Source organism: Peromyscus leucopus, chromosome 3 (genome assembly GCF_004664715.2).
Source record: "Peromyscus leucopus breed LL Stock chromosome 3, UCI_PerLeu_2.1, whole genome shotgun sequence".
Lineage (NCBI taxonomy): Eukaryota > Metazoa > Chordata > Mammalia > Rodentia > Cricetidae > Peromyscus > Peromyscus leucopus.
The window spans coordinates 154,224,490-154,296,578 of NC_051065.1; the positions used below are offsets into that span (position 1 = coordinate 154,224,490).

Sequence of the window (72,089 nt, forward strand, 5' to 3'; positions counted from 1 at the left end):
TTGATTGCAAAATCTATTGAACTTTTTCATTCAAGTGATAGGAACTGTGTGCTTGAATTTCTGAAATGTATTGAACTATACCATTTTAATTGTGCTTTCAATTCATTAGTACTTTTAGCAGAAATAATAATTATTTACCAACGATGGTAAAATTACTAAAACAATTAGTGATTTTATTTGAATTGAAGCTTTGAAAATATTAGTGGAAATTACCAATGCTTAGCCCGATTCCCTCTATGAATAGTTGAAGGAAACATCATCACAGAATCCTTTACCTTGTAAAATATGTGTCATAGTGTACATCATCTCTATTTCTCTTATAATTTGGCTCAACTGTACATGAATGCTTCATTTCAATGCTAAACTGAAATACACTATTTGGGGTCTCAGTTCATTCTCTAAAATATCAAAATGGCTACTTCTTCCCACACCTGGCTATATTTTATTACTTATTTATTTGTTATTGATTTCTATTATGAACCTGTTACTAAGAAAAAATGTGTATAAGCTGGCTGAAAGGGGTCATACTTAAAACTCATTTATAGGAGTTTCTTCAGATTCAGGGGTGTAGAATATAAGTTATTTACCTGCTTTGAGTTATTAATTAAAATAATTTAAACCAATTGGAGATTGATTTTCCTGGTATAATTGTGTTTGCAATTACAGTTACCTTCTAATTGACAACCTACTATAAACCCTGTTGCTCAGTTTTTAACTTTGCATGCATTTAGTCCCAGCTTCCAGGATTTAATAGATCTGTCTTATCTTCAGAAGAAATACCTCTGAAAAGATTATGATTTATTATTATTTGTTTTGAAATAAGATCTCACTATTGTGGGAGCCCAAATTACTCAGGGCCAGAGAACCTGAGCTTGCTTTACTCAGCAGGGCTGCATAAGGAGATGATTTGGCCACAGGCATGTTTGCCAGGTGTTTGGAAGGGTCTACACTTGGCTGTATGGTGTGCTTTGATCTTGCAAGGGGGAGATCTTTTGTCTCTCCCCTTGGCATATTATAAAAATCCCTTTTGAATAGACCTCTGGGCGGCTGGGTTTGGACCCAGTGCCTTCCTGAAGTTATCCTGTGTCTGTCTTTCTTATTGTTTCCTTTTTTTTTTTTTTTTTTTCTTTTTTGGTTTTTTCGAGACAGGGTTTCTCTGTGTAGCTTTGCGCCTTTCCTGGAGCTCGCTTTGTAGACCAGGCTGGCCTCAAACTCACAGAGATCTGCCTGCTTCTGCCTCCCAAGTGCTGGGATTAAAGGCGTGAGCCACCACCGCCCGGCCTGTTTCCTTTTACCTTTCTATCTATCATTTCCTCATTCCTCTCACCTCCACCCAAGAACCCTTTGAGAGGTGGGAGTAAGTGGGAGCTGGATTTCTACAGTCTCTCCACACACTATGTGGTAGGTTTGGACTTTCACTCCTGATTCTTCTGCTTTAGACACCTGAGTCAGTTGATAACAGAAATGGGATACCTCACCTAGATCTTGTCTTTTAGCTGAACTAAATCATTTTACAACCACAAATAAAATTTTATGAAATTCCTTTAGGTTCATGATTGGCCTTTAAAGCCATAATTCAAAGTTCATATTTCACCCCAAACTCACAAACTCCAGCTGCACAGCTCCTCCACTGGCTTTGCCTTGCGGGTCCCCTCAAAACTAAGCCTTCCCACACCACGTTCATGCTCCCAGACCTATCTCTGAACATACAAACCCTGTATTGCTTTGCCTGGTGAGTCCCCTCAAAACTGAGCCTACCTGCCGTCTCCACAATCTCAGGCCTGGCTCTGGCTCTGGCTCAGCTCACACACCAGTGCTACCAGGTGACCCCCCTGGACCTCATGTCCCATCTCCACACTGGCAGGTCTAGACCCAATCTAGCAGGTCCTATAGTAGTTGTACATGGCCTAGCTCCAGCCATGTGGCTCCTGTGGTAGGCTAGATCCATACCTCAGACTCATGGCCAATGAAAGAAGTTCACATGCCTAGGTCATATCACAAAAAAACATGACAGGACAAGACAGTGTGTCCTACCTCAAACCAACCAGCTCTAAAAGAATGTTCTCCAATGAGAATGATGTAGATGAACCCCAGAACACAGAGTTTTAAAAAAAATCATAAATTCCATGGAAGTATTCAAGGACTTTAAAAAAGACACACAAAAATAGTGCAATCACATTAAAGAGAATAAACAATAAATGTCTGAGTATACTCAAGAGACCATAAATACAATGATGAATAAGACAATGAAGACAATACAGGATTTGAGAGCTGAACTCAATAAAGAGATAAGAATATTGAAGAGAATTCAATCTGAAATTAAGATGGAACTAAAAAACTTAACAGCCCAATTTAAAAACCTTGGGGGAAAGCCCTAGAGGTGGACTTGGTAAGTAGGTGACAGAATATCATGACTTAGAAGTAAAGCAGAAGAATTAGACAACTTGAGCAAAGAATATGACAATTTTTTAAAAGCATGTTACAGGAACACACAAGAACTATGTGACACCATGAAAAGACCAGGTCTTTGAATTGTAGGCATGGATGAAAGAGAAGAATCCCAGGACAATGACAGACCAGATTGTAAACAAGATTATAGATGAAAATGTTCCCAAATAAAGGAAAGACACACCCATAAAATGCAAAAAGCACACAGAATACCAAATAGACACAACTGAAAATAAACTCCTCGTTGCATATTTGAAACACTGAATATACAAAACCAACAGAGGATAATGAAAATGCTACTTGAAAAACCAAAAAAAAAAAAAATGCTAGAGAAAAACCACAAGCTACATGAAAAGGAAACCTATCAGAATAACAGCTGATTTCTCTATAGAAACTTAAAATCCAGAGGAATCTTGAATGTACTCTAAGTTCTAAAAAAAAAAAAAAAAAAAAAAAAAAAAAAAAAAAAAAAAAAAAAAGATGCCAATCTAGACTATTATACCCAGCAAAACTGTCTGCCATAGTTGAAGGAGAAAGAAAACCTTTCCATGATACAAACAGGCCAAAAGAATGCATGTCCATCAAAGCAGCCCTACAGAGAATATTGGAAGCAACACTTCAGACTGAAGAGAAGGAGAAGCATAGCCAAGACACCACAAAAAGCAAAGAAATGAAGCTACAATTCCCACAAACATGAAGAGAAATCAAACAATAATGCAATCATCATACACCCTTCAATAACTTTAAATGTTAGTAGTCTTAACTCGCCTAGCAAAAGACACACATTAGCTCAACAACAGAAACAAAATTCATCTTTCTGTTTGTCTACAAGAAACTCCTCTTAGCTTTGATGATAGGCTTCACCTTACACTGATAACAAGAAAATGAGATCTTGGAGCAAGTATTTGTAGATATCCTAGCATCTGAGAAAACAGACTTCAAACTAAAACTAATTGGAAGAAATAAAGGGCACTTTATTCTAATCAAGCAAACAAGGAGACATTGCAATTCTAAACATATATGTACCAAACTCTGGTACACCCACTGTCATAAAAAGCATACTATAAGACTTAAAGATTTAGATAAAATCCAACTCAGTTACAATAGATGTCTTAGTTTGGATTTCTTCCCTCTTACTCCACCCCCTGGCTCCTGCCAAAGGGATAAAAAAAATATTTTTTTTCTTTTTTCTTTAATTTTTTTTCATTTTTATATACCAATGACAGTTCCTCCTTCTTGCCCTTCTCCTGCTCCCCTCCCACTTTCCCTCACCTCATTTCCCCACCCACTCCTCAGAGTGGGTAAGGCCTCCCTTGGGAAGCCAAGAAAGTCTGGCATACCAAGTTGAGGCAGGACCGAGCCCCCCCCCACCACATCAAGGCTGAGCAAGGTATACCACCACAGGGGATGGGCTCCAAAAAGCCAGTTCATGCTCCTGGTCCCACTGCCAGGGGCCCCACAAACAGATTTCTATTGCTGTGAAAAGACATCCTGACCACGGCAACTCTTATAAAGAAAACATTTACTTGGGATGGCTTGCTTACAGTTTCAGAGGTTCAGTCCTTTATTATCATGACAGGGAGCATGGTGGCATGCAGGCAGTAGTGGTGATGGCTACATCTTGATCAGAAGGTGGCAGGAAGTCAACTGACTCACTGGGCGGCATTCTGAGCATAGGAAGCCTCAAAGCCTGCCCCACAGTGGCACACTTCCTCCAACAAGGCCACACCTACTCCAATAAAGCCATACCTTTTAATAGTGACACTCCCTATGAGATTATGGGGGCCAATTCCATTCAAACTACCACAGTAGGTGATTTCAATACCCTACTTTCTCCAGTAGATAGGTTATCTGGGGGGGGGGGGAGGAAACATCAGAAATAAATGACATCATGCATCAAATAAAACTACTGAATATGACATTCAAAAACCAAAGAAAATTTATCCTATTCAGCAACCCATGGAAGAATCTTTAAAACAGATCATACCCTGGAAAACAACAGAAACTTAACAAATTCATAAAAATCAAAATAATTCGATATATCCTTTCTGATTATGATGCAACAAAGGTTAAAATCGACAACAGATGAAACTCTAGAAACTACACAAACTCGTGGAGATTAAGTAATACAATAATAATTAAGTTATAAGAAATCAACAAAGGAATTTCAATTTTCTTGGTATTAAATGAAAATGACAACAACTCATCTGGGACATATTATAAGCAGTCCTACCCAGGGCATTCATAGCTCTAAGAGCCTAGATTTAAACATCAGAAACAGCACAAATAAATGACTTAATGATAGAACTCAAGAATTTGGAAAACTAAGAACAAACCCAACCATAATCTAGCAGACAGAAAGAAACAACAAAGGTCAGAGCAGAAATGAATGAAATAGAATCAAAGGAACATTATCAAGAACGAACCTAAGAGCAGGTTCTTTGACAGGATGGACAAGGGCCTGGAGAGATGGCTCAGCAGTTAAGAGCACATGTTATTCTTGCAGAGGACCTAGGTTTTATTACCATCACTCACATGGTAGCTCATAACCATCCAAAACTCCAGTTCTAGGGGATCTAATACCTTCTTCTGACCTCTGCATGCACCAGGCACACACATGATGCACATACTACATGTGAGCAAAACACTCACACACAAAAAAATATAAATGTTTAAAGAAAGATTGACAGATTTATGGTCCAATTAATCCAAAGAAAGAAAGAAATGACTCAAGTCTAAATCAACAGAATCAAAAATGAACAAGGAAACATTATAACAAAAACCAAAGAAAGGGAATACTTTTAAAACCTATACGCCCCCAAATTAGAAAATCTAAAAGAAATGAATGGATTTCTAAATTCACCCAAACCACCAAGTAAAACCAAAAGGACTTATAACAGACCCATACCATAGCAAGATCAAAACAATAATAAAAACTATCTTCAAAACAATAATAAAAAACTAGCTGAAGGACAATGTCCAGGTCCAGATGGAGTCACATCAGAATTTTACCAGACCATTAGAGAAGATATACAATCAATACTTCTTAAACTATTCTAAAAAATAAAAATAAAAACAGAAGGCACACTCCCAAACTCCTTTTATAAAGTCAGTATTACTCTAATACCAAAACTGGGTAAAGACACGACAAAGAAAGAAAACTACAGGCCAATATTTCTGGTGAACATACGTGTAAAAATACTCAATAAAATACATTCAAGCTGAATAGAGGCATATATCCACAACATGTAGGGTAGGTTCAACATAAGTAAGTCAGTAAATACAATAAATATATAAATAAACTTAAAGACAAAAGTCACATGATCATCTCAAAAGATACAGAAAAAGCCTTTGACCTGAATCTATCACCTCACACAAGAAAAACCAATTCTGAATGGGTCAAAGATCTCACTGTGAAATACTGAAACTGCCAGAAGAAAACATAAGCAGAACCCTACATGATATAGATTTAGGAAGGACTTTCTCCATTTACCCAGGAATTAAGGCCAACAATTGACAAAACTAAAAAGCTTGTGCTCATCTAAAGAAACATCAATCGATTGAGGAGGAAGCCCCCAGAGAGCAAGAGAATGTTGCTGGTTATAACTGTAGCAGAGGATTAACTTCCAGATAATACAAAGGACTCAGAAAGCAAAGAGCCAAGGAAACAAATGAACCACTTTAAAAATGAACTGCTGATATGAACAGAAACCTCTAAAAATGAAAAATAAACATGGCTAAGAAGCAGCTCAAAAGATGGTCACCATCCTTAAAAATTAGGGAAATGGAAATCCACACAATGTTGAGATCTCATCTTATTGTAATCAGAAAGGCTAAGATTAAAAAAGCAAATACTGGAGGGAATGTGGGGGATCTACATGGATAGATCATGATTGAAAAGCAGGTTAAACAAATAGGAAAACAGAAGCCAGAGGTCCAATACTTGAATCTACATATCTAGGTTAGTCAGCAGCTGTTGATGTAGTAAGTGAAGGACCAACTGATAGGTGGAGATCGGTACACTAAATTTGGTGCTGAAATACCTGTTTGGGTCATGTACCCATTGCTAGGTAACCCAATGTTAAAAACACAAGTATTCATAACTTGATGATAACCTCCTTGTTGGCTGAGAACCCCTTTCTTGCCTTGGTTTTGAAAGGAGTAAGCAAATATTTAGGAATAAACATAGTGGAGATGCTGAAAGCCCACTAAAGTGGAAAAATAAAACAATGATGAAGAACTTGAAGAGGGCTGGGGATGTGGCTCAGAGGGTAAGAGCACGTGTCCTGGAACATGAGGTTGAACCCCCCCCCCAGCACGTATGTAAGAGGCTGGGCATGGATGTGAGGGCCTGTAATCTCGGTACAGTGAGGGGTGGGGGTGGGGGAAGTGGGGTGGGCGGGGTGGGGGAGGTGGGGAGTGGCTGGAGGTACTAGGTCATGCAGGTTGGCTGGCCAGTTGGGCCTAGCCAAAACAGTGAGCTTCTGGTTCAGTAGCAGACCCCATCTTAAGGTTCAGCGACCCCATCTTAAGGCACTAACACAGAGAGAGACAAAGACAACTGACGTCTTTCTCAAGCTCTGCATGTGTGTGAATGCAGACAAGCACCACACTCTCATGCATGTGCCCAGACATACAGAACATACAATATATAGTACACACAGAAAAAAAGAAAGGAAAAGAAATTGAAGAGGATGCAAATAAATGAAAAGGTATCTAATATCTATAGATTAAAAGAATTAATGTTGCTAAAATATTCATATTACCCAAATCACTCTAGAGGTTTAATGCAATCCATATCAAAATGGCACTGGCATTGTCTACAGAAAGGAAATAAATCCTAAAACTCTGGGTAGTCAAAGCAATTCTGAACAATTCTTAGAAAGAAAAATGATGAAAATATCATATGATTAGATTTCAAATTAATGATAGTGGCACAGAAACATACCTCTAGACACATGGAATAGGAGAGAGAGCCTAGAAATGAAACAACTAATATTTTATGAAGTTGAAAAAATATACATTGAAAAAAGATGGTCTGTTTAATAAATAATGACAGGAAAAATCAATATCTACATGCAGAAAAATGAAGCTGGACCCCATTTTTTACCACATACCAATACCTACTCTAATGGACTTAAATGGAATACCACCGACACTTCCTTATAATCCAATTCAAAAGCGTCCCCCAAAAAGTGTATCCAGAAAAGACATGACCAACGAATAGATGAAAAAACTGCTCAATATCACCAATTAATCATCAAAGAAATGCAAATCAAAACCACAATGAAGCATTTCCTTAGTGCTGTTGGGATGGCTAGGATAAAAAAGACAAGGGTCAGCAAGGATGTGGAGGAAGGGGACTCCAACCCAGTGTGCGTGGGGATGGGCATTTTCATAAACAATATGGAAAGTAGGGTGGAGGCAGGTTCCTCACAATCTCAAAACTACCAAGTGGGCCAGGAATTACACTGGCTGGTGTATTTCCAATGAAAATGAAGTCAGTATGTTGAGATATCTGCATTCTCCTGTTTTATCCAGCACCAAATGAACAATCACCAAAATGCAAATCAACATACATCTACCAGAAAAATGGAGAAAGAAAATGTAGTATATGTATATAATGGAGTTATAGCCAGGCATTAAAATGCAGTGTGATCTTTTGGATATGGTTGGATCTGGAGAGCACATTGAGGGAAATAAATCAGAAATACAAAGATAAAAATATCGCACGACCTGACTCATAATATGGAATTGAAACTACCATGGTACTAGAAAGTACGAGCATAAATTGCATAATTTACAGGGAGACTGTATCTGACCCGGGGCTCAGGGAACGCTGTGATAGGAGGCCAAACGAATGTAAGAACAGGATGATGGGGAGGGGTGCTGTGAAATGCTATCTCACATGGCACAGCTGTTGCGATCATGAACTCACACAGCTGTGGTTACCTGCACAAGCCAGCCACAACTCTGCTGTAAACGGGGGAGGTGCTCTCCAGGCCCCACCCACTGCAGGGAGCTGTTGGCAATTGACAGCTGCTGGAGGAGGTGGAACCACGCTATTTGACAGTGCTCCCTCCCCCCATAACTTTCCCATGATCCAGTGGATGGCCTCACACTTGTGCACATTTTGACAACATTAATTGGACTCAGTAGGTTACAAGAAGTAGGAGGTGGAAGAGAAAAAAGAAAAAAAGAAGAAGGTGAGGAGTTAGGAGGATGGGGAGAGTTGGAGGAGGGAAATACAAAGTGAGTATGATAATATTTCATGCACACATGTATAAAAATTCTCACAAATAATGAATTACAATTGAAAAATCATAATTTGCATAAGCTGGAAGTAACAGGAGGGTGGCAAGAGGTTGATCAGGACAGGAGATGGGATGATGTGACCCAGAGTTCAAGTGCCTAGTAGGACATCTATATTCCATGAAAATATATAGTTTTTCAAAGTAGCTAAAAATGCATTGTATCTAGCCATGGCAACAAGTCCCAATGTTAAGTTTTCTCTAAATAATATAGGGAGGTGGTGATGTCTGCATCCAGGACAACTAAGAAAAAGCACAAAGGTTGGTATATTATGTTATCAATTTACATCTAGACATAGTAATATATATCTAAAATTGTGAACTTTAAGTATTTCACAGAAAGAAACAAAAATATCTGAAGTGATGGATACAATAGTTACCCTCATATTTGTTCAATGCAAAACAAATATGCCTCAAAGCATATGGTTGTGCCTATACACCTATATGACTATATATTAAAAACAAAGGACTTCTGAGTAAGATAGCTGAAGCTGTCACTGTATGAGCCAGTAAGGCAATAAGTTGGAGTAAGAAAAATATAGTTCATATCACAAAGAGAGAAATCGAGGAAATGGACTGGAAAAGTACACGGAAATTAAAAGACACCAGGATAGGATGGAAAACCGATGGTGACATGGATAAGTAAGTGGAACATGGCCTCATTAAAGCCTCTGACATGCGAGAAGAAACAGAAACTTCCTCCAAATGTAAGCTAAACAAAAGATGAGCAGTCAGCTCTTAGAACAAGTCGGTTAAGGGTCGAATCTGCTTGTGAGTTTTGGTAAGGCAGGATTCCTCTGACAGGTCAGTGGTAGAGGAAAAGGCAATTTTATTTTGTTCTGTGATTCAGGGAGCAGTGATCAGGTGCCATCTTGAGAGAGAATCTAGTTCAAGCTGTGCTGCTCTGGGGTCTGAGATCAAGGAATTGTCGCAGATCATAGGAGCTCAGTTTGGCCAGCCACAGTCTCTGGGTAGGGAAAGGCTCATAGGTCAAATCTTGAGCGCTGTAGGGTCATATGTTGAGACAAAGGGGTGCAAACTCTGGCTGGGAAGCTCTTAAAGTCACTAGCCCCAGCCTCAGCAATCGGATCATGAACAGATCTCATCAACAGATAAAAATCCTGCAGTGTGTGTGGTAGCTCTGAGCTGAGGCCAGTAGGTAGATCAAACTGTAAAATCCAAGAACTCTGAAGTTCCACGATGCGCTTGATAGTTACAGCTGCACCCCTCCAGCATAGTGACCACCCTGCAAATGCAAAGACAAGTCAATTACCTCAGTGTCGTGTTTGAGTCTCACATGCCCAAGACATCTCCAGTTAAATACTCAAGACTCCAGATCTGTGACAAAACTCCACATCACAGGGCAAAGCTAAATGTGGCCAGTAGAGGTCTCTAGGACACAAAGGAGTAAATCTACCAGCTTGACCACGTTCTGGTGGACACCACACACACACACACACACACACACACACACACACACACACACACACACACACCCTCTCCTCACACCTATAAGCAGTCTTCAAGTTTTGAGGACACAGCAATTCTCCAACACTCCATTGTTTTGTTTTTATTTCTCTCCCTAGTGAGTCCAACTTTTAAAAACTCATATTTAGCAGGATTTTTACATTATTTTTAACTTGTTATTCCTCTTCATACATCCATCTAATTTTGTTTATGGATCATTTTCCATTATTGGGCAATATTTCTTTCTTTTCACAAGTTTGTCTTTCTTCTTTGCTCCCTGTAGTTAGTAATGTTTTCATTTTGCTTCATTTTAACACTGTTTTTATTTTTATCCCTCCCTTTGGCTTTTCAACTTTTACAGTATTGGGAATTTTTTTAAATCTCTTTCTATTTTCTCTTTCCTTCCACAATATTTTTCTCCACCCCACTTCTTCCGTCTGTACAACCTGTCCCCACTTACCTTCCTCCTCTCTTTATTTCACTCACTTACTGTTTCCACACTTAACCAACACAACTTTAACTCCGTTCTACTGTTCTATTTGCATTTCGTGTCACTGGAGACATGTTAGTGGATTGTATTCATTTTAAATGTATTTCTAAATCATGTGTGGATTGTTCACTATCATGTTGATGTTAATACAGCTGTTTATTTCCTCCTGCTGAGTGGTACTGGGGACTGAGCCTCCAAGGGCAAGCTGATCAGGCAGAAGGCTGCCCCCCTCAAGAAGCAGATGAGCTATCTACAACGAAAGGTGTGCATGCCACAATGAAGAATTTATAGAACAGGAGAAAGTAGGCAACACGCCTCATCCCCAAATCCTAACTTCACACCTGCTATACTCAAAGGTACTGAGAGGCAAGATGCTCCACAACAACTTCACGTTTTCTGTTAAGAATGACAGGGGGCAATTCAAGCCAGGACCTAGAGCTGAAAGTCAGGAACATAGGAAAAGGTCAGTCAAATGGGAAAACATTCTGGATAAAATCAACAACATGAATTCATTGTGAATATTGAGGTCTTGAGAAGAAAAGCCAAATTGATGTGTTGAAAGTAAAATATCTGCAAATGAAATAAACACTTTGAAAAAGCATTGCTGATGACAAAGGGAATAAAGGATATCAAAGATGGAGGACAAGATTTGTGAAAATTTGTATTTACACATCATTAAGGATAAAAAAATAAAAGCATGGCCAGACTATCCAAGAATGCTGGTGTGTAATAAAGACACAAACCTAAGAATTCACACAGAGGAGAAGGTGCAGGTGATACAAACATTGAAAGCATGCAGGTCTATCCAACCTGTGGCCAGCAGGCTGCATGAGCTTACACATATGGCCAACACAAAATTATATGGGTTTTTCAATTTTTTGAACTTAATCGTGTGGTTCTTGCTTATGGACTTTGTATGTGGCAATGTGGTGTCATAATGTGGAAAGGCTACATATGCCTGGTATCTGTTCACTGAAAGGATAGCAGAACATTTCAGAATTAGAGAAAGAAGTGGACATCCAAACATAAAAGACATGTAGAGCTCTAAATAGACATGACCAGAGAAGAAACATTCTGTACATATAGTCAAGATCACAAAAATACAAAGCAAACAAAACAAAACAATATTAACAGCTGTGAGGACAAAATGCCAACTTCCTCATGAAGACAAACACCAGATCTTTCTTTGGAAATCCAAACAACAACAAAAATAGAATATATATCTTGCACCTGGAAGTAAACATCTGCCAACAATGATTGCTATACCCAAGAAAGCTATATTTAAATATGGAGAGATAAGAATAATTCAAGTCAAGCCCAAGCCCAAGCCCATACTAAAGCAGTTTGTGACCAGCAAACAAGCCATGCAAATTATATTTAAAGTAATACTGTGCAGAAAAGAGGAAGAAAGTCTTTCTCAGTCACAAGAACACAGGAAAGGGTATTTCATGAGAAAGCAATGGACAAAGGAGACCTAGGAATGACGCCATTTTGTCAAACACTGTAAACCAGCAAACCAGAGAGTACACTAAATAATCCAGTCAACCAGCAGCGTGACATGCAAAAACATAGAAATTAGTAGTACATCTGAATGACAGCCTTCAATGTAAATTGAAGTAAAGACACATGAAGAGTCAAAGGATGGAAAACAGTCTTCCAAGTGAATGGAAAGGAAAACGAAGCTTGACATGGGTATTCTGGGATCTGATAAAGGCGACATCAAGTCAAAGTCAAAAAGATAAAGAAGAGGATTACATACCAACAATTAATCAAGAAACAGTTAATCAAGATGATACAGCAAAACAATACAAGTGTACTAAGTGTTAGGGCTCTCAATAAAAATAACCACACGCTGACGATTATGAAAGTGAAGGTAAGACCTGAAGTAGTAGGCAGTTTCAATGCTCTCATCTCCATGTGGATTATCCAATGAAAAAGTCAATAATGAACATGAGTTTTAAACTACACCATAGTCCAGGTGAATGCAAGATGTAAAAGGGCATACCTCAATAAAATAAATAATAAATATTATGTGTAAAAAAAACTTGATTTTCCTGGAGATATTCTCTATGCCTTCTGTATTCTTCTTCTATTCCCATAATATGGGTATTGGGTCTTTTCATAGTGTTCCAAATTTTTTTCTGGGTTCAATTTTATTTTTTTAATTTTCATTGACTTTCACTGAATCATTCAATTTCTCTACCTTGTCTATAATCCTTAACTCTCTGTTTTTGACATGATATATTCTGTTGGTGAGGTTTTCTATTAAGATTTTAGCCTCATCCCAGCCCCATCTCCCTTCCCCTCACACTCACCAGATCACACCTCTCTCCTCCACAGACCCTCTAGCCCATCAACGTGGTATGGAGACACAGGTATGCTGTTCGCACCTCCTTCACAGTCCTTTTCAATCCTGGTCACCCTGTGGCTGGCTGCCAAGGATGGTGAACCCCCTCTAGACTGTCTTCCTCCCTTTGGGACTTGTTAGATCCCAGACTCCTTCCCAGTGGGGACCCTGAAGCATGATCATGTGACACAGACACAAGTAGGTTACCTGTGCTCCCTTCAATGCCCCATCTATCCTGTCAGCCCTGTGGCTGCTTGCTAGGGACTATGACCTCTCAGCCCCTCTCTCTCCTTTCAGGACTCAATAGTTTTCAGCATATACCTCACAAAGGATTCTCCATCCAAATACACAGGCTGGTAGATGCCAACTATCCCTTCCCTTCAAGAATTATCAGAGCCCTACTAAATGCCTGCCTGGGACTCTCACTCTATAAGGGAAAAGTTGTTCTAAACTACTTGACCAAGCTGCTGAAGGCACCTGATTGTAGCCATCAGGCAGAAGACATGAGAAAGAGGTTGTACCTCCTCCTAGTCTACCTCATCTCATAACTGGGCCTCTTGATGTTGAACTAGGAATGCCTCAATTTTTCAACACTCTTCATTTCAGCCTTTCCTAATAGCCTATCTTATTTCCTTAGTGACTTCTAGCCAACCCATAGAACAGCTTTCTACCAGGAACCCCACAGCCATCAAAACTGGCTGGATCCAGGTAAGCAACCTGTATCTTCCTTCCTTTCTCCCATTATAGGCTCTCTAGGTAATTCTTAGACATGCTGCCTCTTACTCTCCTGAGTCCCTCTTCCCAATCCACCTCCATCCCTAGGACTCAGGCTCCCATCTCTATGCACAGGACTTGGCCTCCTGGGAAAGACCCAGGGTCCATAGTCCTCCTACTTTTCCACCACTGTCCCTTTCAGCCATTCTTTCTAGCCCATTTCTATTTTTTGTGACTCTTACCCACCCCCAGAACTGTTCTCTAATAGGAACTCCACAGCCACCACACTTGTGAGGATCCAGAATGGGCAAAGGTAACCAAAGAATAGAATACCCACCCAGCAAAGCTGAGACCAGATGTGTACACTAAGAAACACTTGAAACACCCTACCTCCAGATACCTAGATCTCAGCACAAAAAAAACCCACAAACATGAACAGCCTAGACACCATGTTTCCTCTGGAACCAAGTAAGTCTTATTTCCATAGGCCGTGAACAAAGGAATTTAGCTAAAGCACAAGACAAGGACTTCAAAATAGTAATCACAAATAATCTCAAGGATCTTAAAGAAGATATGAACAAATCCCTTAATGAAGACTGTGAAAACACAAATTGATGGATGAAATGACAGAAACATTTCATGACATGAAAGTAGAATTTAACAAATAAATAGAATCATCAAAGAAATTCCAGACTAAAAGAAACCTAGAAACAAAAAACCCAGAAGGCAAATACAAACATTAATGGTAAGCCTTACCAACAGTTTACAGATATAAAAGAGAGAACTGCAGACCTTGAAGACAAGGGAGAAAAAAATTAAATCTAAAAAAATCCAGACACAAAACATCTAGAGAATCTGAGATGCAATAAAAAAAACACAAAACTTATGAATAATAGGCACAGAGAACAGAAAAGAAACCCAGGTCAAAGGCTAAGAAAATATTTTTAACAAAATCATAAAAGAAATTATCCCAAAGCTAAACAAAGAGATACCTATCAAGATACATGACACATACAGAACATCAGACAGGACCAGAAAAGAAACTCCCATGACACATAATGAAATGCTAAATGTATAGAACAAAGAAAGGAGATTAAAAGTTGCAAGAGAAAAAGATCAGGCCACATAGGAAGATGAGCCAATTACAATAACACATTGGAAAAGGACGAAATAACTAGAAGGAAAATAACCCAAAGAAAGGCACAAGCTGCAGAGATATACTCAGAGACTCACTCTTACACACTCTCAAATCCAATAAAAATACTAAACTGGAAACGATAATACATATGCAAAGGCCCTAAAGGGTAAAAAGAGAAAAAGAATTTTGAAGATACAAATAAAATAAAATATAATACAAAGGAAGATTAAATTTTAAAAAACCTGACATGACATTATGAGACAAGGAACCCCAAAGATGCCAATGATTTTGTTTTCTGTTGGCATCTACTGCTGGGCATGCAGCCTACCCTTAAGAGTAATTTGTTTCCCCAAGTGAGACTCCCTTGAGAAAACTGAAGTTTCATTTGCAAGTGGTTATTGAAACACAAATCTTAAAAGGTCTTATAATAAAGATCCAGAGCCAGATATCAGAGTGAAAGCTGAAAGATCAGAGAAGCAGAGCAGCCAGCGGCTAGTTCTTACCTCTATGACATCCTCAGCCTAAAGAAAGTGAGTTCCCATTTTTTTCATGCCTTATATACCTTTCTCTGTCCAGACATCAATTCTTGGGATCAAAGGCATGTGTGCTTCCCAGTACTGGGATGAAGGGTGTGAGCCACCACTGCCTGGCTCTATTTCCAGTGTGGCCTTTAACTCACAGAAATCCAGACAGACCTCTGCCTCCTGAGGGATAGGACTAAGGGTGTGTGCCACCACTGTCTGGCCTCTATGTCTAATCTAGTGGCTGGCTCTGTCCTCTGATCCTCAGGTAAGTTTATTAGGGTACACAATGTATCACCACAGGTTATTAGTTGGAGATAGGTTCTGGATTAGCAGTGGGGACATGTGTCCACTTCTCCTTTCAGATCTAAGACCACAACTGGTACAGACCAATGCAAGCCTTGTGCATGTTGCCTCAGTCTCTGAGTTCATACATGTGTCTGTTAGCTGTGTCTAGAGGCCTGATTTATTTGGTGTCCTCCATCTCCTCTGGCTCTTACACGCTTTCTGCCTCCTCTTTGCAGGGTTCCCTGAGCACTGAGGGGAGAGATTTGATGGAGAAATCCCATTTAGGTATGAGTGTTCCAAGGTCTCTCACTCTGCATAGTGTCTGGCTGTGGGTCTCTGTATCTGTTCTCATCTGCTGCAGAGGAAACTTCTCTAATAACGGCTGGGCAAGGCACTGATCTATGAGTTTAGCAGAGTGTCATTAGGAGTCATTTTATTGCTACATTTCTGTTCCTTTAGTAGAATAGTAGAATTTAGTTTTTACCCTAGTTCCCTGGGCTATCTAGTCTCAGGTTCTTGGTCACCGAAGCAGTGTCCAGTATAGGTCCCATCTCATGGAGTAGGCCTTAAATCAAATTAAATATTGGTTGGTTACTCCCACAAGCTTTGTACCACTGTTGCGCTAGTATATCTTACAGGCAGGACACCACCATTTGTAGATAGAAGGGTTTGTAGCTGGTGTTTATGTTTCTCTTTTGGTAGCATACAGAGTACCTTCTGCTCTCAAGGACACTAGCCAGTAGTGGTGAAGGCTCCAGGTAGACACCAGCTCAACTTCTCTGTGTCCAGTGAGTTGTGTAGGTATTGTCTTCAGCAACAGGGCCTTGCTGTCAGTTTGTGGAGAGCAATCTATAGCCTTGCCAATAGCTTGGGTTGTTTGAGAGTTCATGTTTCCATACTACCCCTCAAATTGCCTTTAATTTTGCCTCTCTCTCTCTCTCTCTCTCTCTCTCTCTCTCTCTCTCTCTCTCTTTACCCCTTGTCTCCCTCTACCTTCCCCATTTGATCCTTCCATTTCACCACCACCCCCAAATCAATCCCTAGCCATCTATTCTATTTCCCTTTCCTAGGGAGATCTATCTGATCCACTTCCAACTCCTGACTCTATACCTAATCTCTGTTATCCTAAAGAAGAAAATTTTCAACCTGAAGAGGTTAGCCATGCACAAGAAAAAAAAAAAAACAAGCAAATCAGAAGAGGACACACACACCACCACCACCACCAAAACACCAAAATATCAGGAATCAAGAAGCACTGATCACTGATAACTCTCAACAACAATGGTCTCTATTCCTCCATAAAAACACACAGGCTAACAGAATGGTTGCAAAAATAGGATCCATTCTTTCTACTTCATCTAAGAAACATATCTCAATATCAATGATAGACATCACTTTGGGGTTAAAGGATAGAAAAAGATGTCCCAAGCAAATGGACCTAAGAAGCAAGCCTGTGTATCCATTTTAATATCTGAAAAAATAGACTTAAAATCACTACTGATCAGAAAAGGCAGGAAAGGACAATACCTACTCATCAAAACAAAAATCCACCATGAGGATGTTGCAGTTCTTAACATTTATGCACCAAACACAAGAGCATCCAAGTTCATAAAAGAAACAGTTTAAATCACATAATGACCCTCACACACACTGAAAGTATATGTCTTCAAAACTCCACTCATGCCAATAGACAGGTCATTCAGACAAAAAACTAAACAGAGAAATGCTGCAGCTAACTGACATCATAAACAAAAGTGACCTAACATATTTAAAGGACATTTCCCCAAACAAGAACAACAAAAAGAATATAACTTTTTCTAGACAACTTATGGAACTTTCTCTAAAACTGACCACATACTTGGACACAAAGCAAGTCTCAACAAACACAAGAAAATTGAAATAACACCCTGAATCTTGTCTGACAACTGTGGACTGAAGCTGGAGATCAACAACAACAGAAACAACAGAAAGTTTACAAACTCATGGAAACTGAACAATTCACTACTAAATGAAAAACTGGTCAAGACAGGAAATAAGAAGAAATTAAGAACAGTCTAGAATTGAATGGAAATGAAAAAACAATACACCCAAACTTAATGAGACACAATGAAGGCAGTTCTAAGAGGCAAGTTCATAGCATTGTCTGCATAAAATTACAGATATCTCATACCAGTAACTTAACAGCATACCTGAAAGCTCTAGAACAAAAAGAAGAAATCACACCCAAAAGAATAGATGACAAGAAATAGAGTTGGTTCTTTGAGGAAAACAATAAGCCCTCAGCTAATTTAACTAAAAGATGGACAGAGAAGAATCAAATTAACAAAGGTAGAGATGAAAATGAGGAAATAGCATTTCTTTGGACAGGACCAGAGAAATCTAGAGGATCATGAGGAGACAGACACTTTACAAGCCTGCACTCCTCAAAATGGAAAATTCAAAAGGAATGGATAATATTGTCGATATAAACATCCTACTGATGTTAAATTAAGACCAGATAAACAATTTAAACAAACCTATAGCCTCAGTGAAACAGAAGCAGTAATCAAAAGGCTGTCAATCAAAAAAGAGCTCAGGGCCAGATGGTTGTAGCACAGAATTCTACCAGACTCAAAGAAGAGTTAGCACCAATACTCTCAAAATTGTTACACAAAACAGGAACAGAAGGAACATTGTCCATTTCATTTTGTGAGGCCACAGTTACCCTGATACCCAAGCTACATAAAGACCTAACAAAGAATGAGAATTACAGACTAATCTCCTTTATTACCATAGATGCAAAAATTCTCAGTAAAATACTTAGCAAAATCCAAGAACCCATCAAAAAGATCAACTATCATGATCAAGTAGGTTTCATCCCAGAAATGCAGGGATGTTCAACATACAAACCTTGGTAAATACTGGCAATCTACCATATAAACAAACTAAAAGATAAAAACCACATGATCATCTCATTAGATGCAGAAAAAGTCCTTTGACAAAATCCAACACCCCTTTATGATAAAAGTCATGGAGAGATTACAGATAGGAGGGGTATATCTTAACATAATAAAGGCAGTTTACAAAAAGCCCATAGCTAACATCAACTTTAGTGAAGAGAAACTTAAAGAAATTCCACTAAAATCAGGAACAAGACAAGGTTTTCTGTAGGGAATCATGGAGTTGGCCTGGCCTTGCCTTCTTGAGAGGCATGTGTCATAGGTTTGTCAGTCCCTGGCTTCTGAGACACTGAGTGCTTTTCAGTTCCTGAGAAACCGAGGCACTGTCTCAGGCAGTGAAGCATTCAGGTAGGTCTGTGTTTCTCTCTGTTCCCTAGAAGTCAACGAAGCATAGAGAAGCTTTATGAGACAGTTTGTCTCAGGCATTAATTTTGTGTACCCTGTAGAGCTTGTAAATGTCATTATATCCTGGCAACCGCTATTATATTCTGTTTCTGATAAGGAGATAAAAAGTCTGATTGCTTGAAATAAACTTGTCTCAGCCTCAGTCTTGCTGAGACCCCCTCCATCAGGACCTGGTTAAGATTCATTCCTCGTCAGCCTTGTCAGGAAACCTTGACATGGTAAGTAAGCCCTGGGACTTACAGTTCTCCATTCTCTCTACACCCATGCAACATTGTTCTTGAAATCTCAGCTAGAGCAATATGACAACTGAAGGAGATCAAAGAGATACAAATTAGAAAGATGTCAAAGTATCTTTATTTGTAAATAATATAATAGTGTACATAAGTGACCCTAAAAATTCTACCAGAGAACTTCTACAACTGATCGACATCTTCAGCAAGTAGCTGGATACAAAATGATCCACAAAAATCAGTAACCTTCCTATACATAAATGACAAATGGACTAAGAAAGAAATTAGGGAAACAATACCTTTCATGACAGCCTCAAATAATGTAAAAATGTCTTGGGGTAACTCTAACCAAGCAAGTGAAATATTTGTATGATAAAAAGTTTAAAACATTGATAAAAGAAATTGAAGAAGATATCAGAAGATGGAAGGATCTCCCATGTTCATGAATTAGTAGGATTAATATAGTAAAAATGGCCATGCTACCAAAATCAATCTACAGATTCAATGCAATTCCACCAAAATTGTAACACAATTCTTCACAGATCATAACAGGACAATTTTCAGCTTCATATGGGAAAAAAACAATTAAAATGGGTTCTAAAGAGAGAATTCTCACAAAAGTAAACTCAAATAGCTAAACACTTAAAGAATTGCCCAAGGGGGCTGGAGAGATGGCTCAGAGGATAAGAACACTGTTTGCTCTTCCAAAGGTCCTGAGTTCAATTCCAGCAACCACGTGGCGGCTCACAACCATCTGTAATGAGATCTGGTGCCCTCTTCTGGCCTGCAGAGATACGTGCAGACAGAACACTGTATACGTAATAAATAAATAAATCTTAAAAAAACAAAGATTGTCCAATATCCTTAGTCATTAGGGAAATGCACATAAAAATTACTATGAGATTTCACCTTACACCCATCAGAATTGCTAAAATCAATAAAACAAATGCTGGCAAGGATGTGGAGTAAGAGGAACACTCATCCATTGCTGGTGGAACTGCTAACTTGAATAGCCACTATGGAAATCAGTGTGGTGGTTCGTCAGGAAGATGAGAATGGATCTACCTCAAGATTCAGCTAAACCACTATTGGACATATACCCAAAGGATGCTTCATCCTATCACAGAGATGCTTGCCCAACTATTCTCATTGTTGCCTTATTCATAATAGCCAGAAATGGGAAACAATATAAATGTCCCTCAACAGATGAATGGATAAAGAAAATGTGGTACATTCACACAATGGAATATTTACTCCATTAAAAAATGAAATCATGAAATTCATGGGTAAATGGATAGAACTAGAAAAACTATCCTGATGAGGTAACCCAGAACCAGAAAGAAAAATAGTGTATATACCCATTTATATGTTGATATTAGCTGTTAAGTCAATGATAGACAAGCTACACAATACATAGAACCACAGAGGTTAGGTAGAGTAAGGAACTAGCGGGGTACAGATCGATCTCCCTAAAGAAAGAGAAACAGAATAAATAGTTATGGATTAGTTGGGGAAGAAGGACAAGAACAGAATGATCAAGTGAAGAGGGGGAGGGAAGAAGGGGATGATATAGAGAATATAGGGAGAGACAGCTAAAATTAAGGGTTTTGGGGGGGGTAGTAAGGAAACCTAACACAGTAGAAGCTTCCATATGTGTGTGTGTGTGTGTGTGTATAAAATAGATATATGTGTATATGTAGAATATAATATATATGAATGCAACATAAATAAAACTACCAAATAATGGGGGAGACAGTGTCCAACTGGACATCTTATCACTAATTGAGTTTTGGGCCAAAGGGGTTCCATGAAAACCCCCAAACAATCCAAGCTTTGGCCAAGCCTATACATAGGTTGCTCTCCACAAACTGACAGCAAGGCCCTAATGCTGAAGACAACACCTACCCGACTCATCGAACACAGGGAAGTCAAGCTGGTGTCTACCTGGAGCCTTCACCACCCACTGGCTAGTGTCCTTAGTAGTGGGAGGTACCCTGCATGCTACCAGAAGAGAAACATAAACACCAACCCAGCTACAAACCCTTCTACAAATAGTGTCCTTCCTGCAAGATACACTAGTGTAATGGTGGCACAAAGCTGTGGGAGTAACCAACCAATATCTAATTTGATTTAAGGTCTACTCCATGTCTGTACTGGACACTGCTTGGATAACCAAGAACATGAGACCTCTAGTGTCTACCCCAGAGACACAAGGGTAAAACCAATTCTTCTACTAAAGGAACAGGAATGTAGCAATTAAATGACTCCTAATGACACTCTGCTAAACTCATAGATCAGTGCCTTGCCCAGCCGTTATTAGAGAAGTTTCCTCTGCAGCAGATGGGAACAGATACAGAGACCCACAGCCAGACACTATGCAGAGTGAGAGACCTTGGAACACTCATACCTAAATGGGATTTCTCCATCAAATCCCTCCCCTCAGTGCTCAGGGAACCCTGCAAAGAGGAAGCAGAATGAGTGTAAGAGCCAGAGGGGATGGAGGACACCAAATACATAAGGTCTCTAGACTCAGCATGATAGATACACTTATGAACTCATTAGAGACTGAGGCAGCATGCACAGGGCCTGCATGAGTCTGCACCAGTCAGGGTCTCAGATCTGAAAGCAGAAGTGGACACATGTCCCCATTCCTAATTCAGAACTTATCTCAACTGACAAACACTTGCAAATGGAACTTCAGGTTTCTCAAGGGAGTCTCACTGGGGAAACAAGGCTGCATGTTCAGCAGTGGATGGCCAACAGAAAACCCAGCAGAAAACGAACTCAATGGCATCTTTGGAGTTCCTTGTCTCAAAATGGCAGGGCTTTTCTTTCCTTTTCTTCTTTTTTTCCTTATATCTTTTTATTTTTATTGTTTGTTTTTCTCTTGTTTTACTCTTTGTGCATACACACACACACACACACACACACACACACACACACATAAATGTCTTCTGGTTTTGTGTTTTTATGGCTGTCCTGAGTGTAGGAATGAGTGGGTCTCCGTATCTATATCTGTTTCTTGTGCCTTTTCTTGGGCTCTTTTCCCTCTGTTCATATTTTTTCCTATTCTGACATGTTTTGGTTGTTTTGTTTTGTATTGTTTTATTCTATTACTATCCCCCAGAAGCCTGTTTTTTTCTAGTGAGAGACAGAAAGGGGATGGACATGGATGGGAGGAGAGGTGGGAGAAACTGGGAGTAGAGGGAGGAGAAACCATTATCAGGATATATTATATGAGAAAAAAATCTATTTCAATAAAGGAAAAAAACTACTTATGTATGAGGTTGAGAATAAAAAAAAATCCAGTTAAACACAAAAACAGAGGGTCCTTCTCTCCCTAAGTTGCTCTTGGTCTTGTGTTTTATCATAACAATAAAAAGCCTCACTAAGCTACCAGGCAAATGTGACTGGTAAACATCTTTGGGCTGCAGGTGTAGAGCTAAGCCTATGGCTGTAGATACTAGGGCTGTGGGAGAAGGGAAGAAGCAAGAGCTGGAAGGAGGCAGAAGCGTATGCTGGAGTCAGAGGGTTCAGGGATCCCTTACCTGTGCCTACTGGGGTCCCGGAAGCTAGGGATGGTGTCAGAAGTGAGTGTGGGCAGCTGCAGGCCCCCAGCCCACTTGCCTCTCAACACTGACAGTTAAGAGGGCAGCAAACCCGTGTTAGAGTTCTTAATAGAATAGAATCTTAATATCCAGTAGTAGTGTAAGTAAGTTAGTAACACCCAAAGTCAGCAAGCACACAAAAGAAGAAACTGAGTTATTCATTGATTGCTGTTGGGAGTGCAAAATAGCATACCACTATGGAATACAGCTTGTCAGTTTGTCATAAAAATGAAATATACAACTAACATACAGCCAACAATTCTATATTTAAGCATTTATTGCAGAGAAATAAAAACTTGCATTGAACATAAAATGTACTCAAATCTTTGGAGAAATTGATAGCTGAAGCATGTCCTTCAACAAGTAGACCATCATAAAATGTGATATATATATATATATATATGTGTGTGTGTGTGTGTGTGTGTGAGTGTGTGTGTGCATGTACACATAAAATATACCATATATACATACCATGGAACAATACTCAACAATAAAAAGCAATGATCTATTAATACATACAATAGCTTAAATGAATCTTCAGGTAATTATGAAAAATAAAAAAAATTCCAAAGACTGCATCCTATATAATTACATACATGCATGTATACTTTTAATTATATACATAAACATACACACACATATATATGTATGTGTAAATATATTTGTTAATATGAAAAGCTACCGAAATGGAGACCTGAATAGTAACAATGTCAGGAGAACAGTGAGCATGGCTCTGTGAGACCAAAGGAGGTAATGGCCTGACCTCAATATGCAATATACATACACATATATTAAATATATATTAAATGTTACTTTGGGAGAAAATTAAGTCAAGAGAGCATGGAGCCACTTAGTATTGGTTAAGATTGAACATGAATCTATTATTTCCTAAAATTAAAAGTTTAGGTTTTTTGTCATTTATTTACTCACTAGTGTGTGCCTCTGTGTATGTATGTTTGTGTGTGTGCAAGAGACACACAGAGAGAGAGAGAGAGAGAGAGAGAGAGAGAGAGAGAGAGAGAGATGTTCACATGCATGCATGCCACAAGGAGTATGCCAAGGTAAAAGGAAAACCTGCAGGAATCAATTCTCTCCTTCCACCATGTGCGTTCCAGGGAACAAACTCAGGTCATCCGTCTTGATGGCAAGTACCTTTACCCACTGAGCCATCTCATAAGCTCCCTACAAGTTTAATTTTTTACAATTATTTTTTATTTTTATTACATTTAGTTATTTAGTGGGAGGCACAAATATCACAATGCATGTGTGGAGTCAGAGGGCATCACCACATGGTTTTAGAAGGTCAAACTATGGCCATCAGGCTTGGCAGCAAGCACCTCTACCCACTAAGTCAACTTACCAGCTCAAAATTTAATCACTTTCAAAGTTCACCCTTTTTTTCATGGCAATTTATAGAAAGCCTGTCCTCTGGAGACCAAGTTTTGCTCACTGAAATTAATAGCCAGGATTCTGTTCAGCATTTCCCAAAATATTCTAAAGAAGCATATAATTCATTATGACTTCCACGTCCAAGAGAGATTGCAGTGCAGGTGTCTGGTAGATACCCTGTGATGACAGAATCTTTTAAATAACAAATTCACACAAGACACTGAGTGCCAAGGCCCTGAAAGAATGACTGACTCTTACAACTAGATTATAAGAGTATTAGAATGCATATCAGATTTCTGAGATTTACAGATGCACACCGTCAGTGCTCCCAAGAATTCTTCACTGTTGTTTTTGATTCAGAAATATCTAATTTTTTTTTTTGAGAAAGAAAAGACATGGATCTGTCTCTTAACAGATGTAAGTCTCAGGACAGTTATAATCAAGTCTTTTCCATATGCAAAAAGCTTTGTAACTCAACAGACTTTGAAAGTCTAAAGGTTTTTTTTTATCAGATTATGCCTTAAAATAATTAATATTTAATATGCCTTAAATTAATAATAATTCACTTCAAATATCTAGAAAAGGAAATGTACACTTTAATAATACACAGAGAGAGAGAGAGAGAGAGAGAGAGAGAGAGAGAGAGAGAGAGAGAGAGAGATCAAGCATATGGGTAATCAAGTCTACTTTGCCCTAGATTTCCTATGAGCCACTTCTTCAGGGAACGTAAGAACCATGACTAACTTGATTTTAATGCATTTTATTATTAATTCATGTGTGTGTGTGTGTGTGTGTGTACTAAACTTTTATGACTGTGAGTTCTAATTTGTGGTATAAAATGGCAGCCAGAATTTGACTTAATCTAAAACATCATTGGCAGATGCTTAAAATTACATTAGCAGAAAATATCTCTTACATGAGAAGATAGAAACTGGTATGGGACCGTCTCCTAGCAACCTAATTGGTACAGACCTTTGCGATCTAAATACCAAGAAAAAAGATTCATACGCTAAGAGGTTTTGCATTTTTTTTTTTTGCTTCAAGAACCCATTAAAGCAAAATATCAATAATATGTAGTGCATCTGGATAATGATAAATTTAAAGTATGCATATCAAGCACTCAGTTACACTAAACTATTTGTCTCTAAAACAAATGGATCCAAAGAGAAAAATAAATGTTTATTGTTGATTTGTTTCAAACCCAATTTGTTTCTGAAGTTTTATATGTTGACTTCAGTAAATAAAGAAGAAATTTTATATATTTGTCCTTAAGTATCAAAAAATTCAAGCAAAAGAATGTATTGTACACACCAAATATTGAATCTAACTGGAAACTTATTTTTAGCTGAATGGCTTAGTGTGAGTCTTATCTGTCAACATCCTTTCAGGACCATTTCCAGAAACTTCATGAATAACAAAATCCATGGATGTTCAAGACCCATATGTAAAGTGACAAAACATTTGCATACAATCCATGCAACCTGCAGACATGGCTCACAAGTGTGAAGAGGGAAGTTGTTTGATGAATATTTATTAGGCTCTTCATAAATGCTGTCTGAATTGAATTAATATAAGGCCAATGAATAGAAATGAAGGAAGAAATTCTCATCACAATGTGGTCAACAAATTTTTGTTGTTGTTGTTGTTTTCAAATTTTAAAGATAAGGGAGCAGGGATCTAGTGAAATTAGCATAAACTGGACCACCATACAGACATTTTATAGAGAGGGTTTCCACTGTGGGGGAGCTGCAGTTAGAGGACCAAGAAGACTCACCTTCTGAAGCAGGTGGTACTATTTCTGAAAGTTCACTCTGGACAGTGCATCCCTCAGAGCCAGGTGGACCTGCTTGTTGCGCAGGGTGTAGATGACAGGGTTCAGGAGCGGCGTCACCACTGTGTTCACGAGAGCAGCCTCTCTGTTGGATTCTAGCTTATTTGTTTGCTTTGGTTTCACGTATATAAACACACAGCTGCCATACATCAGCGAGAGGACGATGAGGTGGGAGGAGCAGGTGGAGAAAGCCTTCTGTCTCTCCTTGGCTGATGGGAGACGCATGATTGAGATTAGTATGTTGCTATATGCAAATACAGCTGTGATGACAGATGTGAAAAGGACAAGCAAAGCGACACCAAACGCCATTCTATCAAGAGATGTGGTGTCTGAACAGGAGAGATGAATTAAGGAGCCAAGGTCACAGAAGAAATGGGGGATGACATTGGAGCCACAGAAAGACAACCAGGACAGCTTCAGAATGACACCAGTTATTAGGATGAAGGAAAGCACATAGCTGAAGAAAACCAGAAGGAAGCAGACCCTGGGGTTCATGATGGCTGGGTAGTGCAGAGGCCTGCAAATGGCCAGGTAGCGATCCAAGGACATCACAGCCATGTGGAAGAAAATAGTTGACCCAAGAAACAAAAAGAAAAAAGCTTGTATAATACAAGGAGTGAAATGAATTGCTCTGTCTCCAAAAAGAAAGATAGACAGCAGTTTGGGAATTACAGTGGAGATGAAACAGCATTCACAGAAGGAGAAACTTCTGAGGAAGAAGTACATAGGGGTCTGCAGGCGAGGATCAGTCCAGGTGATGACAATTATGAGTGTGTTTCCCATGACTGAGGCCAGATAGACCAGCAGGTGCACCAGGAAGAGGAGCTTGCCCAGGTGCTGAGCCACATGGAACCCCTCCAGCACAAACTCCAGGACCATTGTCTCATTCCTTGTCTCCATCCTTACTCCTGATTCCTTTGCCATCAACCCTCCTTGATCTGTTAGGCAAATCTGCTATCACCAAAGAATAAATAATTTAATTTGTGGCCACTGCTTCTAAGAGTTGTTTGCCCTAAGCATGGGGCCTGCAGGGGTCTTCACCGGGTCCTCTGTGTAGGTTATGGCCATTAGCTTGGTGTTTTTGTGAGACTCCTAACAGTGAGCTCAGTGTGTCTCTGACTCCTTTGCCTGCTCTTGAAACCCTCCAATTGGGTTGCCTTGCCCAGCTTCATTATGAGGGCTTTTGCCTTGTCTTATTGTATCTCATTTTATTGTGTTTGGTTGTTGTTGCTTGGAGGCCTGCTCTTCTCTGAATGGAAATGGAAGAGGAGTTGATCTGGGAGAGAGGGGAAATGGGGAGAGCTTGGAGGAATTGAGGGTGGGGAAACTGTGGTCAAAATGTATTGTATGAGAAAAGAACTTATTTTCAATTTTTAAAATCTTAAAAAATTGCACTCTAAAGAGTAATATTTTTTATTTATTTTTTATTATTATTTTATTTGACAATACTATTCAGTTCTACATAACAGCCACAGATTCCCTTGTTCTCCCCCTTCCTGCCCCCCTCCCCTTCCCCCCAGCCCACCCCCCATTCCCACCTCCTCCAGAGCAAGGCCTCCCCTGAGGACTGAGATCGACGTGATAGACTCAGTCCAGGCAGGTCCAGTCCCCTCCTCCCAGATTGAGCCAAGCGTCCCTGCATAAGTCCCAGGTTTCAAACAGTTAACTCATGCAATGAGCCCAGGACCTGGTACCACTGCCTAGATGCCTCCCAAACAGATCAAGCCAACCGACTGTCTCACCTATTCAGAGGGCCTGATCCAGTTGGGGGCCCCTCAGCCTTTGGTTCATAGTTCATGTGTTTCCATTCGTTTGGCTATTTGTCCCTGTGCTTTATCCAACCAGAAAGAGGAGGGTTTATATGAGCAAGAATTAAAGAGTAATATTTTAATTTTAAAATGTTTTATTTTAAATTAATTTTCCTTTTCTCATTTTTAAAATACAAATGTAAAATATGAAGTTTGGTTTTGTGTGGATTTTCTGAATCAGAAAAAATATTACCTTTGGATAAGATCACATACGGTAAAAAATAAAAACCAAGACTCATACTTTTGAAGATGAAACATACAAGTATCACAGAGCATTATGTCACCCTACAGAAAACAGTGCTAGTTTCTAGACTGCAGACTTGTATGGTATGAACCCCTCCTATGTGATGATTGTAGACTCTGGAAATAGTATGAAAAGGCTATGTATGCCCCGACAATCACATTCCAAGCTGATTTTTAAACCTAAACCTAACCTGTCTGGAATGAGCTATTTCCCACTTCCCAGAAGGAGCGCAAACGCTTGCCACCATAGGATTCTCGTAACTACCCAGTGAAATTAACAGAAACCATGTGTGAAGATGGCAACATGGTTCAATGGTGTTTGTTCAGGCACAAAGAAGAAAGATGTAATGTGAGACTCTGTCCTGTACCTGCTACTACCCTTGCAGAATGGCAGTGTGATTCTGCTGTCCTTCACAAGCTGTCCATTGTCCTTCCCTTCCTGTGAACATTGCTAATAGAAGATTCCGCTGTGCTTCAAATCAACAACTGAAGGCACGTTAGTACTTTAAAAGCCATTGCCCAGTAGAAGGCAGAACGATGTGGAACTGCTCTACAGGGCAGTCTGGGCATTTGAGGGAAACTGGTGCTCCGGTAAGAAAACTCTAATCAGCTTGGTTTAATTTCTTGACTGCCCAGATCTCTGGCTAACTGTGCAGGAACCACAGTGCTAGCTTAACGACCAATCTATTGCAAATTGCACATCCTCTCTATGCCCACACACTTACCAGGAAGCAGCTCCCAGTAAAGAGAGGCTTTAGTTAAATCTTCCTTCTTCCAACAAAGCAAAATCTTTCTCCTACACAGAAGAAAAAAATAAAACAACATTCTTAATTAAGAGTTGTATGTCTTTGACCTACAAAACAAATAACACATGTTTTATATTTCAAGACATAAAATTATTAAGGTTACTTATTTTTAAGGAATAAGAAGATTTCTAAATATTCGTTCTATGGAATTGTCACCCATTCCCTGGGACATGATAGCACACTCATTCCACAAAGTGCATTAACATTATAATGGACCTGAAGACATAGACTAGCATGAATATCATATCTTCCTGGTTGTACATCCATTCAAAGAAACTTAGGGAAGGAGGACAATAAAAGTCAAATCTTCTTGTTTGTGGAGGCTGGTAGCTATTTTCTTATCAACTAGTTATGGAAGACCATTATGTTCAGGTGAAAATAATTGCGGTCATAAATGAAAGTACATTTATATATCCTTATGATATACTACTACAGGATTGTTTATTATCATGGGTAAAGACACACAAGATCCAAGAGGACAAACCTCTAGGACATTCATTAGAGGAACACGAGAAAAGGATTCAAAAATAAAACAACAGCATAATCCCAGGAGACGTTTCATTGCTTATTGTTGGAAATAGAAAAATTCAGGAGACTATTATAATTAACATTCCATTGCATATGGCAACTTTCTGACCTCATTCTCAGTAATATTCATGGTCCTCTGTGATGGTCTTTAGAAGTATATTTTCCATGGCTCCCAAAATTCATATGTGAGGAAACACAGGATTACAGCATAGTTTACCACATTTTCAAAGATTTATTCATTTCTATTTTATGTGTAGTGTTTGCCTAAATGTACATATGTGTACCATGTGCAATCCTCTTACCTATGGATGCCAGAAGAGGGAGTCAGAGCCCCCAGGAACTGTATCTACAGATGATTGGGATCTGCCATGTGGATCCTGGGAAGTGAACCTGGGGTCTCTCTGTAAGAGAATAAGGACTCTTAACTGCTGAGCCATCTCTCCAACCCCACAGTTTACATACTTTAAAATGAAGAAATGTAAGTGTACCGATGGATTTTCATACAAAGGAAAGTCATGCAATCACCTCTCAGACTTTGATATTTCCTGCTTTGCTATAAATTTCGTCCCTTTAATAAATAGCTCTCACTGAAAGAAAACAACTACTATAATTTCTACTATCAAAGTTGCTTTTGTCTGTTCATGATCATGGCACAGTAGTGTCCTTCTTGCTTAGCCTTTGTTACCCTTCAGCAGGTGTCTAGGTTCCATTTATACTGTGTCGGGGTCAGTAGCCTATTCTTTTATATTCACTATCTTAAGCAGATGCAACACTTAAATTCCCACAAGAGTGTTGCAAAAGCACCATCCTCTGTGCATCCTCACCAGAATTTGTTGTTATTTGGTCATTGCCAATGTAACTTGAATAATATGGAATTTCCATGTGGTTTTGGTTAACAATTTTCTAATGTTAAGGATATTGGAAGTTGTTTTCATGTATTTATTGGCCATTTGTGTTTCTTCTACTGACATTTCAAATATTCTATTTCATTGAACAGTTAACCAAAAGCAATCTAAGAAAACAACAGGAATTAATACACATTACTTAAGAATAATACTCAATGTTAATGTTCTCAAACCCCCAACAAAAAGATACAGACTAAAGGATCGAATTAGAAGACAAGATCCATCGCTTTCTCTGCCTCTCAGATACACACCCCACTCTCAGTAGATACCACCTTAGGGTAAAGGGATGGAGAAGTGTCACAGCCATATCTGATGGGAATGGCAAAAGTAATAACGCCAGCACAGCTGCTGGACAAAGATCTGGCAAATCTGAGTCACATGATGGCCACCATGTCACCTTTGGTTTTCATCTCCACCTGTTGCATACTTGGGGAACTTTTAATATTTGTACAATTTGGGGACATTGGATTGATAGAAAATTTCTTATGAATCACTTATGCCTTCTCCCAGGAGTGCTGCTTCTAAGCTTCCCCGGGAAAGTCCTGAACATACTACCCCTCCCACTTTTATCAAGTTATGTTATCTACTTGAATGTCTTTCTTATGCCTTGGAGGTTGTAACACATAAAGAAGCCAGAGGTCTCTTTATGAGGCTATGAGACATTCTTGAAACATCTGTCCCTGTACTTACTCAGGAACAAGATAATGAAAACAAAGTAAACTTTAAAAGGTCAACAAGATTGGCTAGAGGAATTGGCCATAGATCAGATTTCGAGCTTCTTCCCACTATACACTCAGGTGATGATGTAGCATATATAGCAACAAAGTTAGATTGACTGGAGTTACCTCTGCCCTACACAGAGACTTACTGATAAACAAAGAATGATGTAAAAAGATGATATAAGAATGAAATGTCAGGACCTCCCTTTCTCAGAAAAGTTAGTGCATGCATAGTCACTGTGATGTCATATGATCAAGGAACAAGAGAATGCCAGGATTAGACATATAAACAAATTCTATAAATATGTAAAATGTAAACATTGTATTATGCAGAATTTAAATCATAACTGCAACAGCTTTGGCCTGAGGATTTTTATTGGGCACTCTGACCACTAAGAGCTAATAATACACTGCTTGGGATATGGCAATATGCCCAGGCTGGCTTGAAGATTTTGTTTTGGTCTAACATCCTTGAAGCCACAAAAGATACTATTCTGAGAACAGGCTGTCATATGCCTCTTGATTCTTAGTTATAAGATTAATGAGTAAAATGATAACTGTTTATCAATGATGAATAAACTTGAGGGGAAAATGATTGGAAATGATAACTCTGTTCTGTCATGGTTTATCAATGATAACTAAAAGATGAGCAAAAGGAAGTGCAACACATGTCCAAAACCAAAAACCATGATCTGTGTTCTGGAACAACACAAATCTATCCCAGTTTACTGAATTCTGTATAAATTGAGAAACACTCTGGCTGCCAGTCAGTCAGGCTGCAAAGAGTCTCCCAACCATCACATCTGGCTCACTCCTTGCCTCACTGACTCCTTACCTCCTCTCTGGGATCTGTCAGCCACCGAAGATGGCTCCTGGCAGAGAAACTTGAAGGAAAGGTTTGGAATCGCAAACACAAATAATATATAGACAAAAGTGATATCGGTACTATATCTTCCTCTGTTGGTTTGGTAAGTTTATCTTTCAAAGACATTTTATTTTATCTTGGTCATCAAACTTAAAGCATGAAGATGTTTATAATATTACATTATTGTTCTTGTAATACCTGCAGGATACGTGGAGTCACACACCTACATTCTTCTCATAGAATCCTTTCCTGGTCCTCACTGGCCCTTTCACTCTATTTCTGGCTAATCTTAATGAGTTTAAATATTTTATGAGTCACTTCAAAGAATGAAGTTGTGCTTTGCTTATTTTCACTCTGCCTCCAAATTCTTTGATTAATTGATATTACTTGCAAACATGCTTGAATACCTTCTATTTGAATTCAAATTATGTTTTATCTTTTGAATTTACATGCGTGCTGGTCCCTCCCACATCAGTCAACAACCAAGAAAATGTCCCACAGACATGTCCAGCCCATGTGACAGAGACAATATCTTCAACTGTGGGCCAATTTGACAAGAAGATTTACCAGGACAAGGGTGTTTTCCTGCCTTGTTACCTATTCAGCTTGTCTCATGATCGATCAATAGCTTCGTTTCACCTTAGTGCTAAGATGGATGCCTGACCTTGTCCATAAATTAATCTCAAGAATGTTATCATCGAAGTTAGACTTCTTTCCATATAGAAGAAATTTCTCCTGAATTGTTTGCATTTCCCCAGCATAGTGATCAACATGACAACTCTAGTCTGCTTCTAAAGTTCCTCTGGCCCTTTGTTGGTCCTTCAGTTTGGAGGGTTCAACTGAAATCAATGAAATTTTGATTTCAATGGCAAATGAATGGGGACTTTTGATTTCAATGCTTTTCATCAGGGTGAAAACTAGAGGTCTAACAATGTCTGCTTATATACAAATGTTCTCCATGGAAAACAAATGTAGTGAGTGGTGTTAAATAATTTATTAATATCATGATAGTTATTGTTTATGCATCATTCACATTTTGGTATGATAATCACATAAACCTGTTGTCGACTACATTTTATGTTCTTGGTACTCATGAATTTAATTCTCCAATCCCAACTCTATTCTCAAAGTCTTTCTTTCTTTCTCCATTACTACAAGAGGATGTGTGAAACCATGACTTCCCAGACCCAACATATATCAAATAAATGCATGGATAATTTGAGACACTTTGCTAAAAAGGTAACACCTATGTAATATGAATGAGGCTTTGGTTTTAATTGCCACCAAAGCAGATATAGGAAGACTTACATCACAAGATTATTAAAGCCTTCAGATGGAATTACTGGACAAGTCAGCCATCATTTTAAAAACAAACAAGTAGAATTTGAAAGAAACAACATGCCCGATGATTTATATAGAATATTTATATTAAAATGGAGTCAGACTAAATCAAGAGGAAGGTGCATTCTTCCTATGTTATCTGTGCAGTATGACCCTGGACAGTGCATCCCTCAGAGCCTGGTGGACCTGCTTGTTGCGCAGGGTGTAGATGACAGGATTCAGGAGCGGCGTCACCACCGTGTTCACGAGAGCAGCCTCTCTGTTGGTGTCCAGCCTGCTTGACTGCTTCGGTTTCACGTATATAAACACACAGCTGCCGAACATCAGCGAGAGGACGATGAGGTGAGAGGAGCAGGTGGAGAAAGCTTTCTGTCGCTCCCTGGCTGATGGGAGACGCACGATCGTGACTACTATATTGCTGTATGCAAAAATGGCTATAAGAAGGGTTGCAAAAAGCACAATTAAAGCAAGATTAAAAAACAGCATTTCGATAGACCTGGTTTCTGAACAGGAGAGATTTGCCAGTGGTCCAAAATCACAGAAAAAGTGAGGAATAACATTGGGGCCACAGTAAAATGACTGGGAAAGCATTACAACTGGAACAGCCATGAAGAGGAATCCCAGAACTAAACAGACAGCAACAAGAAAGAAGCACATCCTTGGGCTCATGATGGTGGGATAATGCAGAGGTTTGCAGATGGCCAGATACCGGTCCAGGGACAACACAGCCAGAAGGAAAAAAACCGTTGCCCCCAGGAAAAGAAAGACAAAGGCTTGTGTGAAGCAGGCTACAAAGGAAATCCTTTGCCTCCCTGAAAGAAAGATGGCTAGCAGCTGGGGCATAACAGTAGTGATGAAACAACACTCCACAAAGGAGAAACTGCTGAGGAAGAAGTACATGGGTGTCTGTAAGCGCTGGTCCTGGCAGGTGATGGTGATTATGAGCATGTTGCCCATGAGGGAAGCCAAGTAGGCCAGCAAGTGTACCAGGAAAAGGAGGACCCCCAGATGCTCAGCTGCAGGGAACCCCTCAAGGATAAACTCCTGGACCGCTGTCCCATTCCTTGCTTCCTCTGCCATCATCATTTCCATTTCTTCGGCCTGTCCCTGAGGGCTTTTGCAGAACTGTGACTGAAAGGTGGAGAACTGTGTGTTACTTAAACTGTGAATGACATGGGAAGGCAATGGACTGTGTAAACAGTGCATTCAATATGGCATTGTGCCCATTGTTAAGGAAAAATAACTGACATTAAGTGATGACTGTCTTTACATTGCATGTACCCTAAATACTAGCTGTAGAAAAATTGCATGTGCCACACACACCTTCATTAAGGATAATGTCATTCAACAGTGTTGGTGATTTTCCCATGTGGTTCACTGCCTACTTGGAACAAGGTTACACTCTTTTATCTATTTAGTCATAATACATATTTCTGGCAAAATAGCTTTCATGTCATACAGGCACAGATAAATATTGCAAAAAGGAAAATTACACCTTAAAAATCAACCCAGAGCTGGGGGTGTAGCTTGGAGGTAGTGTACCTTCTTAACATGTGTGAAATGAAAGAAAACGAAACAAGCCAGACAAAACAAAATCTAAGTCATAGGTACAAGAGAGATGGCTCAGCAGTTAAGGGCATTTGATGCTTATGCAGAGGACCTGGGGTCAGTTCCCAGAACCCATATATTAACTCACAATCATCTGTAACTCCAGTTCCAGGGAACCCATGCCCTCTTCTGACCTCTGAGAGCACCAGGAAAAGCAAAATATTCAATACACATGAAATAAAAACAAATCTTCAAAATTTTTAACTTACGAAGCCATTCATCCCACAAAATATATTCACTCATCGTACCTTAGCCTTTGTTTCCATGTTTAGCCATATTATCATTAGCAAAATATCCTGGGGTCTCGTAGAACCATCTGCAGTCCTAAGAAGTGAATTAGATTAGAAGAGCCACATAATTAACTCCACTTGGATTGCCAAAGGTTCATATCTGGCTGCTCTCAACTAGAGCCCCAGATAGACAATGAAAGAGAAGTATTTCCCCTCCATCCCGTGCTTGATGGTTAGTCCAGGGGGGAAATTCTATCAACTGATCTGCTTAGTCCAGACATTTAAGGATGTCCAGGATGCTGGGCACGTGGCCAGCAGGTGAAGTGATTGCTATCCAAGTGTGAGTTCAGATTCCCAGCACCCTTGTAAAAAGCCAGGAGTGGTAAAGCGCATCTATAACTCCGGCATCGGTTGGGGCAAAGACAGGCAGATCCCAGGGGCCCACTGGCTGGGTTAGCCAGCTCAGTTGAAACAACCAAATACTCTCGCTCTTGTTATCAGAGCCGTAGAGAAACTCGGTGGAAGACAAACACCGCTGCCGTTTATAGCAAGCAAATGGCAAGAGGCTCCACTCACACTGAGGACACACCCCTGCCACAACACTCACACTGAGTACACGCCCCTGCCACAACACTCACACTGAGGACACGCCCCTGCCACAACACTCACACTGAGGACACACCCACCCCTGCCACAACACTCACACTGAGGACACACCCCTGCCACAACACTCACACTGAGGACACGCCCCTGCCACAACACTCACACTGAGGACACACCCCTGCCACAACACTCACACTGAGGACACGCCCCTGCCACAACACTCACACTGAGGACACACCCCTGCCACAGGCAGCCACAACAACCAGAACTCTGCTATTTTCACTCTCAGGAAAAATTCAACACATTGGTCTAAAACATGCATAAATAAACAAACGTTCATAATTTTCAAGAGATAAACTCAACATGTGCATTACATCTCCTAGTTCTTCTCCATTCAGTTAATAGCCTGAGAACTGGATAAATCCAAACTTAGATCTCAGTTGGACATCTTACATGGTGACACCATGGGAAAACAAGGACACACATCTCATTGTTCTCTGAGAAGTGGGAAATGAGTTCCCCTGGAATTCCCAAAAAGCTTTCGTGAGCCTCCAGGCCCCACACCCCATCCTATCTTGCATGCTCCAGCATCAGCAAGCACACCCGCTACTCCAGTCAGGATACAAGGCAAATGACTCATCACTCAAAATAGCATACAAAGATAGAGTCTACAGAGATAGTGTTTCTCTGAAGTGCTTTCCAAGGCACCGGATCTGCTATTCCCACCACCACCACCACCACTGCCACCCAACACGTACATGTTCCCAGACTGAGAAGGATACTTACACCACCAGGAGCAGAAATGAAAGGGACAGGAATTTGTCCCAACATATGCTTAGCATTGAACTGTCTCTTGATACTAATCAAGGTCTACCAGGTCCAGTGGGTGGCACCAAGAGACACTAAGTATCATTAGTAGATGGAACAAAGCCATCTACAGACCTGTGTCACTCTAGGATCCCTCATGACTGGTAATTTAACATAGTCGTGAATGGAATATCACTCAATTAATAGTAATAATAATAGTAAATTTGTATAATGTATTATTGTATCTGATAATATACAATGAATAGTAAATATAATGGTTGTCCTTTCATTGTGTACAAAAATATAATATGCGCTACCAAATGTCTTCTTGAAAATATTTTAAAATGAAGTACATATAATCCCCCAAAGTTCATTAATTTCCAAATTGCATAATATTGTTAATGTAGGAGTGAAAGGTCAAATGGAGCTAGCTAATATGGCACATGCCTATAATCCATGTATTCATGTGACTAAGGCAGGAGCTTGAGGCCAGCCTGAGATTCACAGTGAATCCAAGCCAGCCAGGACTGGATAGCTAGAGAGCACGCCTTGATTTCTTTTTTAAAAGTTACATAGAGAACTGGATCATTGGACCACTCTATAAGTCAGATTTCTCTAGAGAAAGAGCAGTAAAAGAATCAACACTTGTTACACAGAGAAGTCACTAGATTGGCTCACACAATACGTGTGAGTAGCTCCACAATGGCTGGCTTCACACTAGAGGCTGAGAACCCAGGATGTGCTCAGTCTACCATACCTGTTGCCTTTGCAGTTCTAATTTGGTGCTGTGAAAGCCTGGAGAATTCCTGGAGACCTGTTGGTCTTCAGTCCACATTGGAAAGCTGCTGAAGCTGAGTTCTGAAGTACACCCAGCTGTGTGACAACAGGGTGGATGCATTCACCAGCAAGAGGTGAAGGAAAGCAGCCCAAAGAACTGCTTTTCCTTCGGTCCTCTTTGTATATTGGCTAACACCAGAAGATGCTAAAGGCTCTTCCTCTATCAGTGAAAACAGAAAATATCCCCACAGAGCTACCCAGAGGTATGATTCTTAGTAGATTCCAGATCCAAACAAGTTGACATAAAAAAATTAACCTCTAAAAGTCCACCTTTTGTCAAGATAACACCCAATAAAATCTTACATCATGTTTAACTTCCAAAGGAAGACAACGACAATATCATAACCACATCTAACATAACACAAATATCCCATTATGCTGGCTAGTTTTATGTCAACTTGACACAAGCTAGAGGGAACCTCAACTGAGAAAATGCCCCCACCAGACTGGCCTCTTGTCTGTGGAACATTTTCTTGATCGATGATTGATATAGGAGAGGTCCAGCTCACTGTGGGGCATGGCACACCTGAGCTGATGGTCCTGAGTACTATTTAAAAAAAAAAAAAAAGGCAGGCTGAACAAGCCAGTAAGCAGCACTCCTCCATGGCTTCTGCTTCAGTTCTTGCCTTTCAGGTTCTTCCCTGAGTTATGAACTGTTACCTGGAGATATAAGACAAAACAAACCTTTTCCTTTACAAGTTACCACTGCCATGGTATTTTGTCACAGCGATAAAACCATGACTAAGACAGGAATTGATACCAGGAATGGGGTATTACTTGTAACAAACCTGACTGTGTATTTTGGGGAGAACTGTGGAATTTTTGAGTTGAAAAAGCCACTGAGTGGGTACTCAGAGCTTGGTGGAGTATTCTAAAGGAACATAGAAGATATTGTTGAGAGCAGTGCAGAACAAGGAAGCCTAGCTTGTGGTGTTTCAAAGAGAAGTCTGAGAGTTCCTTAAAAGCTTTATCAGGGCAGTTGATTCTTTAAATTAAGAACTACTAAAGTGAAACCTCTGCTTTACTGAGACAATTGATACTTGTCAGCTGGGGCTAAAGAATCAGCTCTTATTAAGAAGAGACCAGAATCATTAAGATGAAGAAGTCTCTGGGAAATGTTTCCTCAATTAGCACACAGACTTGTGTTCAGAAGGTGGCTAAATTTGCACCTCATGCTATCAATAGAATATGGTAGCATAAGAATCACCCAGATGATAAAGATTTTGAAGGCATGAAGGGGTCATGGAGATCAGCTGAAGTTTGGCACAATGTGGTAGGTTTCCGAAAGAGAGCCCAGGAGAGGCTCTTGGAGAAGGTGCCCAGTTGCAGTGGAGACCACCATGTTTTGGAGATGCCACTTCCATGGGACAATTGCCAAGGGCAGAAGCAGCTGTTGAGTAGAGGTATCTGTGCCTGGGAGAAAGCTATAGATGGCAGAGCTGAGAAGTTATGTCTTTGGGAGACATAGGGTTGTCTTTGGGTACCAGACATCAAGCACTAGACCTTTTATATTGTTGAGAGTTAAGTTTTCTTTAATTTGATTGTGACTGAGTCCTAGTTCTTCTCTCTTAGAATAATTTAACTTATTTTTAATCTTACAGGATACCTGATTAAAGGGACTTTAGAATTTTAGAGAGGCTTCAAAATTTTAGTGAGACTTTGGATTTTTTCCATAATATTTATATTATTTATTTGGGAACTTCACATCATGAACACCCAGCACCCTCACTTACAAGTCCTCCAAATCTGCACCCTTAGGAGCTCCCCACCAAAAAAAGAAGAAAAAGAAAACAAGTCTAATTTGTGTTGCCCATGTACTCACTGGAGTGTGGTCAAACTTCTGGTAGCTAGCCCATTAAAGAAAACTGAGTGCCCCCACTCACACCCCTGCCAGAAGCCATCAATTATGGAGAACTACATTTCAGCATCCTTATCACAATTCACAAGAGTTCTCTTTGATCACTTTCTGTCTAAACTGTTCCTTTTTTTTGGCAGGAGGCAGGGATAGGGTAGGGTTTATCACAGAAGCCTTCCATGTCTCTCTCAACTGTGAGTCTGCAGTCATCGATAGCATGGCAAAGGTAGCTTCCTTGCCCTTTACAGTCAGCAGGAGCACAGGTCTCTGGTAACAGTGTGGGCCACAGACATCCACATGGTCTCCAGTGTCAGCACATGTCAAGGACCTCAGCATAATCTCTGTGGCAGTACAGACCATGGACATCAACATGGCCCTCTGCTTCCTCACAGGCCATGGATACCATCACAACTCTTAGCAGCAGCACAGGCCCTTGGCATCCCTATGACCTCAGACATCAATATGTCTCTCCACCCAGTAGTGAATGGTCCACAAATGTCAGCATGGCTTCAGGTGGCAGCTCAGGTCATGGAAAGCCACATGGCCTTCAGTGGTAACATGGGCCATGGACATCTATACAGACTCCTACTGGAGTAGGACCATGGACCCAAACATGGTCCTCAGCAGCAACATGAACTCAGACATCACCATGGCCTCAGGTGACAGTGTAGGCCACTCAGATCATCATGGCCCGTCATGGCAGCATGGCCCATGGGCATCAACATGGATTTGGGTGAGATTTTGGATATTTTAGAGAAACTTGGAACTTTGAAAGCAACTTTGAATATCTTAACACTAAACTTTTCAAGTGTTTAAATTTTAAAGACTGTGGGACTTTTAAAAGTAGGACTATTTTATATTGTGATATTTTTTAATCTTAAGTTTTTGCCCTTTTATTGAAAATAGATTCTTTTTTCATACAATATACCCTGATTACAGTTTTCCCTCGCTTTGCTCCTCCCAGTCCCCCCCCCCACTTCCCTTCTATCCACATCCACTCCCCTTCTGTCGCTGTTTAGAAAAAGAACAGGCTTCTAAGAGATAAAAATAATATAGCAAAATAAAATATAATAAGAACAAAAACCATCACATCAAGGTTGGCCAAGGCAATATATTGTGATATTAACATGTCATCTTGGGGACAAATGAGAAAGGAAAGATTCAAGTTGAATATTGATGTGATTGAGGATCAAATTGACAAGGAGTTGATTGTGTTGCCTCATTTATTTCCACATAATACAAGCTAAAGCTTTCTGAGAGGAAAACACAACTGGGAAAATTCTTCCAAAAGATTGGCCTGTAGGCAAGCTGTGGGGCATTTTCCTAATCAGTGACTGATGTCAGAGGGTCCAGCCCATATAGATTGTGCCATTCCTTGGTAGGTGACCCCAGGCTGTATAAGAAAGCAGGCTGAGCAAGCCATGGAGAGAATGCCTTTAAGCAACATCCCTCCATGGCCTCTGTTGCAGTTCATGCCTCCAGATTCCTACCTTAGTTCCTGCCCTGATGTCTCTCAGTTGTAAACTGAAATAAACCATTTCTTCTCTACTTGCTTTTGGTCAAGGTCATAGTATTTCATCACAGCAATATGGAACCATACCTAATGCACAAATCTTGGACATATACCCAAAGGACTCTATATCCTACTAAGATACTTTCTCACCAGCAATCATTGCTGCTCTTTCACAATAGCCAGTAGGAAGCAATATAGATGACCATTGACTGATGAATGGATAATGAAAATGTGATACATTTACACTACAGAATACTATTCAGTTGATTAAAAAATAAAATTATGAAATTCACAGGTAAGTGGATGGAGCTGGAAACAATCATCCCAAGTGAGCTAACCCGGACCTAGAAAAAAAAACATTACATGTTTCCTCTCTTTGTGTATATTAGTTTTGAAAGTTTAGATATGTGCTGTGGGATGTTAATGTATGTCCTGTGGGAGCCCTTCTTGGGTTCTTTGTGGCGTTACCCAGCAGGTTCATATAGAGGATGATTAGGACCATGGGCCTGAGTGCAGGTGTTTGAGATGGTCTGCACTTGGCTGTGCTGGGGGATGGTCTGTATGTCAAGTTGTTCTGATTGGTCAATAAATAAAACCTGATCGGCTGTGGCTAGGCAGGAAGGATAGGCGGGACTAACAGAGAGGAGAAATAAAAGGACAGGAAGGCAGAAGGACTGGCTGCAGCCGCCACCATGACCAGCAACATGTGAAGACGCCGATAAGCCACCAGCCACGTGGCGAGGTATAGATTTGTAGAAATGCGTTACTTTAAGATATAAGAACAGTTAACAAGAAGCCTGCCACGGCCATACGGTTTGTAAGCAATATAAGTCTCTGTGTTTACTTGGTTGGGTCTGAGCGGCTGTGGGACTGGCGGGTGACAGAGATTTGTCCTGACTGTGGGCAAGGCAGGAAAACTCTAGCTACAGATATGTGTGTTTTGTTTGGAATACCCATAAGAATTAGAAATGTAGAAAAGGACAATGAGCCGGGCGGTGGTGGCGCATGCCTTTAATCCCAGCACTTGGGAGGCAGAGCCAGGTGGATCTCTGTGAGTTCGAGGCCAGCCTGGGCTACCAAGTGAGTTCCAGGAAAGGCGCAAAGCTACACAGAGAAACCCTGTCTCGAAAAACCAAAAAAAAAAAAAAAAAAAAAAAAAAAAAAGGACAATGAGAAAGGGAGACAGTGGTTTAAATGGTTAAAGGGTGGGGGAGCCTGTTTTTCAGGTTCCTCATGGCTTTACCCAGCAGGTCTGCATAGAGAGGATGATTAGGACCACGGGCCTGAGTGCAGGTGTCTGAGATGGTCTGCACTTGGCTGTGCTGGGGGGAGGTCTTTTGCTCCACCCTTTGGTGTCTCTATAAATCCCCTGGGACAGAGACAGCCAGGGCCCGTTGGAAAAGTTCCCAGGCCCTCTATCTGTTTATTCCGCAATATAAATCCTTCTATCTAATATTTCCTGGTGCTTGTACTCAAGAAAACTCTGGGGAACTGTGGGGCTGGTGGGTAAATGCCCCACAAAAGGGGAATAATGTAACAGGAAAGAATAGATGGGGTGGGAGATGGGAGAAAAGTAAAGAAGAGAATATGGGGAAGGACACTAGAAGTCTTTTCTTTTAAAAACTCATGTAGAAACCTACTGCTGTAGAAGCTTCCTAAAACACACACACACACACACACACACACACACACACACACACACACACACATATATATATATATACACATATATATAAAGTGTTTAAATGGAGATACCTTATAATGAAGAAATTGGGGTGTGGGGGACAACACTCCTGCTAGATACTACGCTAGCAAATAAAATACTTGGTACCAAGAATGAATTGTTCCTACTTGAGTTATTTGCCAGTAGGGTTCCATAACTACAAACATCACCAGATATTGCCATTGCTCTTGACTGCAATCCATAAGCTGATTGTAAGACCCTACTGCTGAAAATGCTACATATTTGAGAAATCAGGCTGGTGCTCACCTGGAAGCTTTACTCCTACAGGCCAGCTTTCATAGTGGTGAAAAGCGCCATTAACAATACCAGAAGAGGAAAGCAATCATCAGTCTTACCCAGTTGTGAGTTGTAAGAACTACAATAATGACCGGCTTGGCAAGATTTGCCCACTCATGCAATGGTAGCTCAAATGTCATGGGAGTGACTGGCTGCTTTCTGATTTGATGTAGAGCCTGCTCCACAAGATGGAACCTATACTGTCATTGTTATTCTCTGTAGGGGAGAACCTACTACCATTATTTTGATAAGTGAGTGTTGTTTTAAAATAAGTCCCAATGGCTTATCTCTATACCCATTGTTCTAATTGGTGTTCTAGTGCTGTGAAGAAACACCATGACCATGGCAACTCTTCTAAAGTCTTATACCTCTCTAGAATCTGCTGTAGCACAATGGGCCCTGTTTGGCTGGGCCAATCACACAGATGTGGCCCTGCCTTCCTACTCCCCTAAGCCCCAAATTCAACTGTGTTGGCTATTTGCTGCCCTTGATTGCCTTCACAATCTGATTCTTTATCTCTTGGAATTCAGTCTTGAGTTGTGTCATCTTTTGCTGTTTTATATCCAGGAGAGACAGGACGTATGAATATTGTTACAAATGGATCTATATATAACATTTCCTGTAAAAACTGTTATTTAACAAACAGTATTAACTCAACCACAAATCCCAATGCTTTCCTTATTGTTCACCAACTATCATACATGCTGTTACCCAGTTAATCTTTCCCTGCCCTAGTATGAAGATCCAGCTATATTTGCATTAGAATGAGTTGCTAAATCTCTCTCACAGCCCAAAAGATTCATTGCTACATTCATTCATGATATTACTGCTTTAATAGCCATCATAGGATCAGCACTGCCTTGGTTCAGCAGATGCACGCCGCTAATCATGTGAACTCTTTATCTGGAAATGTTTCATTGGCATTAATTACTCAGGAATGGATGGATTGAGGACTGACAGACTAAATGGAAGTCATCCTTTTTTTATTAAGAGATTTTTCTATTCATTTTACATATCAACCACAGATTCCCCCGTCCTCCCTCTTCCCAACCCCCAGCCTTCCTACCCACCCCACCCCCGTTCCCACCTCCTCCAAGGCAAGGTCTCCCATGGGGAGTCAGCAGAGCCCAGTACACTCCATTGAGGCAGGTCCAGGCCCCTCCTCCCTGCACCAAGGCTGCACAAAGTCTCACCATAGGCATGAGGCTCCAAAAGGCCAGCTCATGCACTAGGGACAGGTTCCGGTCCCACTGCATGGGGGCCCCCCAAACAGTTCAAGCCAAACAACTGTCTCACTTATCTAGATGGCCTAGTCCAGTTCCATGGGGGTTTCTCAGCTATTGGTTCACAGTTCATGTGTTTCCACTAGTTTGGCTAGTTGTCTCTGTACTCTTTCCAATCATGGTCTCGATATCTCTTGAACATTGAATCACTCCTCTCTCTTATCTATTGGACTCCTGGAGCTTTGCCTGGCACCCAGCCGTGGATCTCTGCATCTGCTTCCATCAATCACTGGATGAGGGTTTTATGATGACAGTTAGGGTATTCAGCTATCCAATCACCAGAGTAGGTCAGCTCAGGCACCCTCTCGACCATTGCCAGTAGTCTATGGTGGAGTCATCTTTGTGGATTCCTGAGGACCTCCCTAGTACTCTGCTTCTCCCTATTCCCATGGTGCCTTCATTTATCATGGTATCTCTTTCCTTGTTCTCCCACTCCGTTCCAGATCCAGCTCGAACCTCCCACTCCCCTAAGCTCTCATTCCCCCATCCCTTGCCCTCTATTAACCCCCCATCCCCACCCCTAGCTTGCTCATGTAGATCTCATCCATTTCTCCATCACTGGGTGATCCCTGTGTCTTTCCTAGGGTCCTTCTTACTATCTAGTCTTTATCCAGACTAACCAAAAGGCAGAGAGAGAGAGAGCATCCAAATTAATAAAAATCAGAAATGAAAAGGGAGACATAACAACTGATATTGAGGAAATCCAGAGAATCATCAGATCATACTTCAAAAACCTGTACTCCACAAAACTGGAAAATCTAAAAGAGATGGACAGTTTTCTGCATAGGTAGTTCCAGGGGTTTTTACTCCACAAAACTGGAAAATCTAAAAGAGATGGACAATTTTCAGCATAGGTAGTTCCAGGGGTTTAGACCACGTTGTCATGGCAGGGAGTATGGTGTCACCCAGGCAGATATGGTGCTGGAGAGGTAGCTGAGAGATTTACATCCAGATCTGCAAGCAGTAGAAAGTGGGAGACACTGGTCCTGTCTTGGGCTTCTGGAGACCTCAAAGCCCACCCTCAGTGACACACTTCCTCTGACAACCCCACCCCTACTCTAGCAAGGTCACACCCTCTTATACTGCCACTCCCTGGTGACCAAGCACTCAAACCTATGAGCAATGGAAACCAGTCTTACTCAAACCACCATGCCCATAGATCTCAGCCCTCACCAAAGAATCTTCTTGCAATAGATGGCAATGAACACATAGACCCACAACTGGGCATCATGCACAGAATAAGAACTACAGGGTGCTCAACAACAAATGGGATATCTATAGCAAACCCCTCTTCTGAAAGTTCATGGATCATCATGGAAGAGGGTTTGGAAAGATTATGCAAGCCAGAGATGGTGGAGGACTACACATAACAGGGAAATTGTCCGTATCAACTTGATGTAGTTCTGACCTACACAAGTTCAAACGAGACAAAATCCCAGCAAGGGGGTGGTGGTGAGCTTGAAGTGCCATCCCTAGCTTAGGAGACGTTGGCAATTTGTAGATGTGGGAGGAGGGAGCGCCAGTTTTGTTTAAGGATGTGATACATGGTAGTCCAGCTGTGCTCCATTACAGACTCCACACCCAAGAATATTAGGACAGCACAAACAATATTCAATGAAAGACCAAGGGATGGGGGGTCTCGACTTCTGGACAATACATTCCAAATAGCACAAATCAAAACACAAAACAAACCCCTTTTCCTACTTTTCCTTGGATTTTAGAGCTGACTGGGCTCACCTGATGGTTCAGGTTGTTTCTGCTCAGGGGTTCTCACAAGGCTGTGATCAGCAATGGCTGGAGCTTGAGCTGGAAGTATTAAAAAACTTCCAGACAGAAACAAAGAACTGGGGTACTGCCAGCCTCTTTCCGAACCTCCACTCAGCCGCCCTGGATTATGTCTTAGATGGTGTCTTCCAAGTACTGAATGTCTTGTGTGGTGATGGCTGACTCAGAAGTGAATTTTCTGGAGGAGGAAACCAAGCAATGGATGTTTTGCTTTTTTGATATATATAAATCTAGACTTTTCTAGCATGTCACAGACTTCTACCATATCCACTCCCGAAGTCTCTGTCCTTCCCTCTTATTCTTTCTCCATAGCCTCTTTCTCACTCCCACTTCTGTCTAACTTATCAAATTCCTGTTGTTTCTTTACACAAATAAGTGTCTTTTGAAATCCATTCTTTGTACATTTTGTCTGTGACAAGGGGATGGTTGAGAGAAGGGAGCCTGCAACTTTTGCAACTGAAAGAGGTCCATGGTAGCATGTTGGAATATTGTTCCTTTCCTGTAACAATTACACAGTCATACACATTATTTTCTCAAAATGGAAACATTTTATTGGGTGATTTAAATAAAAACCACATGTACTAGACTTATACATGTTTCTTTCTCTTTTTTTCAATTACACATGTTTCTTAAATATTATAACCATGAAAAAGGAATTCTACCACCCAAAAATCTACTTTACAAATTAAGTATTGAATATGACCAAATACATAACAAGCATGTATGAAAACGCCATAATGAAGCCCAAAATTAGCACAATTAATACACACTAACACAAAATCATGTGATAAGAGAAACAGTGTTTTTACAACATTTCTTTCACATTACACATGTTCTCCAACATCATACATAAATTAATTTATATTGGGTTACTATAATACATTTTTTTCCAGTGGTCATTTTCAGATGACTTTGAAAGTGTTCTTCATGGCCATTTTTCCTGTAGCTTTAATATTTGATTTTTTTAAAGGTGAGACAATATGAGAATTTTCAAACCTGACTTACATTCAAGTAAATAAGCTAGAACAATAAAGTATTTCCGCCGGGCGGTGGTGGTGCATGCCTTTAATCCCAGCACTCAGGAGGCAGAGGCAGGTGGATCTCTGTGAGTTCGAGGCCAGCCTGGACTACCAGGTGAGTACCAGGAAAGGCACAAAGCTACACAGAGAAACCCTGTCTCGAAAAACCAAAAAAAAAAAAAAAAAAAAAAAAAAAAAAAAAAAAAAAAACATATTTCCACAGTGATTATAGTTACAGAATTTCTCCCTAGTGTGCCATCTTGTATGTCTGGAAAGTTGTAAAATAAATGAAAACTTTCTCACGTTGTACAATTAAAAGATTTCTTTCCTGAATTTCACATAGATTTCAATGAATGGATGTAATAGTTACTTTTCTCATTGGCATAATGAACACTTGACAAAAGAAACTTATAGAATGGTGGGTTTATTTTTGCTCACAGTACAGTACCAAGGTACAGTCCATCATGGAATGGAAGGCATGGAGGCAGGAGCATGAGGCAGCTGGTCACATAGCATCTGCATTCAGAAAACAGAGGAAGATGGATGCTCGTAGTCAGCTCACTTTCTCCTGATCCCTTGGATAGGTTCAGATGCAGGAGGTTGGGAATTCTAACCTGCTGGAGTCATGAGGCATTCACACTCTCATAACAGACAAAGCAAGACCAAGAGACTGGGTTTTTTTTGTTTGTTTGTTTGTTTGTTTTTTGGTTTTTTGGTTTTTTTTTTTTTTTTTTGTGTGTGTGTGTGTGTGTGTGTGTGTGTGTGTGTGTGTGTGTGTGTGTGTATTTCTCTGTCTGATTTCCAGTGCTGGAGATCAAATCCTGAGCTTCGAATCATCTACTGCTTAGCTCTAAGATGCTTCACTTAGTTCTTGAATGTGACATGGAGCCAGAATGAGGAAACATTGCAACCTATGATTGTCTGCATACCATGCTTAGATAGAGTTTACCTTGTACATGAAGATCCATCACCTGGGTCCTTCATCCAGAATTTCTATGTATGGTAGTAGCTGGTACTAGCAAACCAATCTGGTTTCTACCACATCAAGAGGTTCAACTGGGTCAAGAACATCGAGAGAATAAGGACCTGTGACAGGGGATGGTTCAAAGAAAAGATGTGCTTACCTGGACTGATTTGTGTTATCAAGGACAGAAAAACAGAGACATGGATGACATGGAACCTGTTACTTCCTCTTTAGGGCTCCTCATGTTAGGTGACAGGACTAATTTTAAAGGATAACACTACATGAAAAGAAGAACTGATTCTCTCCTGCCTGTGGGAAATTGTACTGGTTCCTACAAAGGGATCCACAATAGAACAAAGACATAGTTGCTAGGCTGTTGGAGGAAACAGACACATATGTCCCTGCAATACAAGGAAATAAGGCAGAAGCATTCCACCAGACAGCTACAGAAAGAGGCTTAAGCAATAAAATAAAGCAGAGATCAAAATAGTGTTCAGCTGGGCAAGGAGGACAGAGTGATCTGAACACAAATGGACCTGTTGGAATGTGCAGATGGGAGAAACATGTCCGGACTGAAAGAAGATGATAACGGGGTTCTGGGAAGGACTCAGACTAAGAGAAGGCTGAATTGCTATCTCCAGGGAACTCTCCCCTTTGGCCTCTCTTGAAAACAAATGGTGGTATTCAGCCCCTGTAAGTTACTGAGATGCACAAGGTTCACCTGTGACACCAGCAACCACTGGGATAAGGTCTCTCATCTACCCACACCAGTTGCTCCTCTCCATTGGATCATTTCAGAGAGTTAACTGTGGTCTCATACAATTTCACCCCAGTAGTCCAGCCAGCCATCACTAGCCAATGTGAACCAGGAAGTGTAATATTCAGATTTCCACAACTACTCTGGTCCTCAGTGAACACTCACTAAGAATGATGTTTTATTACATAAAACACTTGATATCATTTTTGTCAGTTATTTCACTCAAGCCCTAGGTTGGCTTTTGTCTTTATGATGCTTAAAGGGAAACTAGAGTTCAAATTGATTCAGTACCTTCTTCCAGTGCTTTTGTTACAGCTGACTCACATCACCTGTGCCCAGGGCAATGAAGTGGGTCAGACTCTCAATTCAAAGAGTGACTCAAGAGGTGAGAAACCCTGGGTAGTTTTCTAAGTGTATAAACCATATATCATGTGGTAAAGATGGAGTTTTTAAATTTTGTTTCACCTTGAGTCTAATGTTAGTGAGAGGAAAAGGGGAAAGCAGAAACAATCATTCACATTTAACATCAAAAACTGTCTTTGTGGCTTAAAGGGCTCCAACAGGAAGAGGTGGAGGAAAATAGAAGGAGTGGGTTAGTTTCTTGGGGACCAGAAGTCATGTGAAGCAATTCTTGAGTCATGCAATCCTCAAAATGTTATGGGGTCCACACATATCCCTTCAATTCTAAGTGTGATGTCCACATAGATGCTATATATCCAAAGAAAAGAAAGGCGTTTCCATACAGCTGTGAGACTAAGGCTCAGGGGCATTTCTGTCCTCTTAAAGGGTTTTGTTTCTCCGATAATACAGTAGTGTATCTTCCTGGGGTCAGGCCCAGGGACCCCATTTCTCAGGCTTAGAGTCCAGTGAGCCCACGTTCAACCACACTATTCCATCAGTCAATGTCGGTTGACCAGTGCTCTGAGGTCATCTACAAAGACAATATCTTCAATTGTGGGCATATTTGACAAGAAGATTTACCAGGACAAGGGTGTTTTCCTGCCTTGTTACCTATTCAGCTTGTCTCATGATCGATCAATAGCTTCGTTTCACCTTAGTGCTAAGATGGATGCCTGACCTTGTCCATAAATTAATCTCAAAAATGTTATCATCGAAGTTAGACTTCTTTCCACATAGAAGAAATTTCTCCTGAATTGTTTGCATTTCCCCAGCATAGTGATCAACATGACAACTCTAGTCTGCTTCTAAAGTTCCTCTGGCCCTTTGTTGGTCCTTCAGTTTGGGGGCTTCAACTGAAATCAATGAAATTTTGATTTCAATGGCAAATGAATGGGGACTTTTGATTTCAATGCTTTTCATCAGGGTGAAAACTAGAGGTCTAACAATGTCTGCTTATATACAAATGTTCTCCATGGAAAACAAATGTAGTGAGTGGTGTTAAATAATTTATTAATATCATGATAGTTATTGTTTATGCATCATTCACATTTTGGTATGATAATCACATAAACCTGTTGTCGACTACATTTTATGTTCTTGGTACTCATGAATTTAATTCTCCATTCCCAACTCTATTCTCAAAGTCTTTCTTTCTTTCTCCATTACTACAAGAGGATGTGTGAAACCATGACTTCCCAGACCCAACATATATCAAATAAATGCATGGATAATTTGAGACACTTTGCTGAAAAGGTAACACCTATGTAATATGTATGAGGCTTTGGTTTTAATTGCCACCAAAGCAGATACAGGAAGACTTACATCACAAGATTATTAAAGCCTTCAGATGGAATTACTGGACAAGTCAGCCATCATTTTAAAAACAAACAAGTAGAATTTGAAAGAAACAACATGCCGGATGATTTATATAGAACATTTATATTAAAATGGAGTCAGACTAAATCAAGAGGAAGGTGCATTCTTCCTATGTTATCTGTGCAGTATGACCCTGGACAGTGCATCCCTCAACGCCTGGTGGACCTGCTTGTTGCGCAGAGTGTAGATGACAGGATACAGGAGCGGCGTCACCACCGTGTTCACGAGAGCAGCCTCTCTGTTGGTGTCCAGCCTGCTTGACTGCTTCGGTTTCACGTATATAAACACACAGCTGTCGTACATCAGCGAGAGGACCATGAGGTGTGAGGAGCAAGTGGAGAAAGCTTTCTGTCGATCCCTGGCTGATGGGAGACGCACGATCGTGACTACTATATTGCTGTATGCAAAAATGGCTATAAGAAGGGTTGCAAAAAGCACAATTAAAGCAAGATTAAAAAACAGCATTTCGATAGACCTGGTTTCTGAACAGGAGAGATTTGCCAGTGGTCCAAAATCACAGAAAAAGTGAGGAATAACATTGGGGCCACAGTAAAATGACTGGGAAAGCATTACAACTGGAACAGCCATGAAGAGGAATCCCAGAACTAAACAGACAGCAACGAGAAAGAAGCACATCCTTGGGCTCATGATGGTGGGATAATGCAGAGGTTTGCAGATGGCCAGATACCGGTCCAGAGACAACACAGCCAGAAGGAAAAAAAACCGTTGCCCCCAGGAAAAGACAGGCAAAGGCTTGTGTGAAGCAGGCTACAAAGGAAATCCTTTGCCTCCCTGAAAGAAAGATGGCTAGCAGCTGCGGGATAACGGTAGTGATGAAACAACACTCCACAAAGGAGAAACTGCTGAGGAAGAAGTACATGGGTGTCTGTAAGCGCTGGTCCTGGCAGGTGATGGTGATTATGAGCATGTTGCCCATGAGGGAAGCCAAGTAGGCCAGCAAGTGTACCAGGAAAAGGAGGACCCCCAGATGCTCGGCTGCAGGGAACCCCTCAAGGATAAACTCCTGGACCGCTGTCCCATTCCTTGCTTCCTCTGCCATCATCATTTCCATTTCTTCAGCCTGTCCCTGAGGGCTTTTGCAGAACTGTGACTGAAAGGTGGAGAACTGTGTGTTACTTAAACTGTGAATGACGTGGGAAGGCAATGGACTGTGTAAACAGTGCATTCAATATGGCATTGTGCCCACTGTTAAGGAAAAATAACTGACATTAAGTGATGACTGTCTTTACATTGCATGTACCCTGAAATACTAGCTGTAGAAAAATTGCATGTGCCACACACACCTTCATTAAGGATAATGTCATTCAACAGTGTTGGTGATTTTCCCATGTGGTTCACTGCCTACTTGGAACAAGGTTACACTCTTTTATCTATTTAGTCATAATACATATTTCTGGCAAAATAGCTTTCATGTCATACAGGCACAGATAAATATTGCAAAAGGAAAATTACACCTTAAAAATCAACCCAGAGCTGGGGGTGTAGCTTGGAGGTAGTGTACCTTCTTAACATGTGTGAAATGAAAGAAAACGAAACAAGCCAGACAAAACAAAATCTAAGTCATAGGTACAAGAGAGATGGCTCAGCAGGTAAGGGCATTTGATGCTTATGCAGAGGACCTGGGGTCAGTTCCCAGAACCCACATATTAACTCTCAATCATCCGTAACTCCAGTTCCAGGGAACCCATGCCCTCTTCTGACCTCTGAGAACACCAGGAATGCAGGTTATATACATATACTCATGAAAGCAAAATATTCAATACACATAAAATAAAAACAAATCTTCAAAATTTTTAACTTACGAAGCCATTCACCCCACAAAATATATTCACTCATCGTACCTTAGCCTTTGTTTCCATGTTTAGCCATATTATCATTAGCAAAATATCCTGGGGTCTCGTAGAACCATCTGCAGTCCTAAGAAGTGAATTAGATTAGAAGAGGCACATAATTAACTCCACTTGGATTGCCAAAGGTTCATGTCTGGCTGCTCTCAACTAGAGCCCCAGATCGACAGTGAAAGAGAAGTATTTCCCCTCCATCCCGTGCTTGATGGTTAGTCCAGGGGGGAAATTCTATCAACTGATCTGCTTAGTCCAGACATTTAAGGATGTCCAGGATGCTGGGCACGTGGCCAGCAGGTGAAGTGATTGCTATCCAAGTGTGAGTTCAGATTCCCAGCACCCTTGTAAAAAGCCAGGAGTGGTAAAGCACATCTATAACTCCGGCATCGGTTGGGGCAAAGACAGGCAGATCCCAGGGGCCCACTGGCTGGGTTAGCCAGCTCAGTTGAAACAACCAAATACTCTCACTCTTGTTATCAGAGCCGTAGAGAAACTCAGTGGAAGACAAACACCGCTGCCGTTTACAGCAAGCAAATGGCAAGAGGCTCCACTCACACTGAGGACACACCCCTGCCGCAACACTCACACTGAGGACACACCCCTGCCGCAACACTCACACTGAGGACACACCCCTGCCACAACACTCACACTGAGGACACACCCACCCCTGCCACAACACTCACACTGAGGACACGCCCCTGCCACAACACTCACACTGAGGACACGCCGCTGCCACAGGCAGCCACAACAACCAGAACTCTGCTATTTTCACTCTCAGGAAAAATTCAACACATTGATCTAAAACATGTGTAAATAAACAAACGTTCATAATTTTCAAGAGATAAACTCAACATGTGCATTACATCCTAGTTCTTCTCCATTCAGTTAACAGCCTGAGAACTGGATAAATCCAAACTTAGATCTCAGTTGGACATCTTACATGGTGACACCATGGGAAAACAAGGACACACATCTCATTGTTCTCTGAGAAGTGGGAAATGAGTTCCCCTGGAATTCCCAAAAAGCTTTCGTGAGCCTCCAGGCCCCCACATCCCATCCTATCTTGCATGCTCCAGCATCAGCAAGCACCCCCGCTGCTCCAGTCAGGATACAAGGCAAATGACTCATCACTCAAAATACCATACAAAAATAGAGTCTACAGAGATAGTGTTTCTCTGAAGTGCTTTCCAAGGCACCGGATCTGCTATTCCCACCACCACCACCACCACTGCCACCCAACACGTACATGTTCCCAGATTGAGAAGGATACTTACACCACCAGGAGCAGAAATGAAAGGGACAGGAATTTGTCCCAACATATGCTTAACATTGAACTGTCTCTTGATACTAATCAAGGTCTACCAGGTCCAGTGGGTGGCACCAAGAGACACTAAGTATCATTAGTAGATGGAACAAAGCCATCTACAGACCTGTGTCACTCTAGGATCCCTCATGATTGTAATTTAACATGGTTGTGAATGGAATATCACTCAATTAATAGTAATAATAATAGTAAATTTGTATAATGTATTATTGTATCTGATAATATACAATGAATAGTAAATATAATGGTTGTCCTTTCATTGTGTACAAAAATATAATATGCGCTACCAAATGTCTTCTTGAAAATATTTTAAAATGAAGTACATATAATCCCCAAAGTTCATTAATTTCCAAATTGCATAATATTGTTAATGTAGGAGTGAAAGGTCAAATGGAGCTAGCTAATATGGCACATGCTTATAATCCATGTATTCATGTGACTAAGGCAGGAGCTTGAGGCCAGCCTGAGATTCACAGTGAATCCAAGCCAGCCAGGACTGGATAGCTAGATAGCACGCCTTGATTTCTTTTTTAAAAGTCACATAGAGAACTGGATCATTGGACCACTCTATAAGTCAGATTTCTCTAGAGAAAGAGCAGTAAAAGAATCAACACTTGTTACACAGAGAAGTCACTAGATTGGCTCACACAATACGTGTGAGTAGCTCCACAATGGCTGGCTTCACACTAGAGGCTGAGAACCAGGATGTGCTCAGTCTACCATACCTGTTGCCTTTGCAGTTCTAATTTGGTGCTGTGAAAGCCTGGAGAATTCCTGGAGACCTGTTGGTCTTCAGTCCACATTGGAAAGCTGCTGAAGCTGAGTTCTGAAGTACACCCAGCTGTGTGACAACAGGGTGGATGTATTCACCAGCAAGAGGTGAAGGAAAGCAGCCCAAAGAACTGCTTTTCCTTCCGTCCTCTTTGTATATTGGCTAACACCAGAAGATGCTAAAGGCTCTTCCTCTCTCAGTGAAAACAGAAAATATCCCCACAAAGCTACCCAGAGGTACGATTCTTAGTAGATTCCAGATCCAAACATGTTGACATAAAAAAAATTAACCTCTAAAAGTCCACCTTTTGTCAAGATAACACCCAATAAAATCTTACATCATGTTTAACTTCCAAAGGAAGACAGCAACAATATCATAACCACATCTAACATAACACAAATATCCCATTATCCTGGCTAGTTTTATGTCAACTTGACACAAGCTAGAGGGAACCTCAACTGAGAAAATGCCCCCACCAGACTGGCCTCTTGTCTGTGGAACATTTTCTTGATCGATGATTGATATAGGAGAGGTCCAGCTCACTGTGGGGCATGCACACCTGAGCTGATGGTCCTGAGTACTATTTAAAAAAAAAAAGTAGGCTGAACAAGCCAGTAAGCAGCACTCCTCCATGGCTTCTGCTTCAGTTCTTGCCTTTCAGGTTCTTCCCTCAGTTATGAACTGTTACCTGGAGATATAAGACAAAACAAACCTTTTCCTTTACAAGTTACCACTGCCATGGTATTTTGTCACAGCAATAAAACCATGACTAAGACAGGAATTGATACCAGGAATGGGGTATTACTTGTAACAAACCTGACTGAGTCTTTTGGGAGAACTGTGGAATTTTTGAGTTGAAAAAGCCACTGAGTGGGTACTCAGAGCTTGGTGGAGTATTCTAAAGGAACATAGAAGATATTGTTGAGAGCAGTGCAGAACAAGGAAGCCTAGCTTGTGGTGTTTCAAAGAGAAGTCTGAGAGTTCCTTAAAAGCTTTATCAGGGCAGTTGATTCTTTAAATTAAGAACTACTAAAGTGAAACCTCTGCTTTACTGAGACAATTGATACTTGTCAGCTGGGCTAAAGAATCAGCTCTTATTAAGAAGAGACCAGAATCATTAAGATGAAGAAGTCTCTGGGAAGTGTTTCCTCAATTAGCACACAGACTTGTGTTCAGAAGTGGCTAAATTTGCACCTCATGCTACCAATAGAATATGTAGCATAAGAATCACCCAGATGATACTGATTTTGAAGGCATGAAGGGTCATGGAGATCAGCTGAAGTTGGCACAATGTGGTAGGTTTCCTGAAGAGAGCCCAGGAGAGGCTCTTGGAGAAGGTGCCCAGTTGCAGTGGAGACCACCATGCTTTGGAGATGCCACTTCATGGGACAATTGCCAAGGGCAGAAGCAGCTGTTGAGTAGAGGTATCTGTGCCTGGAGAAAGCTGCATGTTCTGTAGATGGCAGAGCTGATAAATGATGTCTTGGGAGACATAGGATTGTCTTTGGTACCAGACATCAAGCACCAGACCTTTTATATTGTTGAGAGTTAAGTTTTCTTTAATTTGATTGTGACTGAGTCCTAGTTCTTCTCTCTTAGAATAATTTAACTTGTTTTTAATCTTACAGGATACCTGATTAAAAGAGACTTTAGAATTTAGAGAGACTTCAAAATTTTAGTGAGGCTTTGGATTTTTCCATAATATTTATATTATTTATTGGGAACTTCACATCCTGAACACCCAGCACCCTCACTTACAAGTCCTCCCAGATCTGCACCCTCCCAACCCTTAGGAGCTCCCCACCAAAAAAAGAAGAAAAAGAAAACAAGTCTAATTTGTGTTGCCCATGTACTCACTGGAGTGTGGTCAAACTTCTGGTGCTAGCCCATTAAAGAAAACTGAGTCCCCCAACTCACACCCCTGCCAGAAGCCATCAATTATGGAGAACTACATTTCAGCATCCTTATCACAATTCACACGAGTTCTCTTTGATCACTTTCTGTCTAAACTGTTCCTTTTTTTGGCAGGAGGCAGGGATGGGTAGGGTTTATCACAGAAGCCTTCCATGTCTCTCTCAACTGTGAGTCTGCAGTCATTGATACCATGGCAAAGGTAGCTTCCTTGTCCTTTACAGTCAGCAGGAGCACAGGTCTCTGGTAACAGTGTGGCCACAGACATCCACATGGTCTCCAGTGTCAGCACATGTCAAGGACCTCAGCATAATCTCTGTGGCAGTACAGACCATGGACATCAACATGGCCCTCTGCTTCCTCACAGGCCATGGATACCATCACAACTCCCAGCAGCAGCACAGGCCCTTGGCATCCCTATGACCTCAGACATCAATATGTCTCTCCACCCAGTAGCTACATGCCCACAGATGTCAGTATGGCTTCAGGTGACAGCTCAGGCCATGGAAAGCCACATGGCCTTCAGTGGTAACATGGCCATGACATCTATACAGACTCCTACTGGAGTAGGACCATGGACCCAAACATGGTCCTCAGCAGCAACATGAACTCAACATCACCATGGCCTCAAGTGACAGTGTAGGCCACTCAGATCATCTTGCCCCTTATGGCAGCATGGCCCATGGCATCAACATGGATTCGGTGAGATTTTGGATATTTTAGAGAAACTTGGAACTTTGAAAGCAACTTTGAATATCTTAACACTAAACTTTTCAAGTGTTTAAATTTTAAAGACTGGGCCGGGCGTGGTGGCCCACACCTTTAATCCCAGCACTCAGGAGGCAGAGCCAGGCGGATCTCTGTGAGTTCGAGGCCAGTCTGGGCTACCAAGTGAGTTCCAGGAAAGGCGCAAAGCTACACAGAGAAACCCTGTCTCGAAAAAACCAAAAAAAAAAAAAAAATTTAAAGACTGTGGACTTTTAAAAGTAGGACTGTTTTATATTGTGATTTTTTAATCTTAAGTTTTTGCCCTTTTATTGAAAATAGATTCTTTTTTTCATACAAGATACCCTGATTACAGTTTTCCCTCGCTTTGCTCCTCCCAGTCCCCCCTTCCCTTCTATCCAGATCCACTCCCCTTCTGTCGCTCATTAGAAAAATAACAGGCTTCTAAGAGATAAAACAAAATATAGCAAAATAAAATATAATAAGAACAAAAAACCATCACATCAAGGTTGGCCAAGGCAATATATTGTGATATTAACATGTCATCTTGGGACAAATGAGAAAGAAAGGTTCAAGTTGAATATTGATGTGATTGAGGATCAAATTCACAAGGAGTTAATTGTGCTGCCTCATTTATTCCACATGATACAAGCTAAAGCTTTCTGAGAGGAAAACACAACTGGGAAAATTCTTCCAAAAGATTGGCCTGTAGCAAGCTGTGGTGCATTTTCCTAATCAGTGACTGATGTCAGAGGTCCAGCCCATGTAGGTTGTGCCATTCCTTGTAGGTGACCCCGGGCTGTATAAGAAAGCAGGCTGAGCAAGCCATGGAGAGAATGCCTTTAAGCAACATCCCTCCATGGCCTCTGTTGCAGTTCATGCCTCCAGATTCCTACCTTAGTTCCTGCCCTGATGTCTCTCAGTTGTAAACTGAAATAAACCATTTCTTCTCTACTTGCTTTTGGTCAAGGTCATAGTATTTCATCACAGCAATAGAAACCATACCTAATGCACAAATCTTGGACATATACCCAAAGACTCTATATCCTACTAAGATACTTTCTCACCAGCGATTATTGCTGCTCTTTCACAATAGCCAGTAGGAAGCAATATAGATGACCATTGACTGATGAATGGATAATGAAAATGTGATACATTTACACTACAGAATACTATTCAGTTGACTAAAAAAATAAAATTATGAAATTCACAGGTAAATGGATGGAGCTGGAAAAAATCATCCCAAGTGAGCTAACCCGGACCTAGAAAAAAAACATTACATGTTTCCTCTCTTTGTGTATATTAGTTTTGAAAGTTTAGATATGTGTGTTTGTTTGGAATACCCATAAGAATTAGAAATGTAGAAAAGGGCAATGGGAAAGGGAGACAGTGGTTTAAAAGGTTAAAGGGTCAGGGAGCCTGTTTTTTGGGTTCCTCATGGCTTTACCCAGCAGGTCTGCATAGAGAGGATGATTAGGACCAGGGCCTGAGTGCAGGTGTCTGAGATGGTCTGCACTTGGCTGTGCTGGGGGGAGGTCTTTTGCTCCACCCTTTGGCATCTCTATAAATCCCCTGGGACAGAGACAGCCAGGGCCCGTTGGAAAAGTTTCCAGCCCTCTCGAGGCTGTCCTTTATTTTCTATCTGTTTATCTCTGCAATATAAATCCTTCTATCTAATATTTCCTGGTGCTCGCACTCAAGAAAACTCTGGGAACTGTGGGGTTGGTGGGTAAATGCCCCACAAAAGGGGAATAATGGAACAGGAAAGAATAGATGGAGTGGGAGATGGGAGAAAACTAATGAAGAGAATATGGGGAAGGACACTAGAAGTCTTTTCTTTAAAAACTCATGTGGAAACCTACTGCTGTAGAAGCTTCCTAAAACATATACATATACACACACATACATATATATAAAGTGTTTAAATGGAGATACCTTATAATGAAGAAATTGGGGTGTGGGGGACAATACTCCTGCTAGATACTATGCTAGCAAATAAAATACTTGGTACCAAGAATGAATTGTTCCTACTTGAGTTATTTGCCAGTAGGGTTCCATAACTACAAACATCACCAGATATTGCCATTGCTCTTGACTGCAATCCATAAGCTGATTGTAAGTCCCTATTGCTGAAAATGCTACATATTTGAGAAATCAGGCTGGTGCTCACCTGGAAGCTTTATTCCTACAGGCCAGCTTTCATAGTGGTGAAAAGCGCCATTAACAATACCAGAAGAGGAAAGCAATCATCAGTCTTACCCAGTTGTGAGTTGTAAGAACTACAATAATGACCGGCTTGGCAAGATTTGCCCACTCATGCAATGGTAGCTCAAATGTCATGGAGTGACTGGCTGCTTTCTGATTTGATGTAGAGCCTGCTCCACAAGATGGAACCTATACTGTCATTGTTATTCTCTGTAGGGGAGAACCTACTACCATTATTTGATAAGTGAGTGTTGTTTTAAAATAAGTCCCAATGGCTTATCTCTATACCCATTGTCTAATTGGTGTTCTAGTGCTGTGAAGAAACACCATGACCATGGCAACTCTTCTAAAGCTTATACCTCTCTAGAATCTGCTGTAGCACAATGGCCCTGTTTGGCTGGCCAATCACACAGATGTGGCCCTGCCTTCCTACTCCCTAAGCCCCAAATTCAATTGTGTCGGCTATTGCTGCCCTTGATTATACTAACTTAAATTGCCTTCACAATCTGATTCTTTATCTCTTGGAATTCAGTCTTGAGTTGTGTCATCTTTGCTGTTTTATATCCAGGAGAGACAGACGTATGAATATGTTACAAATGATCTATATATAACATTCCTGTAAAAACTGTTATTTAACAAATAGTATTAACTCTACCACAAATCCAATGCTTCCTTATTGTTCATCAACCATCATACATGCTGTACCCAGCTAATCTTTCCCTGCCCTAGTATGAAGATCCAGCTATATTTGCATTAGAATGAGTTGCTAAATCTCTCTCACAGCCCAAAAGATCATTGCTACACTCATCTTGATATTACTACTTTAATAGCCATCATAGGATCAGCACTGCTTGGTTCAGCAGATGCACACCGCTAATCATGTGAACTCTTATCTGGAAATGTTTCATTGGCATTAATTACTCAGGAATGATGGATTGAGGACTGACAGACTAAATGGAAGTCATCCTTTTTTTATTAAAGATTTTTCTATTCATTTTACATATCAACCACAGATTCCCCGTCCTCCCTCTCCCAACCCCAGCCTCCTACCCACCCCACCCCCGTTCCCACCTCCTCCAAGCAAGGTCTCCATGGGAGTCAGCAGAGCCCAGTACACTCCGTTGAGGAGGTCCAAGCCCCTCCTCCCTGCACCAAGGCTGCACAAAGTGTCTCACCATAGGCATGAGGCTCCAAAAGCCAGCTCATGCACTAGGGACAGGTTCCGTCCCACTGCATGGGGCCCCCCAAACAGTTCAAGCCAAACAACTGTCTCACTTATCTAGATGCCTAGTCCGGTTCCATGGGGTTTCTCAGCTATTGGTTCACAGTTCATGTGTTTCCACTAGTTTGGCTAGTTGTCTCTGTACTCTTTCCAATCATGGTCTCAATATCTCTTGCTCATTGAATCCCTCCTCTCTCTATCTATTGGGCTCCTGAGCTTTGCCTGGCACCCAGCCGTGATCTCTGCATCTGATTCCATCAATCACTGGATGAGGGTTTATGATGTCAGTTAGGGTATTCAGCCATCCAATCACCAGAGTAGGTCAGCTCAGGCACCCTCTCGACCATTGCAGTAGTCTATGTGGAGTCATCTTTTGATTCCTGAGACCTCCCTAGTACTCTGCTTCTCCCTATTCCCATGGTGCCTTCATTTATCATGGTATCTCTTCCTGTTCTCCCACTCCATTCCAGATCCAGCTCGAACCTCCCACTCCCCTAAGCTCTCATTCCCTCATCCCTTGCCCTCTATTAACCCCCCACCCCCACCCTAATTGCTCATGTAGATCTCATCCATTTCTCCATCACTGGTGATTCTGTGTCTTCCTAGGGTCCTCTTACTATCTGGTCTTATCCAGACTAACCAAAAGGCAAGAGAAAGAAGAGAGAAAAGAAGAAGAAAGAAAAGAGAAATCCAAATAATAAAAATCAGAAATGAAAAGGGAACATAACAACTGATATGAGAAATCCAGAAATCATCAATCATACTTCAAAAACCTGTACTCCACAAAACTGGAAAATCTAAAAGAATGACAGTTTCTGCATAGTAGTCCAGGTTTACTCCACAAAACTGGAAATCTAAAAGAGGACAATTTCAGCATAGGTAGTTCAGGGGTTTAGACCACGTTTCATGCAGAGTATGTCACCCAGCAATATGTCTGGAAGTAGCTAGATTTTACATCCAATCTGCAAGCATAAAGAAGAACACGGTCCTCTTGGCTTCTGAACCTCAAAGCCCACCCTCATGACACATTCTCCGACAACCCCACCCCTACTCTAGCAAGTCATCGCCCTCTATATCCACTCCCTGTACCAAGCACTCAAACCTATGATGCCAATGGAAACCAGCTTACTCAAACCACCACCCCATAATCTCACCCTCACCAAAGAATCTTCTTGCAATAGATCAAATAACACATAGACTCACAACTTGCATCATGCACAGAATAAGAACTACAGGGCTCAACAACAAATGGGATATCTATAGCAAACCCTCTTTGAAGTTCATGATCACCATGAAGAGTTTGAAAATATAGCAAGCCAGAGATGTGGAGACTACACATAACAGGGAAATTGTCCGTATCAACTGATGTAGTTCTGACCTACACAAGTTCAAACCAGACAAAATCCCAGCAAGGGGTGGTGTTTGAGCATGAAGTGCCATCCAGCTTTAGGAATGTTGCAATTTGTTGATGTGGGAGGAGGGAGCGGCCAGTTTTCGTTTAAGGATGTGATACATGGGTAGTCAGCTGTGCTCCACTACAGACTCCACACCAAGAGTATTAGGACAGCACAAACAATATTCAATGACAGACCAAGGGATGGGGGTCTCGACTTCTGACAATACATTCCAAATAGCAAAATCAAAACACAAAACAAACCCCTTTTCCTACTTTTCCTCGGATTTGAGAGCTGACTGGGCTCACCTGATGGTTCAGGTTGTTTCTACTCAGGGGTTCTCACAAGGCTGTGATCAGCAATGGCTGGAGCTTGAGCTGGAAGTATTAAAAAACTTCCAGACAGAAACAAAGAACTGGGGTACTGCCAGCCTCTTTCCGAACCTCCACTCAGCCACCCTGGATTATGTCTTAGATGGTGTCTTCCAAGTACTGAATGTCTTGTGTGGTGAGGCTGACTCAGAAGTGAATTTTCTGGAGGAGGAAACCAAGCAATGGATGTTTTGCTTTTTTGATATATATAAATCTAGACTTTTCTAGCATGTCACAGACTTCTACCATATCCACTCCCGAAGTCTCTGTCCTTCCCTCTTATTCTTTCTCCATAGCCTCTTTCTCACTCCCACTTCTGTCTAACTTATCAAATTCCTGTTGTTTCTTTACACAAATAAGTGTCTTTTGAAATCCATTCTTTGTACATTTTGTCTGTGACAAGGGGATGGTTGAGAGAAGGGAGCCTGCACCTTTTGCAACTGAAAGAGGTCCATGGTAGCATGTTGGAATATTGTTCCTTTCCTGTAACAATTACACAGTCATACACATTATTTTCTCAAAATGGAAAAATTTTATTGGGTGATTTAAATAAAAATCACATGTACTAGACTTATACATGTTTCTTTCTCTTTTTTTCAATTACACATGTTTCTTAAATATTATAACCATGAAAAAGGAATTCTACCACCCAAAAATCTACTTTACAAATTAAGGATTGAATATGACCAAATACATAACAAGCATGTATGAAAACGCCATAATGAAGCCCAAAATTAGCACAATTAATACACACTAACACAAAATCATGTGATAAGAGAAACAGTGTTTTTACAACATTTCTTTCACATTACACATGTTCTCCAACATCATACATAAATTAATTTATATTGGGTTACTATAATACATTTTTTTCCAGTGGTCATTTTCAGATGACTTTGAAAGTGTTCTTCATGACCATTTTTCCTGTAGCTTTAATATTTGATTTTTTTAAAGGTGAGACAATATGAAATTTTCAAACCTGACTTACATTCAAGTAAATAAGCTAGAACAATAAAGTATTTCGCCGGGCGGTGGTGGCGCATGCCTTTAATCCCAGCACTCAGGAGCAGAGGCAGGTGGATCTCTGTGAGTTCGAGGCCAGCCTGGACTACCAAGTGAGTCCCAGGAAAGGTGCAAAGCTACACAGAGAAACCCTGTTCGAAAAACCAAAAAAAAAAAAAAAAAAAAAGTATTTCCACAGTGATTATAGTTACAGAATTTCTCCTAGTGTGCCATCTTGTATGTCTGGAAAGTTGTAAAATAAATGAAAACTTTCTCACGTTGTACAATTAAAAGATTTCTTTCTGAATTTCACATAGATTTCAATGAATGTATGTAATAGTTACTTTTCTCATTGGCATAATGAACACTTGACAAAAGAAACTTATAGAATGGTGGGTTTATTTTTGCTCACAGTACAGTACCAAGGTACAGTCCATCATGGCATGGAAGGCATGGAGGCAGGAGCATGAGGCAGCTGGTCACATTGCATCTGCATTCAGAAAACAGAGGAAGATGGATGCTTGTAGTCAGCTCACTTTCTCCTGATCCCTTGGATAGGTTCAGATGCAGGAGGTTGGGAATTCTAACCTGCTGGAGTCATGAGGCATTCACACTCCATAACGGACAAAGCAAGACCAAGAGACTGGGTTTTGTTTGTGTTGTTTGTTTTGTTTTTTGTTTGTTTGTGTGTGTGTGTGTGTGTGTGTGTGTGTGTATTTCTCTGTCTGATTTCCGTGCTGGAGATCAAATCCTGAGCTTCGAATCATCTACTGCTTAGCTCTAAGATGCTTCACTTAGTTCTTGAATGTGACATGGAGCCAGAATGAGGAAACATTGCAACCTATGATTGTCTGCATACCATGCTTAGATAGAGTTTACCTTGTACATGAAGACCCATCACCTGGGTCCTCCATCCAGAATTTCTATGTATGGTAGTAGCTGGTACTAGCAAACCAATCTGGTTTCTACCACATCAAGAGGTTCAACTGGGTCAAAACATCGAGAGAATAAGGACCTGTGACAGGGGATGGTTCAAAGAAAAGATGTGCTTACCTGGACTGATTTGTGTTATCAAGGACAGAAAACAGAGACATGGTGACATGGAACCTGTTACTTCCTCTTTAGGCTCCTCATGTTAGGTGACAGGACTAATTTTAAGGGATAACACTACATGAAAGAAGAACTGATTCTCTCCTGCCTGTGGGAAATTGTACTGGTTCCTACAAAGGGATCCACAATAGAACAAAGACATAGTTGCTAGGCTGTTGGAGGAAACAGACACATATGTCCCTGCAATACAAGGAAATAAGGCAGAGGCATTCCACCAGACAGCTACAGAAAGAGGCTTAAGCAACAAAATAAAGCAGAGATCAAAATAGTTTCAGCTGGCAAGGAGGACAGAGTGATCTGAACACAAATGGACCTGTTGGAATGTGCAGATGGGAGAAACATGTCCGGACTGAAAGAAGATGATAACGGGGTCTGGGAAGGACTCAGACTAAGAGAAGGCTGAATTGCTATCTCCAGGGAACTCTCCCCTTTGGCCTCTCTTGAAAACAAATGGTGGTATTCAGCCCTGTAAGTTACTGAGATGCACAAGGTTCACCTGTGCACCAGCAACCACTGGGATAAGGTCTCTCATCTACCCACACCAGTTGCTCCTCTCCATTGGATCATTTCAGAGAGTTAACTGTGGTCTCATACAATTTCACCCAGTAGTCCAGCCAGCCATCACTAGCCAATGTGAACCAGGAAGTGTAATATTCAGGTTTCACAACTACTCTGGTCCTCAGTGAACACTCACTAAGAATGATGTTTATTACATAAAACACTTGATATCATTTTTGTCAGTTATTTCACTCAAGCCCTAGGTTGGCTTTTGTCTTTATGATGCTTAAAGGGAAACTAGAGTTCAAATTGATTCAGTACCTTCTTCCAGTGCTTTTGTTACAGCTGACTCATATCACCTGTGCCCAGGGCAATGAAGTGGGTCAGACTCTCAATTCAAAGAGTGACTCAAGAGGTGAGAAACCCTGGGTAGTTTTCTAAGTGTATAAACCACATATCATGTGGTAAAGATGGAGTTTTTAAATTTTGTTTCACCTTGAGTCTAATGTTAGTGAGAGGAAAAGGGGAAAGCAGAAACAATCATTCACATTTAACATCAAAAACTGTCTTTGTGGCTTAAAGGGCTCCAGCAGGAAGAGGTGGAGGAAAATAGAAGGAGTGGGTTAGTTTCTTGGGACCAGAAGTCATGTGAAGCAATTCTTGAGTCATGCAATCCTCAAAATGTTATGGGGTCCACACATATCCCTTCAATTCTAAGTGTGATGTCCACATAGATGCTATATATCCAAAGAAAAGAAAGGCGTTTCCATACAGCTGTGAGACTAAGGCTCAGGGGCATTTCTGTCCTCTTAAAGGGTTTTGTTTCTCCGATAATACAGTAGTGTATCTTCCTGGGTCAGGCCCAGGGACCCATTTTCTCAGGCTTAGAGTCCAGTGAGCCCACGTTCAAGCCACACTATTCCATTCAGTCAATGTCGGTTGACCAGTCTTCTGGAGCGTCATCTACAAAGACAATATACTTCAATTGTGGGCATATTTGACAAGAAGATTTACCAGGACAAGGGTGTTTTTCCTGCCTTGTTTACCTATCAGCTTGTCTCATGATCGAATCAATAGCTTCGTTTCACCTTAGTGCTAAGATGGTATGCTGACCTTGTCCATACAATTAATCTCAAGAATGTTATCATCGAAGTTAGACTTCTTTCCACATAGAAGAAATTTCTCCTGAATTGTTTGCATTTCCCCAGCATAGTGATCAACATGACAACTCTAGATCTGCTTCTAAAGTTCCTCTGCCCTTTGTTGGTCCTTCAGTTTGGGGGCTTCAACTGAAATCAATGAATTTTGATTTCCAATGGCAAATGAATGGGACTTTGATTTCAATGCTTTCATCAGCGTGAAAAACTAGAGGTCTAACAAGTTCTGCTTATATACAAATGTTCTCCATGGAAAACAAATGTAGTGAGTGGTGTTAAATAATTTATTAATAATCATGATAGTTATTGTTTATGCATCATTCACATTATTGGTATGATAATCACATAAACCGTGTTGTCAGACTACAGTTTTATTTCTTGGTACTCATGAATTTAATCTCCATTCCCAACTCTATTCTCAAAGTCTTTCTTTCTTTCTCCATTACTACAAAGAGGATGTGTGAAACCATGACTTCCCAGACCCAACATATATCAAATAAATGCATTGGATAATTTGAGACACTTTGCTGAAAAGGTAACACCTATGTAATAATGTATGAGGCTTTGGTTTTAATGCCTCACCAAAGCAGATACAGGAAGACTTACATCACAAGATTATTAAAGCCTTCAGATGGAATTACTTGACAAGTCAGCCATCATTTTAAAAACAAACAAGTAGAATTTGAAAGAAACAACATGCCGATGATTTATATAGAACATTTATATTAAAATGGAGTCAGACTAAATCAAGAGGAAGTGCATTCTTCCTATGTTATCTGTGCAGTATGACCCTGGACAGTGCATCCCTCAAACGCCTGGTGGACCTGCTTGTTGCGCAGAGTGTAGATGACAGGATACAGGAGCGGCGTCACCACCGTGTTCACGAGAGCAGCCTCTCTGTTGGTGTCCAGCCTGCTTGACTGCTTCGGTTTCACGTATATAAACACACAGCTGTCGTACATCAGCGAGAGGACCATGAGGTGTGAGGAGCAAGTGGAGAAAGCTTTCTGTCGATCCCCTGGCTGATTCGGAGACGCACGATCTGGACTACTATATTTGCTGTATGCAAAAATGGCTATAAAGAAGGGTTGCAAAAAGCACAATTAAAGCAAGATTAAAAAACAGCATTTCGATAGACCTGGTTTCTGAACAGGAGAGATTTGCCAGTGGTCCAAAATCACAGAAAAAGTGAGGAATAACATTGGGGCCACAGTAAAATGACTGGGAAAGCATTACAACTGGAACAGCCATGAAGAGGAATCCAGAACTAAACAGACAGCAACGAAGAAAGAAGCACATCCTTGGGCTCAATGATGGTGGGATAATGCAGAGGTTTGCAGATGGCCAGATACCGTTTTTTGTCCAGAGACAACACAGCCAGAAGGAAAAAAACCGTTGCCCCCAGGAAAAGACAGGCAAAGGCTTGTGTGAAGCAGGCTACAAAGGAAATCCTTTGCCTCCCTGAAAGAAAGATGGCTAGCAGCTGCGGGATAACGGTAGTGATGAAACAACACTCCACAAAGGAGAAACTGCTGAGGAAGAAGTACATGGTGTCTGTAAGCGCTGGTCCTGGCAGGTGATGGTGATTATGAGCATGTTGCCCATGAGGGAAGCCAAGTAGGCCAGCAAGTGTACCAGGAAAAGGAGGACCCCCAGATGCTCGGCTGCAGGGAACCCCTCAAGGATAAACTCCTGGACCGCTGTCCCATTCCTTGCTTCCTCTGCCATCATCATTTCCATTTCTTCAGCCTGTCCCTGAGGGCTTTTGCAGAACTGTGACTGAAAGGTGGAGAACTGTGTGTTACTTAAACTGTGAATGACGTGGGAAGGCAATGGACTGTGTAAACAGTGCATTCAATATGGCATTGGTGCCCACTGTTAAGGAAAAATAACTGACATTAAGTGATGACTGTCTTTACATTGCATGTACCCTGAAATACTAGCTGTAGAAAAATTGCATGTGCCACACACACCTTCATTAAGGATAATGTCATCAACAGTGTTGGTGATTTTCCCATGTGGTTCACTGCCTACTTGGAACAAGGTTACACTCTTTTATCTATTTAGTCATAATACATATTTCTGGCAAAATAGCTTCATGTCATACAGGCACAGATAAATATTGCAAAAGGAAAATTACACCTTAAAAATCAACCCAGAGCTGGGGGTGTAGCTTGGAGGTAGTGTACCTTCTTAACATGTGTGAAATGAAAGAAAACGAAACAAGCCAGACAAAACAAAATCTAAGTCATAGGTACAAGAGAGATGGCTCAGCAGGTAAGGGCATTTGATGCTTATGCAGAGGACCTGGGTCAGTTCCCAGAACCCACATATTAACTCTCAATCATCCGTAACTCCAGTTCCAGGAACCCATGCCCTCTCTGACCTCTGAGAACACCAGGAATGCAGGTTATATACATATACTCATGAAAGCAAAATATTCAATACACATAAAATAAAAAACAAATCTTCAAAATTTTTAACTTACGAAGCCATTCACCCCACAAAATATATTCACTCATCGTACCTTAGCCTTTGTTTCCATGTTTAGCCATATTATCATTAGCAAAATATCCTGGGGTCTCGTAGAACCATCTGCAGTCCTAAGAAGTGAATTAGATTAGAAGAGGCACATAATTAACTCCACTTGGATTGCCAAAGGTTCATGTCTGGCTGCTCTCAACTAGAGCCCCAGATCGACAGTGAAAGAGAAGTATTTCCCCTCCATCCCGTGCTTGATGGTTAGTCCAGGGGGAAATTCTATCAACTGATCTGCTTAGTCCAGACATTTAAGGATGTCCAGGATGCTGGGCACGTGGCCAGCAGGTGAAGTGATTGCTATCCAAGTGTGAGTTCAGATTCCAGCACCCTTGTAAAAAGCCAGGAGTGGTAAAGCACATCTATAACTCCGGCATCGGTTGGGGCAAAGACAGGCAGATCCCAGGGGCCCACTGGCTGGGTTAGCCAGCTCAGTTGAAACAACCAAATACTCTCACTCTTGTTATCAGAGCCGTAGAGAAACTCAGTGGAAGACAAACACCGCTGCCGTTTACAGCAAGCAAATGCAAGAGGCTCCACTCACACTGAGGACACACCCCTGCCGCAACACTCACACTGAGGACACACCCCTGCCGCAACACTCACACTGAGGACACACCCCTGCCACAACACTCACACTGAGGACACACCCACCCCTGCCACAAACACTCACACTGAGGACACGCCCCTGCCACAACACTCACACTGAGGAACACGCCGCTGCCACAGGCAGCCACAACAACCAGAACTCTGCTATTTTCACTCTCAGGAAAAATTCAACACATTGATCTAAAACATGTGTAAATAAACAAACGTTCATAATTTTCAAGAGATAAACTCAACATGTGCATTACATCCTAGTTCTTCTCCATTCAGTTAACAGCCTGAGAACTGGATAAATCCAAACTTAGATCTCAGTTGGACATCTTACATGGTGACACCATGGGAAAACAAGGACACACATCTCATTGTTCTCTGAGAAGTGGGAAATGAGTTCCCCTGGAATTCCCAAAAAGCTTTCGTGAGCCTCCAGGCCCCCACATCCCATCCTATCTTGCATGCTCCAGCATCAGCAAGCACCCCCGCTGCTCCAGTCAGGATACAAGGCAAATGACTCATCACTCAAAATACCATACAAAAATAGAGTCTACAGAGATAGTGTTTCTCTGAAGTGCTTTCCAAGGCACCGGATCTGCTATTCCCACCACCACCACCACCACTGCCACCCAACACGTACATGTTCCCAGATTGAGAAGGATACTTACACCACCAGGAGCAGAAATGAAAGGGACAGGAATTTGTCCCAACATATGCTTAACATTGAACTGTCTCTTGATACTAATCAAGGTCTACCAGGTCCAGTGGGTGGCACAAGAGACACTAAGTATCATTAGTAGATGGAACAAAGCCATCTACAGACCTGTGTCACTCTAGGATCCCTCATGATTGGTAATTTAACATGGTTGTGAATGGAATATCACTCAATTAATAGTAATAATAATAGTAAATTTGTATAATGTATTATTGTATCTGATAATATACAATGAATAGTAAATATAATGGTTGTCCTTTCATTGTGTACAAAAATATAATATGCGCTACCAAATGTCTTCTTGAAAATATTTTAAAATGAAGTACATATAATCCCCCAAAGTTCATTAATTTCCAAATTGCATAATATTGTTAATGTAGGAGTGAAAGGTCAAATGGAGCTAGCTAATATGGCACATGCTTATAATCCATGTATTCATGTGACTAAGGCAGGAGCTTGAGGCCAGCCTGAGATTCACAGTGAATCCAAGCCAGCCAGGACTGGATAGCTAGATAGCACGCCTTGATTTCTTTTTTAAAAGTCACATAGAGAACTGGATCATTGGACCACTCTATAAGTCAGATTTCTCTAGAGAAAGAGCAGTAAAAGAATCAACACTTGTTACACAGAGAAGTCACTAGATTGGCTCACACAATACGTGTGAGTAGCTCCACAATGGCTGGCTTCACACTAGAGGCTGAGAACCCAGGATGTGCTCAGTCTACCATACCTGTTGCCTTTGCAGTTCTAATTTGGTGCTGTGAAAGCCTGGAGAATTCCTGGAGACCTGTTGGTCTTCAGTCCACATTGGAAAGCTGCTGAAGCTGAGTTCTGAAGTACACCCAGCTGTGTGACAACAGGGTGGATGTATTCACCAGCAAGAGGTGAAGGAAAGCAGCCCAAAGAACTGCTTTTCCTTCCGTCCTCTTTGTATATTGGCTAACACCAGAAGATGCTAAAGGCTCTTCCTCTCTCAGTGAAAACAGAAAATATCCCACAAAGCTACCCAGAGGTACGATTCTTAGTAGATTCCAGATCCAAACATGTTGACATAAAAAAAATTAACCTCTAAAAGTCCACCTTTTGTCAAGATAACACCCAATAAAATCTTACATCATGTTTAACTTCCAAAGGAAGACAGCAACAATATCATAACCACATCTAACATAACACAAATATCCCATTATCCTGGCTAGTTTTATGTCAACTTGACACAAGCTAGAGGAACCTCAACTGAGAAAATGCCCCACCAGACTGGCCTCTTGTCTGTGGAACATTTTCTTGATCGATGATTGATATAGGAGAGGTCCAGCTCACTGTGGGGCATGGCACACCTGAGCTGATGGTCCTGAGTACTATTTAAAAAAAAAAAGTAGGCTGAACAAGCCAGTAAGCAGCACTCCTCCATGGCTTCTGCTTCAGTTCTTGCCTTTCAGGTTCTTCCCTCAGTTATGAACTGTTACCTGGAGATATAAGACAAAACAAACCTTTTCCTTTACAAGTTACCACTGCCATGGTATTTTGTCACAGCAATAAAACCATGACTAAGACAGGAATTGATACCAGGAATGGGGTATTACTTGTAACAAACCTGACTGAGTCTTTTGGGGAGAACTGTGGAATTTTTGAGTTGAAAAAGCCACTGAGTGGGTACTCAGAGCTTGGTGGAGTATTCTAAAGGAACATAGAAGATATTGTTGAGAGCAGTGCAGAACAAGGAAGCCTAGCTTGTGGTGTTTCAAAGAGAAGTCTGAGAGTTCCTTAAAAGCTTTATCAGGGCAGTTGATTCTTTAAATTAAGAACTACTAAAGTGAAACCTCTGCTTTACTGAGACAATTGATACTTGTCAGCTGGGGCTAAAGAATCAGCTCTTATTAAGAAGAGACCAGAATCATTAAGATGAAGAAGTCTCTGGGAAGTGTTTCCTCAATTAGCACACAGACTTGTGTTCAGAAGGTGGCTAAATTTGCACCTCATGCTACCAATAGAATATGGTAGCATAAGAATCACCCAGATGATACTGATTTTGAAGGCATGAAGGGGTCATGGAGATCAGCTGAAGTTGGCACAATGTGGTAGGTTTCCTGAAGAGAGCCCAGGAGAGGCTCTTGGAGAAGGTGCCCAGTTGCAGTGGAGACCACCATGCTTTGGAGATGCCACTTCATGGGACAATTGCCAAGGGCAGAAGCAGCTGTTGAGTAGAGGTATCTGTGCCTGGGAGAAAGCTGCATGTTCTGTAGATGGCAGAGCTGATAAATGATGTCTTTGGGAGACATAGGATTGT

General features: G+C 40.9%; 2 protein-coding genes and 2 pseudogenes across 2 annotated transcripts; all 4 read right to left on the reverse strand.

Annotated features, from left to right (window-relative positions):
• Positions 1-26,087: 26,087 nt before the first annotated feature.
• On the reverse strand, positions 26,088-27,050 carry LOC114689684 (olfactory receptor 6C75-like). The gene has a single exon (XM_028864086.1). It carries the CDS (start codon positions 27,048-27,050, stop codon positions 26,088-26,090), a length of 963 nt encoding a protein of 320 aa, XP_028719919.1.
• Positions 27,051-33,476: 6,426 nt separating this feature from the next.
• On the reverse strand, positions 33,477-34,436 carry LOC114689683 (olfactory receptor 6C4-like). Its single transcript, XM_028864085.1, has one exon. It carries the CDS (start codon positions 34,431-34,433, stop codon positions 33,477-33,479), a length of 957 nt encoding a protein of 318 aa, XP_028719918.1. The 5' UTR covers positions 34,434-34,436.
• Positions 34,437-50,512: 16,076 nt separating this feature from the next.
• Positions 50,513-51,470, reverse strand: LOC114689682 (annotated as a pseudogene).
• Positions 51,471-66,727: 15,257 nt separating this feature from the next.
• On the reverse strand, positions 66,728-67,698 carry LOC114689679 (annotated as a pseudogene).
• Positions 67,699-72,089: the final 4,391 nt, after the last annotated feature.

What these genes read in the sequence shown, in the direction of transcription:
- LOC114689684 (XM_028864086.1), bottom strand. Translation starts at nt 27,050, where the DNA reads ATGGCAAAGGAATCAGGAGTAAGGATGGAGACAAGGAATGAGACAATG.
- LOC114689683 (XM_028864085.1), bottom strand. Translation starts at nt 34,433, where the DNA reads ATGGAAATGATGATGGCAGAGGAAGCAAGGAATGGGACAGCGGTCCAG.